The 71795-nt window shown below is 45.3% G+C and overlaps 2 protein-coding genes and 1 pseudogene across 2 annotated transcripts; all 3 read left to right on the forward strand.

Moving 5' to 3' along the window:
* The first annotated feature begins 26259 nt into the window (after positions 1 to 26259).
* On the forward strand, positions 26260 to 33179 carry Rtp2 (receptor transporter protein 2). The gene is made up of 2 exons (XM_075955805.1): positions 26260 to 26518; positions 29983 to 33179. The coding sequence occupies exons 1-2, from the start codon at positions 26355 to 26357 to the stop codon at positions 30488 to 30490; spliced, it is 672 nt and encodes a 223-aa protein (XP_075811920.1). The 5' UTR covers positions 26260 to 26354; the 3' UTR covers positions 30491 to 33179.
* Positions 33180 to 51706: 18527 nt separating this feature from the next.
* Positions 51707 to 53028, forward strand: Sst (somatostatin). The gene is made up of 2 exons (XM_075955818.1): positions 51707 to 51960; positions 52657 to 53028. The coding sequence occupies exons 1-2, from the start codon at positions 51823 to 51825 to the stop codon at positions 52867 to 52869; spliced, it is 351 nt and encodes a 116-aa protein (XP_075811933.1). The 5' UTR covers positions 51707 to 51822; the 3' UTR covers positions 52870 to 53028.
* Positions 53029 to 65202: 12174 nt separating this feature from the next.
* Positions 65203 to 71794, forward strand: LOC142843106 (ubiquitin-fold modifier 1 pseudogene; annotated as a pseudogene).
* Position 71795: the final 1 nt, after the last annotated feature.

A 71795-nucleotide genomic window follows, 5' to 3' on the forward strand; every position in this document is an offset into this window, starting at 1 on the left:
TGCAGCTCAGGTTTCCTTTGAAAATGACTTTAAAGGACTTGCCAGCTCAAGGCCTCGACTCACCCTGTTCTTTGGAAAGGGAGAAAATGATCCCTCGGCTCCCATAGAAACCTGGCAGAAGAACTTAGGGAATAGACAGCTTCAGGAATGACAATTCACAGGCCTGAGGGAGGCTGGCCCCAGGCTCCTTTCGCTCCTGAGAGTCTGTTTTTGTATCATTACTATTTATGAGGGAGACTGAGGAGCAGACAGGGAGGGCGGTGTTCCGACAAAAGGGAGATCAAAGACAGAGCTGCTACAGCCAGCTGACGATTAATAATAAGTAAAAAGAAAACATCTCTAAACAGAGTTATTAAGAATACAGCCCAGAGCAAAGGGGAGAGAGAATTTTATTACAAACGCATGGGGTGAATCCATTTTCATATTTAAAAAAAAGTTCTCAAAAAACCAGGCTATAATTGATATTCTTCATATCATGGAAGGGTTTAGGGGCAAAGGTTTGTTAAGACCTCAAGTTGAGGTGTGTATTGAGGTAGGTGTATTAGCTTTTGTTGTCGTTTGCTTTCCATTGCTGTAATAAAACATTGACCAAAAGCAATTTAAGGAGGAAAGGGTTTATCGGGCTTACACATCCTGATCCCAGTCTGCCATGAAGGAAGCCAGGTCTGGAACTCAAGGCAGGAACCTAGAGGCAAAACAAGAGGCAGAAAGCATGGAGGAACACCGCTTATTGGCTTGTTCTCCTTGGCTTGCTCAGTTTTCTGTCCGATGCCACCCTAGCCCATCTGCCCAGGACACCAATCAGGAGAATGTCCCCAGAAACTTGTCCGCAGGCCAGTCTGAGGGCAGCATGTCTCAGTTGAGGTTCCTACTTCCCGATGACCCTGGCAAGAGTGGAGTGGACAACTGGGCAACCCAGACTTCTTTCCGTTGTGGCAGAATGCTCAACATGGCAAGAAAGTGTTGACATCTTTAAGTTCACAGCTCAGATGTTTCTGTCCATAGCCCTTGCTTCTTCTAACTCTGGGCCTGCAGTGAGACAGGGTATCATTGTGGATAGGAAGAAAGAGAGAGAGAAGGACAAAACAGAGTTCCAAGGGCATGCTCTGGAGTGACCTATTTTCTCCAGCTAGGCCTCAACTTCTAAAGTTTCCAGAACCTTCTAAAATAGTGCGGCCAGCTGAGGATAAGCCTTTAAAACTATAGCTTTTGGTGGGGCTGGGGGCTTGACTGTACATCCAAGTCACAACAGTAGACCTATGGACATGGCTGAGTAGACACAGCACAGCTGTTCAGGAGTCGGAAGACACGTAGTAGAGACAACCCTCTAATTCAAGCGTCTCCTGTGACCCACTAGGGGACTGCGGGGAAACAGGTCGGCTGCCATCTAGTGTCTGGACAAGTACCGAGACCAGACTCCTCCTTATCCCAGCCCTTGGAAAGAACAGGTGCTCGTTCTGATTTAGTAATGACGACATGGCAGGTCCGATGTCACGCGGCTAAGTGTCCAGCTTGCCTGAGTTCCCACACCCAGCTATTTGTAGAACTTCAAGTTCCGTCCATGGTTAGGACTCAGGCGTCTCGTTTTCATTTCTTTGTATCCCTCGCAGCAGTAATTAATAAGAAACCAGCTCATGTTCTCCCAGAGGCACGCTCAGGAAAACAAGTGGGGAAGAAAACCAGGAAATAGCAGACCCCCTGGGCACTCGTCAGGCCACGTCAATGGCAGAGCCCCAAAGCGAGGCTCTCAAAGCAAGCTGATCTTCCAGTACGGAGTTCTCTGGAGATGGCTCTTATTTAGAGTTTCCTGGACTTACGTTTCTATGAGACTGGCTATTTCTTTTAGTATTATTATTATTATTTTATTACTTAAAAAAAAACAATCCAAATTCCCGCTTTTTCCCCTCCTCCCACTTCCCTCCCACTCCCTCCACACACCCTAACCTCAGCCCATCCAATCTTAAGAGGAGGCAAGGCACCCTGCCCTGTGGGAAGTCCAAGTCCCTCCCCACTACATCCAGGTTGAGCGAGGAATACATCCAACGAGAATGGGATCCCAAAACGCCAGTACATGCAGCAGAGACAAATCCCAGTGCCATTGTCATTGGCCCCTCAGTCTGCCACAACTGTCAACCACATTCAGAGGGACTAGCTTGATCCCATGCTCATTCACTCCCAGTCCAGTTGGAGTTGGTGAGCTACCATTAGCTCAGGCAAATGTCTCAGTGGGTAAACTCTTCATGCTCTTGACTTCCTTGCTCATATTCTCCCTCCTTCCGCTCTTCAGCTGGACCTTGGGAGCTCAGTCCAGTGCTCTGATGTGGGTCTCTGTTTCCATCTATTTTAGATGAACATTCTATGGTGATATTTAAGATAATCAGTCTGACTATACGGCAAGGCCAGTTCAGCCACCCTCTCCTCTATTGCTTAGGGTCTTAGCTGGGATCATTCTTGTGGATTCCTGGGAAATTTTCTAGAGCCAGGTTTCTTGTTAACCCCCAAATGGTTCCCTCAATCAAGATATCTCTTTCCTCGCTCTCATATCTGTCCTTCCTCCATCTCAACTATCCCATTCCCTCAAGCTCTCCCCAACCCTCCCCTTCCCCCCTCCTCTTCCCCTTCTTCCCTTCCTTTTTCCCCCTCCCCCACGCTCCCAAATTTTGTCAGAGTCTGGCTATTTCTCACAACTGTTTATAATAGGGTACCTGTGTCCAGAACCTTCTTTTCACATGATCTAGTCTGTGTGGGTTCCTATATCCTGGAACCAGAGCACAGTTTATGCTGGCAGCAAGACTTTATAGATATTTTATATTTCATGTTTGATGTATCTTTGGGTTTTAAGCTGTTTATTTACCGGATTCTTATTGACATAACTACTTTAAAATATATCAAAAGGGTCATTTACTAGTTTCTGAAGTAGCAAAGGAGAAACTATCTACAGTCAAACTACTAAATGAGATGACTGAAAACTGTTAGGTAGTAACACTGCTCCCCCTTTTGGCTAAAGGCAAGTGTGAGATTGTTAAGTAATGCTTCCTCAAATGTGGCAAGGAAAAATACATTCATTTGTAACAACTTGACCATTTTGTGTTACCGACTGTAAGGAACAATAACCCCAGGGGCTGGAGAGACAGCTCGGCAGAGAAGGCTTGCCGCTCTTTCAGAAGATCTGAGTTCAGTTCCCAGCATCCACATCGGATAGCTCATACATGTTTGTCACTGCTGCTCCAGGGGTATAAAAATAACGAAATAATACCCTGAAAGATAGTGTCTGACTTTGGGGAATTTTTTTTTACAATGGTTAGGTTACCAGTTTCACATTTAATTATGGTACTACAATGAAAGGTTGCATTTCAGAGTGGATCAGTAGAGCTGAGAACTTGGTGATTTTTCATAAAGAATGCACACACTTTTTGACATAGCTTTCCCATGGCTCCTATCCTTTTGGGTAAAATTCATTTCAGAATTAAATTAAACCAAAGTTTGCAACTGGTTATAATTAACAAAACAGTGACTGCCGTTGGAGAGAGAGAGTGTGTGTGTGTGTGTGTGTGTGTGTGTGTGTGTGTGTGTTCACCTACATGTGGGGACCCATGTTTATGTGGATGGAGGCCATATGGTTTATCTCAGGTGTCTTCAGTCTTTTTCCATGTTATTTATTGAGGCGAGGCCTCTGACTTAAACCCAGAACTCCCTGATTTGGCCACTCTACATAGCTAGTTGGCCCTAAGGACCCCCTGTCTCCATCTTCCAAGTGCCAGGGTTCCAGGCAGCTGCTAAGGCAACCCAACATTTCTGTGGTTGCTGAAGATCTGAACTCAGCTTGCCACACTCCCACACCAAGTGCTTTACCAATGGAGCGACCTCCTCGGCTGCATGTTCAACTTTCTTAATGGTGGCTGGCATTTGCTGCATTCCTCACAAAAAAAACACACAAACCTTGGTCTACCCAAAGTACTGGGACCAATGGGAAAGACCAAGTTCCTTTAATCCCCAGCACAACCAATGCGGTGATCAGGGTATTTTTTTTTTTATCACAAGTGGAGAATGCTTCAGTGGGCACTGAGAAAGGAGAGTTCTAGGAAGGGGGAGGACAAGACAGAAAGAACTTGGAGTCTAGGAAGGGCATGGGGATGCTTAGAGGACCACTGTTCCTCCCACCATTGGTGATCCACCTCTCTAGATGAACAGTTGCTTAGCACACTTAACAAATGAATCAAGCCACCCTTACTTCTGTTTTGAAGATAGACAGCCAGGCCCTCACTACAAACCCAAGTTGTCTTTGAACTTTAGGGCCAGGGTTATAAGTGTGAGCCACCATACAAAGTTTCTCTTTTGCTTTTATATCTTAAGCAGCCAGGCTGGTTAAGTAGCAAGCATGCAAGGAGTGAGAATCATTGACTATTGTAACTGAGGCACTCTAGGGATTGTAATGATTTCACATAGTCAAGGAAACCAGGCCCAGAAACAAAAGACATCAAGGGTCACAACAAGAATTCTGATCAGGAAGATCACTTTTCTCCTGAGTTGGGTTTCTAGCATGATCCAGGCCCTCAAAACATTTGCAGTTAGATTGGAAAACTATACCATGAATAATGTAGAAAGAAATATGAAAAGGCATTAAAATTTTGGTCAATAAATGATGATCCTAGGAATTCTGGGACTTAGAGAAGGACATAGTTGGAATGGCACATTGCTACCTCAAGGTACTATGTGGTGGCCAGCCTTGCTGTCTTTGTTAAGGTTTTTATTGCTGTAAAGAGACACCATGACCAAGGCAAGTTATATAGAGGAAAACATTTAATTGGGGCTGGGTCATAGTTCTGAGGTTTTGTTTGTTCTCATCATGGGGAGCATAGTGGCACGCAGGCAGACACGGTGCTGGAGAAGCTGTTGAGAGTTCTACATCTGAACTGACAGGCATCAGGAAGAGACAATGCCACACTGGGCCTGACTTGAGCTTCTGGTACCTCAAAGTTCCCACAGTGACACATTTCCTCCAACAAGGACACAACTACTCCACCAAGGCCACACCTCCTAACAGTCACACTCTCTATGAGCCTCTGGGGGTCATTTTCATTCAGACCACCAAACTTGCTGAGCAGCTGAGCTGGAGATAAGTATCCTGGGGGTCTCAAGAGCCCCAGACTTCCCTATGAGATGGCAGGGCACCTGCGTTTGGAAAGAGCTATCTTTCTTGATGTGACCACCTCTAGAGCTTGTGAGGTCTACTGTATCAAAATATCACAAAGTGAGTGGCTTCAGCGACAGAAGTTGCTGCTCCAAGGTCTGGAGGCTGGATTTCTGAAGCCAGTTCCTCTTGAGTAAAGTGGAGGAGTCTGCTCCAGGCCTCTTTCTGAGCCTCTGGGGGCTTCCTAGCAATCTTCAGTTCTCTTTGGCTTATGAAAACATTGTTTCTGTCTTTTTCCTCAAGAAAAATCTCTCTCTCTCTCTCTCTCTCTCTCTCTCTCTCTCTCTCTCTCTCTCTCTCTCTCTCTCTGTGTGTGTGTGTGTGTATACACATGTGAACTCTCACAAGTATATGTGTAACTAACCTCTTTAATACCACACCAACTTAAAATCTTTTTTTTAGTTTATTTATTATTTATTTTTATTCATTTTACATGCCAACCACAGTTCTCCTTCCCTCTCCTTTTTTAGGCTCCTTTCCCACCTCACTCCCCATCCATTACCCTGAAAGGGTAAGGTCTCCTATGGGGAGTCAACAAAGCCTGGAACATCACATTGAGGCAGGACCAAGCCCCTTCTCAACTGCATCAAGGCTGAGCAAGGCACCAGTTCATGCAGCAGGGATAGATCCCAGTCTCACTGTCAGGCGCCCCATAAACAGGCCGATCCAAAGACCTGTCACCCACATGCAGAAGGCCTAATTTGGCTCCATGCAGGCTTCCCAGCTGTTGGTCAAAGAATCCGTGAGGTCCCGTGCATTTTATATGTCGAATGATAGAACCTGACTTTTTATTGTTTGAAATCATTATCTATATTTAACTTCAACAGAACGTGTTAAATTTGTTGAATCCTTTTGCACCACTTCTGAGAAATGCATATTTTGGAACAGATTGCTATCTTACTCAGGATAGTTAAAATCTTCTGTACAGGGAAGGAGACAGTAAACACACCAAAGAGACAACCTATAGGATGAGTCAAAAATATTTCCAAACTATGCCTTCAGCAAAGGGTCAATACTTAGACTCTATATAATACTCAAGCTACCCCAAATCAAGAGAAGATCAGACTAAAAGTGGTTATGGGGGCTGGTGGGACAGCTCAGTGGATGGATGAAGACATTTGCCACACAGCCTGGTGACCTGAGTTTGATCCCAAGAATCCATGGAAAGGTGGAGAGAGAGAGAACCAAATACACAAAGTTGCCTTTGACCCCTGCAAGCACAACCATGGCCCATGCGCCTGCACACATAGGCACACTAATAATTAATAATAATACTTTTAAAATGGTATCGATTCATCAGGCATTCATATGGTTGATAGCAACATGAAAAAAAGTGCTCAGTCGTATCAATCATTAGAGAAATGCAATCTCCATCACAGCAAACTGTCACCTTATTCTGCTAGCATGGTTGCTATCAAAATGGCAAGAAGTGCTAATTATTGTCACGTGAGCGGCGAAAGGGGAACTCTACACGCGATTCTTGGTAATGTAAATTAATATAGCCATTATGGAAAGCAGTATGGAAGTTCCTCAAAACTTAGAAATGTCACTATCAGATGAGCCAGCAATCTGACTGCTGGTTATGCACATTCAAAGGAAATGAAATCATAAACCAGCACCCCATATTCGCTGCAGCGTGAGTCACAGTCACCAAGAAGTGGGGATGGCCTCGTATCAATACGTGTATGAACGGATAAAGAAAATGTGGTTTGCAAAGGCAGAGATCTATTATTTATAGTTGAATGGCTTCAGCATAAACCAGAGATCACTGTTAGGAAAAGAGAAAGTATGACCAATAGGCACAGGGCAGGTAGGAGGAATGGTGTGTGATGTATTGCATAGATAATAGCAATTATTAACACTCTTATAGGAGATATTTAAAAATTGGGTAAAAGAAAAGGACATTGAATGGTTTTACCATGAAGAAGTGATTAATAAAGTGGGGGCTATGCAGATCTGATTATTACAAACCTATGTGGACCAATGCACACATATGCCAATACATGTGCAGAACTATCATATGCCAATTAAACATACAAGAAAAAAATAAAATGCCAAAGAAAACTCACAATAAAAAAAAGACATATCAGCCACGTTGCATTAATGCCTATGAATCTTAATGACGGTGTACTGGTTAATATTGATTGTCAACTAGACAGGATTTAGACTCACCTAGGAGTCTAACCTCTGGGTGTGTTTGTGAGGGAGTTCCGAGAATGTGTTCATGGAGCTGGGAAGACCTACCCTCACGGCCTAAGTGTGATGGCCCCATTCCATGATCTGTGGTCTGAGACTGAACAAAAAGAGCTGGGATGTAGCTCAGAGACAGAACTCTTACTTAGTACATGAATAAGGCCTGGATTTGGTCCCTACCAATACCACGCACACACACACACACACACACACACACACACACACACACACACACACACACTGAAACAAAAGAGAAGAGAAAGTTCACTGTCCACTGGGCACCAACGCTCATATATCCTTGTATACTAACTGTGGATACAACAGGATTAGACCAGACACCTCACCTTCCTGCCACTATCCCTTCCCCACCATTTTAGATTGTATTCTCTTGGACTGTAATCTTAAACTCTTTTTTTTAAAAGATTTATTTATTTATCTATCTATTTATTTATTTATTATGGATACAGTGTTCGGCCTCCATGTATGCCTGCAGGCCAGAAAAAAAAATATCAGATCTCATTATACATGGTTGTGAACCCCTATGTGGTTACTGGGAATTGAACTCAGGACCTCTGGAAAAGCAGGCAGTGCTCTTAACTGCTGAACCATCTCCCCAGTCCCTGAAATGAACCCTTGTCTCTTAAAGTTTTTTCTTGTTGGGCATTGGGTCACAGCAAAGAGGAAAGTAACCACTGTAGAATATTGGTGTCCAGAAGTGGTCCTTCGATGGCTGTGGCTGGGATAAACTTGAACATGTGGTCACTGGGCCTTTGGAACTGGTTTATGGGAGGAATGTGGCAATGTCTGGAACAGTGGCTAGAGAAGCCCTAGATGCTATGAGGAGAACTTAAGGGGCCATCCTGTGGGAGATGATTAGACCAGAATACTGAGAGACATAGTGACAGTGCTGGTCCAGCTCATGAGGTATTAGGGAGGAGCACAGTGTCTATCAGGAACTGGGGTAGAGGCCATCTGTGTGATGTCCTGGTGGAGTCTGACTTTATTTTGTTCTGAGAATGTGAACAAGGCCCAATTAAGAAGCAATAGACTAAATGAGGAGCAGAAGGAGGAAGAACATGAGCAAGGAAGTCAGGACCGCGAGGGGTGCACCCACCCACTGAGATGGTGGGGCTGATTTAATGGGAACTCACCAAAGCCAGCTGGACTGGGACTGATGGAGCATGTGATCAAACTAGACTCTCTGAACGTGGCAGACAATGAGGGCTGACTGAGAAGCCAAGGACAATGGCACAGGGTTTTGATCCTACTGCATGTACTGGCTTTGTGGGAACCTAGTCTGTTGGGATGCTCAACTTCCTAGACCTGGATGGAGGGGGGAGGACCTTGGACTTCCCACAGGACAAGGAACCCTGACTGTTCTTTGGACTGGAGAGGGAGAGGGAGGGGGTGGGGGAGGGGGAGGGAAATGGGAGGAGGTGGAAATTTTTAATAATAATAATAATAACAATAAAAAAGAAGCAATGGACTAATCTTTTTGATGGAGAAAAATCTCTAGATAGGATGGTATACAAGCTACAGCTTGCTGCTCTGATCCAGGTCAGCAGTGACTGAGAGCAATAACGGAGCCAGTGCATATGAGAATGGATTGCTTGATGGGGAAAGAGGAGAGTTTAAAGTTCTTGGTAAAGTGGGTGCTGAGAAAACGGCCAGAATTGTTAAAGAGATCAGTAACACCAAAGAGAAATCTCCTGTGCTGCCTTGGGTTATTGGTAAAAATAATATCCCAAGGGCGAGAGCCCACCAATCACAAGCTCCTTCCTTGTCATTTGGAAGATGAGAGTCTGAACAAGAATGCTACATCAGAGTTTCTTGCTCAAAATGACCACCCAGGAAGATGTTTTCACAGGTTCGTCCATCAAGGCACACAGAGGCCACCACAACTCTATTTAAGGGGGCAAGGAGCCATTCTTTTTGCAGTAGAACTTGGCAGCATACTTTACTTGACTGTGAATTTGCAGGTGGGAAAGACAAAAGAGTAAAAGAAAAATGCAGGCTTGAACCAAGGTCTCTAAAAGTCAGTCAGGCCAGGCAATGTGTGGCCAGGAGACCCAAGAGACCACTGCGCAACATTGGGGAGAAGAAGCCGCTAAAGTTGCAATGGAGCCCGTAGAATGATGGAGATGCCAGGACCACAGGTCTCCTGCTAAGGGAAGGTGCAGACATAGAGTGGATTCCAGAGTGTCTCTCTCTCTCTCTCTCTCTCTCTCTCTCTCTCTCTCTCTCTCTCTCTCTCTCTCCCTCTCTCTCTCTCTCTCTCTCTGTGTGTGTGTGTGTTATAGGAGACAGAGCTGTAGATGCAGGGCTATTCATCTCTTTGCTGCCCAGATGAAGACAACAAGCTCTAGATACTGAACTCAGAGCTTCATGTTTGCACTGAAAGTTTTGGTCTTGGTCTGATCGCTCTTTGTTATGTCGCTATTTTGAAACGGGAATGCTGACTTGGTACTATTATGTATTAAAACTGTCTAAATAGTTGTATTTTCCTTTTCTGTTTCCCATTATATCTTTTTATTATTATTTAATTACTTTAAGAGAATACCAATCCAAATTCCCACTCCCTCCCCTCCTTTCACTCCCTTCACACACCCTCCCACCCCCTCCCCTCCAATCATAAGAGAGGACAAGGTACCCTGCCCTGTGGGAAGTCCAAGGCCCTCCCTACTACATCTAGGTTGAACAAGGTATATATCCAAAGAGAATAAGATTTCAAAAAAGCCAGTACATGCAGTAGAGACAAATCCCAGTGCCACTGTCAGTGGCCCCTCAGTCTGCCCCAACTGTCAAACCACATTTAGAGGGACTAGTTTGATCCCATGCTCATTCACTCCCAGTCCAGTTGGAGTTGGTGAGCTACCATTAGCTCAGGCAAACTGTCTCAGTGGGTGAACCCCTCATGGTCTTGACTTCCTTGCTCATATTCTCACTCCTTCCACTCTTCAACTGGATCTGAGGAGCTCAGTTCAGTGCTCTGATGTGGTTCTCTGTCTCTGTTTCCATCTGTTGTGGGGCGAAGGTTCTATGGTGAGATTTAAGATAATCATCAGTCTGACTACAGGGCAAGGCCAGTTTAGACACCATCTCCTCTATTGCTTAGGGACTTAGTTGGGGTCATCCCTGTGGATTCCTGGACATTTTTCTAGAGCCAGATTTCTTGCTAGCCCCATAATGGCTCCCTCAATCAAGATATCTCTTTCCTTGCTCTCATATCTGTCCTTCCTCCATCCCGACTATCCCATTCCTTCAAGTTCTCCTCAATCCTCCCCTTCTCCCCTTCCTTCTACCCCCTCACCCCCATGCTCCCAATTTTGTCAGGTGATCTTGTCTGTTTCCAATTCCCAGGTGGGTCTATACATGTTTTTTTTTTTTAATTTTGTAGGTATGTATGGGATGAACAGATGGTTCAGCCATTAAAGGCTAGGCTCACAACTAAAACTATAGGAGTTTACAGCTAAGGGATTGTCTTGACTCTCAGAAGAAACTTGGACTTTGGACTTTTAAACAGTGTTGGAACTACTAAAGGCAATGGGGACTTTCAAAGTTGGACTGGACACATTTTGCACTATGAAATGGCCCTGAGCCTATGGGGACAAGGAGCAGAAGGCTGTGGCTTAAACGTGATGTGTTTGGGCGTCAAGTTGACAAAGGGTGGACTTAAAATAGTTAATATTGACTATCAAGTTGAGTGGATCTGGAATCACCGAGAGACGAATTTCTTCTAGGCATGCCTAGGAGGGATTAGCTAAAATTAGGTTAATCGAGATGGGAAGACACTCCCTCTCAAATTCATAACCTCTTTTTTTAAATCATTCTTCATATATGTTTATATACACAAATAAATGCATAAACACAGTATACTGAGCCCTTTCAATGCTGCTAGTGTGTGTGTTTTGGGGACTGATCAATTGAACCAACTGGGAACTCACCCTAAATTGGTTTTCCCTCTCTCAGCAACTCTTGGCTGCCCATTTTGAGACTATTTTACCTGTGCAACCTGAAATTAAGCCACAAGGTGGCAGGGTAGGACAAGAAGTGGCAGTTTTAGTCAAGCCCACCCCCCAGGCCCACACTGTACCCCCCCAAGAAGATGTAAATTGGGTCAGGCTGTCTTTTGGAGCCCCTCCCATAGGAGCCCTTCTCTCTTTCTTTAATCCCTTTCAACTCAAGTGGTTAGTGGCTTATGAGGTGTGATTTGAGGGCCTACTTGAGAGCGTAAATTTCCACTCCGGCATTCCTTTTTGAATTGTAGGTTTCTAGTTTTCCTTGAACACCGAGGAAATCGAAAGTCCTGCTCCAATTTTCAGTCAAATGAGGCCAATCTTTGCGAGAGCCCTCCAAGTCCTTCAAAATAATACTGCCAATGAACATAGTGCACTTTCTAGGTCAGAAAAGTTTCGAATCCAAGAACTTTGATCCTCACCACCATACTGCCAGTTAAACAAAAGCAAAATAAGAAAACCCCACCTTAATTGACAAGCAAATGGTGAGAATGAGCTAAAAACGTTGGGCTGGTAAGTGGCCAGGCTGGAGCCCTGGTGGCAGAGCCACTCCTTAGAACTTCATACCCTTGTCTCTGCGGGGTCCAGTGCATGGCTGTTCCATTGCATAACATAGTTCAAGAGGAGAATTAAGTTTTCAGGGTTGGAAGGTTTGGGGGGAATGATATTGCCTGTTCTGGGTGGATTTAGAGAGAAAGCCACCGGGAACACCCAGACTGTGCTACCAAGGCTGTGGAATGGGCACACCCCCACTCTCACTGTTACCCTTCAGTGACAGGCAGAAGTGCACTCAAACATTGTTCGGGTCATGCCCTGAGACTGAGTGACTGTGGAGGCTTATTGAATCTCTGTGGAGCAGGGCCCCACCACAGTGAGATCAGACAAACAGCTCTGGCTCAAGATCCCGTGCCAGTTTTGAGCAGCCGTTAGCGTTGGTGGGAAAGCTGATAGTCCTCAGGCTCGGGTTTCTAGCTGCAACTGAAAAGACCATAGCGGTGATTTCCGGGACAACCCCCTACCCCTAAATACTCGCTGTCTTGGCTTCTCTCTCTGTTGCTGTAATGAAAGACTCTACAGAAGAAGCTTAAGGGACAGGAACTTGTTCTGTCTCACGCTTGCAGGGTACAGTTCCTGTGGCAAAAATAGGAAATAGCCAGTAACACTGCATCCATAATTAGGACTCAGAGAAGGATGCATGAATTCATGCTACTAGAGAATGGTGCCACTTCCTGTGTGTGTGTGTGTGTGTGTGTGGTGTGTATGTGGTTTATCTGTGGTATTTGTATGATGTATGTATGTGGGGTGTGTGTGGTATGTGTATCGTGGGTATGCGTGGTGTGTTTTGTGTGTGGTGTGGTATGGTATGTGGATGATGCATATGTTGTGTGTGTGGTCTGTATGCATGTGTGCATGTGTAGTGGATCTCCCTACCTCAATTAATGAAAATTAATGTAATGAAGATCACCCCTCCCACACACAGGCACACCAGGGGTCCATCTCCCAGGTAACTCTGGAGCCCATAAAACCGACAACTCTTCCTCAGTGCCTCTGACTTCTCCAGTCTAAGAGACTGGGAGAGGAGACAGGAGGTGCATGCTCACTGGAATGTTTGGGAATGTCAGCCACTCACCAAAGCCACAGACGTCCAACTCAGCCTACTGTTTCCAGTGTTCATTGCCCGCTCAGTTACCCAGGACTTGAGTCTTCCCTGGCTGTGGCTCGTCATGCCACTGAAACTCAAGGAGCTTGCAAGTGACACTAGCGAGCCACACTGAGTTATTTCACAGTTCACAACACAAAATCCTGGAGAGGTGACAGTTTGTAATCCTATTGAGATAGATATCCCCCCCCCAAAAGGAACATCTAAATAGTTCTCTAATTTTTTTTGGAGGGGGGAGGGTTTCTCTGTATAACAGCCCTGACTGCCCACGAACTTACTTTGTAGGCCAGACTCACAGAGATCTGCCTGCCTCTCTAGTGCTGGGATTAAAGGTGTGTACCACCACTGTCCAGCATCTTTAACTCTAAAATTAATATATATTGAATGCTGAAAAACAACTAAGACGTAGATAATAGTAGTAAAGAAGATTTATGGAACATTCAGAATGTACCAGGATCATTTAAATAACTTTTAAATCCTAAAATTAAATCGGGCGATAGTGGCGCATGCCTTTAACCCCAGCACTCGGGAGGCAGAGGCAGAACTCTGTGAGTTCGAAGCCAGTTTGGTCTACAAAGTGAGTTTCAAAACAGTCAGAACTAAACAGTGAAACCCTGTTGCAAAACAAACAAACAAACAAGCAAACAAGTCCTGAAATTAAGCCCTGGCTGCTCAGATCAGGATGGCTCTGGCAACAGTATGGCCCCGGGACACCAACAAGACCACAGTTGTGGCCCAGACCCAGGGTTCATGTGTCCTTTGGTGGCACCATGGGATGTGAACATCAACATAGGCTGCAGTAGGACCACAAGCCCAGACATGGTCCTCGGCAGCACGCTGTCACCACTGTCTCAGGTAGCAGCAAAGGCTGCCCAGATGGGTAAGGCCCCAGTGGCAGTGTGGATCATGGGCCCAAACACGGCCCCAGGAGGCAGCCCAGCCCACTGGAATGAGCATGCTGCTTTATGGCAACAGGAATCATGGACATCAACACAGACCCTGGCTGCTGTAGGACCAGGTACCCAGATACGGCCATGAGCAGCCACAGCCCTGCCTGGTTGTCACCATGGCCCCTGGTCTCTACTCCTCACTGACCTCACCAAGGACGCAGGTATCAAACAGGCCTCCAACATCTGCCCACCCCTCACCATCTTCATTTTCTTCTTCCCGCATCTTTCCAGAGCACATGGACCATTCTCCTTCTCTTTCTCTTCCATTTCTTCACCTCATATTTCCTTATTGTAATAAGGCCCTCCAGGCCAGGTCTTGAGGACCCTGGCTGGCCTGACTCCATCTGAGTGGCTAGGCATTAGGCAGGGGTGGCTGTCTTCCCTGATATGATGTCTTATAAAAATAAAATGAATTCTGCCATTAAAGATTTTGAATGTCAATATATTTTTGAATTGTTTGAAATTTACGGTGGCCAAGGAAGCTCCACGTTGAAATGTACACAGGTGGTGAGCATGTGATTTGGCTCCAAATTCTAGAACGAACAGACCCTCGGTGACCTCTAGAACATTACCCTACTTCTGTGAGCCCCAATTCTCTCATATGTAAAGTAGAGAACGCCATTACAACACGGTGCCTCAAAGGGCTCACGTATATCAGATGAAGTGATGTATGCTCACTTAGAAGAACTCGTGGTACATGGGCGGCATGGCATCGTTATTAACATTTATCCTATATAAACTTATATAGGGTATAACTTATATCCCCTGTCCATGTGGGTACTCGCATGAGGAGAGGGTCTATTGTTTTCTTGTCTGGTGTCCTGTGACTCCCGTTTCTTCCATCATACAAAGTGTGTTGGAAGAATGACCCGAATTCCCTGGCCGCGAACTGCAGCTATCTAGGTGTTCTCTCTCTAGTTTCCACCATTAGGGACCATGTGGACATGGAAGCCATTCCTGATTGAGCCTTAGAGTTCCCTCGGGCACTTGGGCATTTTTTACTTGCCTTTCAGGGCACCTTGCAGATAGATTAAGTAATCGTGGTGGCTCTTGCCCTTGGCGGTTCTTAGTTTACACTCACCACATTGGACTCTGTCTTCTAACTTGGTTTCAAGATTCTAATTTCCCTTATATCCAGGATAAATCTGCTTCAATATTTCCCTGGTCAATGTTGGAGAGATGACTCAGCAGTTAAGAGCACTTATTGCTCTTTCAGGGGACCCGGGTTTGGTTCCCAGACCCATAAGGTGATTCACGATGATTTATAACAGTAGTTTCAGGGGAATCCGGTGCTGGCTTCTGGCCTGTATAAGTACCAGACACACATGTGGTACACATAAATACATGAAATACATGTAGGCAAATACACACACACACACCATATAAAATATAAACACATAAAATTTAAAAGATTGTCCCGTTCTTTGTCTGTATCATTCTTTTCTAAAAGTAGTTAAGGCAGCAATTTGGTTGAGGTACCCTTATAGGTTTCTGTCTTAGTCTGAGGCTGTAACAGAGTGCCAGAGGCTGGGTAGCTTATAGACAATAAAAATTATTTTGTCTCATAGTTCTAGGAAGTTCCAGGCACAACACTGTATCTGCAAAGAACCTTTCTTCTACCTCATCCCAAGGTGCAAGGCAGAAGATCAAGGACAGTGAAAGCCAGAGAGCAAGAGGAAGCAGAATTTGATGTCTTGCTTTATTTGAGGTAAAGTCTCACTATGCAGATCAGGCTGGCCTTGAACTCAATGATCCTTCTGACTTTCTGAGAGCCGGAACTGCAAACACATGCCACCATGATCAGATGAATTTCGTGTGTGTGTGTGTGTGTGTGTGTGTGTGTGTGTGTGTGTGCATGCATGCACGACTGCAGTGACCACAGAGGCCAGAAAGAGATACAGCATCTCCTGGCTCTGGACTTAAAGACTGTGGTGATTGCCTGATGTGGATGCTGGGAATTGAATTCTCATCCTCTGCAAGAGCAGAGCATTCTCTTAACCACTGAGTCATCTCTCCAGTCATCTCACTTTTAGAACAAGGTTCCTCTCATGGTAACAAAACTATTTATCTACTCACATAAGATTAGTCCTGTCAAGAGAGCAAAGACAGATGGCCACCTACTCATGTCTGATTAAGACTCACCTCCCAACGTTCTTCTACTGTGGAGTAATTTTCTAAGACACAGCTTTTGAGGGACAAGTTCAAGCCATAGCATGTTCCTAGTCTGCATGTGCTCCACTAGAGACTAGGCCACAAAAACTTGTAAAGTCTCACTAAGAAATTCAATATTTGATTCTGGCAAGCAATTTTAATTCCTTTCCAATAAACACTGTCAATTATTTCTCCATTTCCTTGTAAAACCTAATGTTGCAAGTCTTAACTAGGAATGAACAAAGAACATTCCACGGAATTAGGCTGGACAGTGAAGCGGGGTGCGTGCTAAAGCCATCTTTTCCAGGGGATCCTGGAGTTTCAAGGAATTAGACCAGAAATCAGAGCGAATGTGTCAAGGAAACATGGTGAACACCAGCAAGGACAGAAAGCCAGAGGTATCAATGTACCTAGGTAGCCTGTTAGCAAAAGGCGGATGTGATCATGTGGTAGAGGATTAAATCAATTCAGAGGCTACGCATCACCTTAAAATAACAACTTAACTCTTGAGTGTAAAAAAAGAAATGGCGTCCTATATATCTTGGAGGTCTTGGTTTTGACTGTTCTTCTGTTTTAACCCAGCATACCAAATGGTATGGAATTTTACAAATGATTCTAGATTTTTTCACATGCATCTTTCTGCTCAGTATGAAGGGATTTCTGCCAGAGTCCAGCCTCAGCTTGGGTTCAGGTCCTGAGATGGGAAAGGGCAGTTGGTGCAAGGAAAACTTTGGACCACCAGGTGGATTACACTTAAGTGGCCCCGCATAGATGGAGCTAGCCTGAGTAGCTCTAGCTATCTTTATTTGTATGTAAAAAGGTTTTCTTACCAGGGTTATATGCACGGCTTTATTATTGGCTCCTATTTTTGACTTTTAAGTAATACATCATTTTTAAGAAGTACATTGTAATCATTATGAAAGCCCCATTGCTCCCCTTTATGCTTCCCCAAGTACACTTTCCCACCTGCTACGTAACCTTATTCCAGACGTAGAGTTCAGCATTTTTTCAGGCTTAACTCTGGAGTCAGACACACCCTGCTCTTGCAGCGTTTATGCCAGTGGGCAGCTACTCTCAGTTACAAAGTTAAAAAGTAACAGGCATGGGTATAAAGCTATAAGAATAATGATATTCAAACCCAAACAATTCTTTCATGTCTGCAACTTATGCTTTCATACAGTTCCCTTTTCTACAGGAGGGTTCTATGTTGCAATCGCTCTATAAAAGGCGGCCTTTGATAAGGTTCTCTTTCCCCATTTCACTAGTCCATACTTCTCCCACCAATATAAGCTCCTGCCCATGGTAAAGATGGCTCTCTCCATCCCATATTTTACATTGCATTTCTCCCCTTGGATCATTGCTAGATCCTACCATTGATTTTATCTGCTTGATGTCTAGGGAACTTACTCTTAACAGTTGGCTTTATGTGTGTTCCTGAGGTTTCTCCCCCTATTCTATGTATGCATGCCGCCTTCCTTTCCTTTCCAGAACCACAAGACAAGGTTAATGTTCCAAGTGTTTTGTTCTCATATGTACCTAATTGTCCCTATTGAGTCAGAAAAGTTCCCAGGATTAGGCATTGTAGTTAGTAATTCTAGGTAAGAGATTTAAGAAACATTAGCCTCCTGCTGAATCTTAGGGGAAAACACTCAAGAAAGAACAGAATTTCCAGGAAAAATTAGAGCTATTGCGTGTGTGACTTATAAAGTAAAACAAAACAACAAAAAACCACCCAAAGAAACAAACAACAATATAATGAGAGAGAAAAGAGTCTGCAAGCTACCTGAAGTTTGCAAATTCCTACACTGTCCCATAGACTACTGGTCCTTGCCAAGTGAGAATCCGTTTCCATTGGTGCCTTGCCCCCAGGAAACCCATTGGACAGGTACTCATATGCTCTTATGGGACTAGGCTGCACAGCTCCAGACAGATTGCCCTCCCTGTTTGCCTGCTAGGTTCTCATTCTCTAAGGATAGATGCATGTCTCTGTGTTCTAGAATAATCTTCAGCTTCCCCACAAGCCATGGCAATGTGAACCACCGAAAAATAATCACAACATTGTTTCCTGGCTTCTATTTTCTTCCTTCAACATAACTCTGCCTTTCTACATATGCAAATATGGGACTTTCCATTCCTTCTTCTTAAATTTGGGCAATAGTGGGTATGCCTTCTGAGACTAGGATATGAAAGGAGACATTGCTTTTGTGGTAGGCATGCATTTTCTTAAAACACTAGCAACTAGAACCCAGGTCACATGGAGAAGCCATTTGCAGATGCCACTGTCCTGGGGGCGGGGTGCTAGCTAGCAGGCATCACTGATCAACAGTAGTGCCAATGAGGGATTGTTCATCTGAGTTTTCCAATGGTTTTGAGTTCCTTAATGGAGAAACTTGGGTGTATGTAATAAGGAAAACCGGGGTCTGTACTGATTTTGCATGTCACTCTTGCCCCAATCTGCATTCCCATTGAAGTATAACTGCCTGATGCTCTGGCTCATACCCATAGCTGTTTCTTGTTTAATCAGTGTTGGGCGCATCTTGCTTGCCTTTTGTTCTCTGGAGTTTCTTGTATAATTCCTCCTGCCCAAACTTTTCTTTCTTTCTTTCTTCCTTCCTTCCTTTCTTTCTTTCTTTCTTTCTTTCTTTCTTTCTTTCTTTCTCTCTTTCTCTCTCTCTCCTTCCCTCCCTCACTCCTTCCCTTCCTCCCTCCCCCCTCCCTCCCTTCCTTCCTCTCTTTCTTAACATAATTTACTGTGGGATAATGCTCTTGTACACTGTAAAGATTTATCACTAATATTGGTTTAACAAAACCCTGATTGGCCAGTAGCAAGGCAGGAAGTATAGATAGGGCAACCTGACTAAAAATATTCTGGGAAGACGAAAGGCAGAGACACAGTTGTCAGCCAGAAGCAGAGGAAGCAAGATGAGAATGCCTTACTGAGAAAAGGTAACAAGTCACATGGTTAAACATAGATAAGAATTATGCATTAATTTAAGTTGTAAGAGACAGTAATAAGCCTGAACAATAGGCCAAACAGTTTATAATTAATATAAGCCTCTGTGTCCCCTTCCCCTTCTCTCCCATTTCTCCATCATGTAATTGCTCTCTCTCTCTCTCTCTCTCTCTCTCTCTCTCTCTCTCTCTCTCTCTCTGTGTGTGTGTGTGTGTGTGAGAGAGAGAGAGAGAGAGAGAGAGAGAGAAAGAGAGAGAGAGAGAGAGAGATGTGACTACTATGTACACGAACACACCTGCATGTGAAGGTCAGAGGCATCCTTAGATGCCATTACTCAGAAACTATCCACCTTGCTCATTTGAGATGGGATCTCTCCCTGGGGCTCAAGACTCACAGATTAGGCCAGGCTGCTGACCAGCATGCGCCGAATCTGCCTGGCTCTACCTCAATGGCTGTAGTACTACAAGTACACGCCACCATGCCTAGGTTTCCACATGGGTGCTGGGGATCATATCACATAGTCCTTTGTCAGCAGAACTATTTCCCCAGCTTCCCCTCCCCCCACCTGGGTCTTCCGAAGGGACAGATACACGGCTTTGTTCCCTTTATGTTGGCAATGCCTTCTGAGACAGGCGACTGTAACACTCTGCTCACGTGCTGGATTTCCTTCTTGGTGCAAATCTGGGCTGATGACTTTTTTCAACTTGTTCTGTCTCCAGGGCTTTTACACATAATATTTTAAGGCACATTTTTTTAATGATATTCATAGAAATGGTTAGTCTATCTAATCAAGTCTTTTGGGGACTGGAAACAGAGGGAGCAGCAGCCTTGCTTCCGGCCCCCAAATCGATGCCTCTTCAAACAGTCACAGTAGTGCTCGAAGCTGGGGTCCTTAAGATCTACCTCTTATTTTGTTAGTTAGAAAACAAACTTGCCTTTCTTCTTAAGAGGATTTGGCCAGGGCTTCAGACTTAGATCTCCAAAGGTCCGGGATTAAGATTCTGTGCCACTCTGTGCAGACCACAGTGGCCCTCTGTCTGTCAAGCACATGTATATCTTGCAATAGGGCAGTTGTGACACACGGATCTTCCTGGAGGCCCGAGACACAAGGATTCTCTCTTTGGTGGGTCTGTTGTTCACTAAGCACAAGGGAGCCAGTCAAAAGGCCAACACCAGGCACCAGGATTTGGGAATCCTGCACAGCAGAACTTTTCCTGACCTTTGTTCAGGTGAATGTTTTGGTGGATTTTACACCTCTACAAAATACTCAGGTTCATTCCTCAAAGTGCTTCTCCTTTCTGAAGGATCCACTTCCCCATCCTATCCTAGTGGGGTTGGTGTGCTGTTTACCAGTGGATTCTGGGGGACGTCTGTCACTCAGAGTTCTCTGAAGGTGCAGACGGTATAGAACACACACACACACACACACACACACACACACACACACACACACACACACGGGATTTTTGGATTGGCTCACACCGTATGGTCTAGGTAGTCTAGCAAAGGATGTCATATACAGAAAAGGTCAAGATTTCAGTAGCTGCTTAGTCCATGAGGCAGACAGCTCAACAGTCCCACCCTAAAGCTGAAGTCCAGGAGCATTCCTTTCTGGAGAGTTGCTGGTCTTCACTCTCTGTTGTGGTGATATTCAGTTGTAATCTAACAAATAAAGCTTGCCTGAAGATCCGAGTATAGAACTAAGTCACTAGTTAGCCATAGAGACCAGGCAGTGGTGGCTCACACTTTTAATCCCAGTACTTGGGAGACAGAGGCAGACAGATCCCTGTGAGCTCAAGGCCACCCTGGCCTACTTGAGAGTGAATCTGTCTAAAAGAGAAACAGAGCTCTCACAAAGGTGATCCCAGCACTTGGGATCACTTGCCTTTAACACCAGCACTAGGGAGGTGGAGACAGGAGTGATATGGATGGGTGGAGAAAGAAATACAAGGCAGGAGGAGACAGGAGCTCAGCTGCAGTCTGAGGATTCAATCTGAGATGCAGAAGGATTTGTAGAGACAGGACTGTCCCCTTGGTCTGAACATGGTAGAGTTAAGAACTAGTGGATGGCTGTTCTGTTTCTCTGATCCTTTCACCTTTCACCCGGTGATAGCCGGCTCCGAATTTTTATTATGAAGACCAATTAGAATTCATGCTGCCCTCTGTTGGAATCCCAAAGAAACGGTTTCTAATATCAGAGAAGGGATGCAGCAGTCATAGGCTTGATAAACTTGTCAACTAAAATGAAAGCAAGCAGGCAAAAAGCGATGTTCCCTTCTCCCATCCCTGGTGATGCAGGAGGATGAAAACATCTCTTGCATGCTAAGAGACCGGGACTTTTTTTTTTGCCTAACTCACAGCCAGAGTTAATTACGTACCTGAAGATCCCTTAAGACCTACGACTGCTATCCTTCTGTATGCTCAGCCTGTTTGGTTAGCCGCCTTTGAAGAGAGCAATTTAACAACTAGCATACTTGCTTTGTATCCCCCATGCGATCAGCTTTCATAACCTTAGATAAAGCATAGCTTAAGATAAAGCTTAAAGGCCATGGCTGAGAGCAGTGCAGGCATGTTCTAATCATTTGCCAAAAACAGCAAAAATAGAGATTAAAATCAATCACATGAAATCGACTGTAAATGTTGAATACAACATACAGATATTACTTGATGAACAGTGATGCGTGTAATGCTGCTTAGTATCTGGGCCAGTTGGAATCAGTGACTTAATTCTTTATAGAACAACCTTTTGTAAAGAAGCTCTTATTCCTTCCCCACTTGATGCTTTCTGTGCTGTTTAATAAATACCTACCTAAGATCTTTGTTAGGGACACACAGACACAGGCAGACACAGACAACACACAGACACAGGCAGACACAGACAACACACAGATAGCCATGGACAAAAACAAACATAGATACAGGCATGAACACAGATACAGACAGACACACAGATATGAACATGGATACAGACAGACACAGACAGACATGGAAATGTGATATAAGATACCCTTCTGCATGATGTGATTATGTGTTTCTATTATTGGTTGATGAATAAATCTGTTCCAGCCAATGGTCACGCAGAATATACCAAAGTAGGAAATCTGAACCAAGATACAGAGAGAAAAAGAAGGTGAGGGGGGCGGGAGGAGAAGACACCATGTAGCCACCTAAGAAAAGAGAGACCAGCAGCAGCCTAAGAAGAAAGATGCCAGAATAGAGGTAAGGCAATGGCTGTGTGGTGATACACAGATTGGTAGAAATGACTTAATTTATAAGAGAGAGCTAGCCAGTTAGAAGCCTAAGCCACTGGCCAAACAACTGATACTAAGCCCCAGAGTGGTTCTTTCATAAGCAGCTATGGGGACCCAGAGGAAGGAGAGAAACTGGTCCAGTGGGACCAGCAGGATGGAGAAGAGCCTTCCCTCTACAGACATGGACACAGACATAGACACAGGCAGACACAGACAGACAGACAGATGTAGGCATAGAAAGATATGGGGGAGATTTACAATATGACCTTCTATCAGGCACAGATTCAGACTCACATAACAGACAGTTGTGGGACAGAAGACAGAACAGCGGATGGGGGAACAAAGTAGAGAATTCAGATCTGGGCTGTCTTAGTTAAATGACCCCAGAGGGAAATGCTTTGCTCTCCTTAATGTGACACGAGCACATTATTGGTGACTTGGAGTTTATCATTAATGTGTTCAAACCAACCACACATTTCCTTTTATCTGGGCTGCAAGTCCCTTATAGAAAGTGCCCAGCAACTTGTATTTCAGTTGATTCCAGAGCTAGTCAAGTTGACAATCATTATGAAGCCTCACAAGTCCACCCCTCATCAAGTTGACACCCAATCACATCTCCTTATATCATGTTTAATTTCCATAGAAAATAAAAGCAAGATCATAATTTTACCAAACATAATATCATGATTCCAAATACAACTACAGGCACAGTGTGTATTTTAGATAAAGTGGCAAAGTCCCTTGAGGAGTGTTTAGTCTTTGAATGTCTCATAACTTAAATGCTATAACACAGACTCTCAGCACTTAACCACTGATATTATCTGTAATTGAAGCTACATATCACAATAGAGAAATATAGAAAAGAGAACACAACTCTCAGGTTAATATATGTGTCTATATGTAGAAATACAAAATAAGATAGAAACACTTGTGTGAATTACTATCTTCATTTTTGCATCTGGTTACGTGACTTAAGCTGATATTTATATAACTACCTTCCTCTACCACCCATTCTGTATTTCCTCCACCCCTCAGCAAGCATCTCAGCAGGTCTTGGTTCTTGTCCTGGAGAAGTGACCTTACCTTCATCCCTGAAGTGTCTGAGTGCTTTGTCATCCTGCTTGGAATGAATTGCTGTAATCCACCACTGACTTCAATCACAGAACATGGTAACACCAAGAGCTGCCCTAAAGGATCTCCAGACTTAGTCTTTCTTTCCTCTACTTTGGAGAAGCAATCCAATTTCCCCACTGTAATCTAGACTAATCACCTCACGTACCATTGAAAAGGGTCCACCAAGGACCTTCTAAGGTTCTTTGAAATTGGAGACAGAAAGGTTTAACACCGCCTTTTCCCCCCTGGATTTCTTTAGCAATATCACTAGCCATTAAGTTATTTAACTTAAACTTTTGGTACCCAATGGGTTAGCAGATGCCCATCAGTAACATGGTCTGCTGTGCGGGGACTCAGCCCAGCACGGAGCTGGTAGAAGGTGACTGTGTTCCCTGAAGAGCATGTGCAGACATCTCTGGGAGGCAGCTCCCAGACGATTCTGATTTATATACTTTCCTAGCTCTTCATCACTTCGTCATGTTAGGTCCCACACTGATGTGACGGTCGTACGATATTCTGACAATTAAACTCTAAATGATGAACATTTTGCAAAAGCGTTTATTACTTAGCATTCCATATAGGAATAAAAGAGTGGCCCATTTTGCTTGTGGGAGATGGGTGGACGGAGCTATTAAGGCTAAAATTAGTTCATTGTAAAGAATATCACCCAGAGTGTTGAGGAGGAGGTTCTGAACCATGAGTTGCCAGTAAACAATGCACCCACATGGAGAACTTTTGAATGGTGCAGCTCAGTGCCACACTGAGAAGAAGGAGGTAGTAATTGCTACCTTGTTGTATAGTAATTGCTACACTCTTTGTCTAGTCATTGCTACACCCATTGAAGGTACCTCAGGAAAGACTTTCCAGCAAAGGGCATTGCTGTACAGAAAGATGAACTACACTGTTCTCTGCTTAAAAGATGTCGTTCTAACTTAAGTGTGATCCTGTGCCTATGGGGATTGCATCATCTGAGGGAAACGCAAAGCAAAGCAAAGCAAAACAGTGAACCCTGGCAGTCCCCGTGGTCCCTTTGTCTTCCCTTCACTAACCTTTGGTCTGGGAACAATGGCATAGCATAGTACGTCTCAGAGCTGGACGGTGGCACGTAGCTCTAGGCCAGGCCAAATCTGCTCTCAGTTTTCTTCAGTTCTTGGGAATTCATGGGTCCTGCAGGCCACCTGCTTTGTAGCTGTTTTCAGGACAGTCCTCAGGGAGCCACCCAGCCCTGGGTTCCTTTGGGGAGTAGTTGCCCATTTCTACACCCCGGTTGGCCTGATTCACTATGAAGAGATTTGGGTTGGGTATGGTGGTCCAAACCTTTAGTCCCAGCACTCAGGAAGAAGCAAGCAAATCTCTATGAGTTCTAGCCCAGTGTGGTTTACATAGTGAGTTCCAGGCCAGTCAAGGCTACATAGCGAGACCTTTCCAAAAAAGAAAATAAGTAAAATATAAAGGTAAAAAGAAAAAGGAAAGAAAAAGAGGGCTGGGGTGTGGAGATTTGAGTGGAGAACAATAGAAAAACCAGAAATCAGTGTTCTTCATGGCTTTATAACACAGCCTCATCCTTTCTGAGGTTGTGGGCACAAAGATAGAGGAAGATCACTTCTCTGCACCCGAGGACACCCGGTGGCACTGCTCCAAACTCATCCCACATGGGAACCATATGGAGGCACGTGACAACTCTGGAACCCTGCAGCCCTGAGCACTCCCAGCCCCAGCAATCCTCTTTAGTTCTGCACACTTCGGCTGTCTCCAGGGTTCTAGGGAGCCGGAGCTTTCGTTAAAGAACTTACAACTGACAGACAACAGGCATCATGGAACCCTCACAGCTTTCTGAGCAGAGCCCAGGTATAACATCACGCCTACCGGGGATCTCCCTGCCCAAGATTGCCTCCCCTTTGTGGAGAAATCACCTTCGCCTGGATTATGCAAGCATAGAGTTAAGTCCCCTCTGGTCTCTAAAGAATTTAACTTGGGCATCAGGGAGCTAAGGTGTTCTGTTGCCTGCCCTGCAGCAGCTGAGGCAGCAGCAACCTGCATCTCGGAAGGAAATAGCTCCCCTATCAGCAGCTTCAGTGAGCCTTGGGAGCAGGGTGTGGATGTTGCAACCATGTAGTCTGAATTGCCCTCATTGTGCTTTTCATGGTGTATTACATTACTTCTGTCTCACCAACTGGAGCGAGAATTCTCCAGCGGAGGGCTAAGTGTCATTCCTCTCTTAATCACTCTGCCCAGAGCTTAGTTACTCTTACAACAATCAAAGGAAGAGGCATCATTTGGGAAGGCCTGGATCTGAACTGGGGATGAACTTTTGGAGGTTATGTAAGCCTGGTTTCTGGTCTGTCTGGGCTAATGGATAGGTCAAGTAGCTTGTGTTTGGTACGCAACGAACAGTGGTCATAGAGCATCAACAGTGTGGGAGCATCAGGTTCCTTACCTCCATCCTGTTTCTCCGGGGCTCCCTAGGGTACCACGGTTGCCATAGCACACAGCTGGAGAAAGTGTAGAAGAGCAATGGGGTGAACAGGGCCACCACATAGTCTTTGTCCCCTGGGGACCTCTGTCAGCCCCAGGCAGTTTGGGCTGGGGCTCACCGCCTACCTGCTTTTTCCACCTGGTCAGTATTCCTACTCAGTTTGCCTCTATGATCTAGTTCAGAACCCTGCAACTCCCACTTGGGACTTTCCTCCTCCCTAGCTCTGGCTCCTGGTACCTGCCTGGCTGCCATAGCAACAGCTTCCAGGGTGACAAAAGAGGGAGCTGGGTCTTGTGGGTGAGGCTTTTTGGACCACAGAGACTGCCCGGGCTGCATCCATCCACGCTTTCTGTGTTCTTCCTCAGACAGGGCTCACATTTCCACCCAGGCCAGCGGGATCATGTCCACCAGCCTGACCACTTGCGAGTGGAAGAAGGTCTTCTATGAGAAGATGGAGGTGGCAAAGCCAGCTGACAGCTGGGAGCTCATCATAGACCCCAACCTCAAGCCCAACGAACTGGGCCCGGGCTGGAAGCAGTATCTGGAGCAGCATGCCTCAGGCAGGTGAGAGGCTGGCGGGAGGGTTGTGTGTGCAGCACCTCCCCCTTGCTGGGGAGGGTCCACAGACTTTCCAGATCTGGTCCGGCACTGGGTGTCACCATGTCAGCTCAGGTGACAAGCAGGGAATCGATAGCCACAGAGGCTTGGCTTCTAACCACAGCTCTTCAGACTCCCCCATTACTCGGAGCAAATTGTGTTCTGTATTTGAATATCAATTTTCCATAAAAAGATCAAGAGTGGTAATTCTTTAGTAATTCTTTAGGCACTTAATGTAGTTGGAATGGAGAGGAGATGCCATGGCAAGCTAGGAGTCGGGGGACTTGTGCTCTGGTCCTCCCATGTCTGTCTGCTGTCAAATGCAACTGGACTTGAAGACAGAATAAGTTATTGAACACATGGTTCATTTGAGAACTTGATTCCATAGCTCTGTGGACTTGGGCATACCCTCTTCTTTCTCTGTCTCCCAGTTTTCACACCTCAGTTCCTCTGAGCATATCACTCAAACCCTTCCAACTTCACTCTGAATGGGTGATGAAACTGTTGACCCCAGGCAGGGGTTCCCCTAGACTCTCTTTCTTTTTTGCTTCTTTTCATTTTATGATGACTTTTTCAAAATGTAGTCTGTGTGTCTATTACATCATGTATCTTGATCGCATTCATTCCCCTGTCCCTTTGCATCTGTCCTTCAACCCCGAACCACCGCCTCTCCCCCCAAATAAAGCAAAATTTAAGAAAAAAATGAAAAATATTTTAGAAGGGAAAAGAGTTAAAATTCTCATCACGGACGCTGCAATGTGACACAGTGAGTCATGCCATAAACCCCTTTGTCCATGTAGCTTTCACTGCAAGTGTTCAATGCAAAGAGTCCTTGGTCTGGTTTGAAGTCTCTGGTTTCTCCTACATGGTGGATGCTCGGTCCTCACGGGGACTCTTCCTGGAATTCCTGTTGTTGCCCTGTACTGTGGAGATCCTGCAACTTTGGGTCTGCAGGTCAGGTTCCTCCACATGCTTCAGTAGGCCACAGGTGGGTGGATGTTGGGGTGGGCCACATCATAACCCTGGGTCTAGGCCTGGGTAGCTGTAAGGTTGGCCGGCCGGATGAGAAATGGGGACAGCTCTCCCATGTTTACAACTTTGGCGATGGCTCACACACACCTGCAATAACAGGGTTGTCTCTCCTGCTCTTATGACCACAGGGCCAGCTCTCCCACCTGCTCCAGGCACTGATGGAAGTGGGGGAGGGGACATGCGGCCACAAGACCAGTGGGTAATGGGAATAGCTCTCCCATGCTCACAATTTCAGGGTTGGCTCTGAAATTTTGCAATACCTGAGCAAACCGTGTTGGTTCTATTGCGCTGTCCTGGTGAGATGCAGTGCTTGCTCTCCTGAGTGTTGCAGTTGGTGGGGGTCAGAGATAGGGTTCCCATGCTTATGACCACAGGGCCAGCTCTCCCACCTGCATCAGACAATAGAGACTCTTCACTTTCTAAGTGTTCCTCACTTCCCACCATGCCGAGTGTCCCTTGCGGCTTTCTAAAGCCGACATCATTTCCCCTTCAGACGGATGCCTTGGGACTGGGGTCACAGTTTCCCGCTCACACAGCCTCCAGGCCACCTGCAGGAGCGCTAACCAGTCCTCCTCTTTGGTCATTTGGATTCATGTGAGACCAGCTGGTGACTATGTTGTGGAGGTGTGAACAGAGCAAGGGTTGTCCATAGTGTATGGATGTGAAGCATCTTGGGTAGAGAACGGCATGAGGGTGGGAGTAGAAAGAGGCAGATTATGGGTGGGGACTGAGCATCTGGAGTCTTACCACAGGCCATGCAAACCTGCATTGACGTAGCTCAGAGACCAGAGGTTGACTGATTTATGTTGGCACCTGTTATAGACACTGGGCGCTGGGTGGTCCTCTAAGTAGCTGTGTGTTCTCTTATTTCCTATGCTTCAGTCTCATTGCTCCCAAAATGCTCTCCCACGTCAGGTACTTCTGGAGATGTGGGGATTGACTTGAGAGAGGGGAAATAATTCTGGATTGACTTATTGAAAAAGATATAGGAGACTGAAAACAGGAAGCGTTTGAACCTCTTGGAGGACAATGTGTAGAGGGCTGGAACAGGTAAGTGGGGCTTCCGGAGTTTAGGGACAGCTCCGAAGGCTCTTAGAGCTTCTTATCTCAGGGCTCAGTTCCAGCCAGCCTCAGGAAGAACTGAAACACAGTCATTCTGTGCAAAGCCCTTTGGCTTTTAATCTTTCAGATGTATTAAATCTCAGGCCCGACATTGCAGGGATGGAGAAGAGAGGGAGCCTTCCTATCCAGGGCCAGCCCGATTCCCCTTCCCTTTGGACTATGTCTTGGGTAACACATCGTTCAATGCTCATGCTGTCAGTGACTTTCAGGGGTCAGAGGCTGCTTTGCTGTCACTGTTATTCCACAGTGGCTGAGTAGCTCTTAAAACACAGTTGGTGCTGGCTACATTGATTGAGTTCTTCATCAGAGGTCCTTTGAAGCCTTTGTACAGTGGATTTAGGCAGACCCAGCCATGAGAACAGAAACGGCCCGGTGGACATGCAAGCTCCTCTGAAGCTTTTGTGAGCAGGGGCATACAAGAGGACATTTCAGGGTCACAGGTGCCTCCCTGGAGTTAAGGAGTGCTCCATCACAGGCGTGTAGGAGGAGCAGGGCTTGGCAGGTGAGCCCCAGACCACTGCCCTCCAGCTGTCTGAGGTGGTGACTCTAGGAGTCTAGATTAGACAAAGTGGCCTGCGTGAAAGTTGCGGTTAGGGTGGGAATGCAAGGGAACAGAGTCTACTTTTCCCGTCTCACACAGGATCACTGCGGTGCCTGGGGTGACTCGTTACGGGCAATGAAGGTGTAAGAATCCAACTTAGCATTCTCACTGATCCTGTCTATTGCAGGCTGTCAATCTATCCTGCTTTTCTGGAGAGCTTACTACAGTCCTACAATGTGCTAGGATCTGAACTTGTTCATCATCTCCTCAGAGCAGGCCAAATTCAGGAGTCAGAGGGTGACGTTGCCATTCCTTTTCAGATTGATGCCTGAGCAAGTCCAACACAGACACCATCAGGCTGCAGGTAGCAGATGAGAAACGAGTTGCAGAGAAGGAGAGCCATACTGTCTTTGAAGGTTGGCCAGACGCCACTCTGCAATAGGCTGGGAGGAGGGCAGAAGCCATAGGAGGGCGCACAGGAGGCAGCTTCCAGATGACAACGGACTGGTTACCCAATGGCTCCAGTGCTAGGCTAAGGAGGCTACTCGGGTCCCCCAGGGTGACCACTAGGAGGAGATAGTGGCTGGTTACCTCCACTGATAATGAACCCACAGACTGGTAAACAGGTTCTTCCATTTTCAGCTTCTAACGCTCTGGTCTTTTCTTTCCTGTGCTCCCCAGCTCTGACTGTCCATGAGAGTCTCACCTGCTCTATTCCTCCTTTCTTTCCTGCCAGGTTCCACTGCTCCTGGTGCTGGCACACCTGGCAGTCGGCTAATGTAGTCATCCTCTTCCATATGCACCTTGACCGCGCCCAGCGTGTTGGTTCGGTGCGCATGCGTGTGTTCAAGCAGCTGTGCTACCAGTGCGGCACCTCAAGGCTGGACGAGTCCAGCATGCTGGAGGAGAACATCGAGGGCCTGGTGGACAACCTCATCACCAGCCTGCGGGAGCAGTGCTACGAGGAAGATGGTGGCCAGTACCGCATCCACGTGGCCAGCCGACCGGACAGCGGGCTGCATCGCAGCGAGTTCTGCGAGGCCTGCCAGGAAGGCATCGTGCACTGGAAGCCCAGTGAGAAGCTGCTGGAGGAGGACGCTGCCTATACCGATGCCTCCAAGAGGAAAGGCCAGGCCGGTTTTGTCTACAACTTCTTCTCATTTCGCTGGTGTCTGTTTTGGGGTACCCTCTGCCTGGTTATTGTCTATCTGCAGTTCTTCCGAGGCCGCTCTGGCTTTCTTTAGGGAAGCTGGTTAGAATGGGGGGGCGGGGGAGAGAGGGAACGTGGGGTTGAGACTGAGGACTCGGTTTCTTGATTCTGCTGCAAGTTCAATCATTTGCACCCTGCTCACTCGTCTACCAAACGAGGAAGCTGCCCTCGGAGGTGCTCAGTGGTCCTTCTGCTAATTTGACAGCAACGAGGGGAAGGAGGGAGAGGTGGGAATTTGGGGAGCTTGCTGGGCTTCGGCATGATTCTGAAGTCTACAGGGCTGTCTTGTCCCCTTCATTCCTTGCTCTGCAGCCACCTCCAGCCCTTCTTTTGCTTTCTGTTCGTAGCCTTAGGTCTCCTCTTGATCCTGTCATACCCTCATGTTCACTTTCAGTTCTCTCTAGCTGTCCTGCGTGGTTTTCCTTGGAGACAGTAGTGCCTCGTGCCTACCTTCCATTCAGTACACAGAGACAGTCACCTGGTCCTCCTGGGCATCTGGCTTCTAGTGCTGTGAAAGGCTCAAGATTGCACTCTGGTGCTAGGTCTGGGATAAGAGTGGAGGTGGGAGGGGTGGAAATGGGGGTGGGTTGGAGGGGGCTGGATGGTCATTGGCACACACCCCAATGGGTTAGCCATTGGCCATGTGTGGCTGTTTAAATTTAAATTAATTAAGATGAAATACAAACTGTTCCTTAGTAGTTCTGAGCTCAGTTAGACTTTTACAGAATTTGTCCCCAAAGGGACAATTGCTCAATGGCAGACAAGGATGATTTCTAGGAAGAAGAACACCAAAGGTTTGGGTATCAAGAAATTTCCAGAGGGCTTCCATCCCCTGCTTTGTCTACCCTGGGAACCTCAAGGCAACACTGAGTGACAGGACTGGATAAAGAGGCGCCAGCCTGCATCTCTTGCTAAAATGTGGTTTTTGTGTCTAGAAACAGATTGCCAAAATTCTGTCAAAGGGGATAGGTCATGCCTCAGATGATCAGCAAAGCTGGGGCATTTGGCCACTGCTTTAGAGGGAGGAAACCCTGCTGGAAAAAATGGATGCCGGGCAAGGAAGCTAGAATAGGTGAAGAGAAACAAGGCGGGGCGTTTCCAGAAGAAAAGCTTTTCCACTAGCTAGTTTTTCTCAGAAAAGAATGATTTCTTCATTTTCATGTTTAACTATAGTGAGATTGTTCCCTGACTTGACATCTGTCCTCTTCCAACCACGGCGATGTTTTTACCCTTTCAGGATTGAGGGAATAGATTATATTTGCTTCCAAGACATATGTCCTCTTTAATTCATTAAATCTCGTTTCTCTGCCCCTACAGCCAGCACTCCATACTTCATGATCAAAACATTGGCTGCTTCTCTGTTTGTGTCTGTCTCCTGTGTCTGCAGCCTTTCACAGGCCCCTTTTTCTGTAACTGCTCTGTTAATTGAAAAAGCGAGTTTCACTCTCATGTTCCCATACACAAGAATCATATATTTAGACCACACCCACCCATCTGTCACCTTTCCTTGTCCCTCCAACAACTGGTGCCCTCGTCCCCAAGCCATCCCTTTCCTGCTTTCATATTTGTGTTTAAAAATCTCCATTTCACACATGGGGGAAAACATATGATACCTCCCTCTCTTCGTCTAACTTATTTAGCTTAATATGATCTCCAGTCCCATCCACTTCCCAGGAAATGGCATGATTTCATTTTGCTTCATGACTGACTATATTCCATTGTGTGCATGTCACATATTCTTCTTTGTTCATTGATCTGTTAGCGGGCACTTTGTCCACTTGACTATTGTAAATACTATCATAATAAACATGGGTGCTTAGGCAATTCTGTGGTTCTCTGACTTAGATTCTTTGGAGTATATACCAACTTCTATTTTTAGTTTTTTATCTAGGAACTTCTATAGTGGCTGTATGGCACTGGCTCTTCATATTTAATCATCATCCCTCTCCATTGCAATATTCTTTGGGGACATTCCCTCTCATTCATCCTTTACATGCTTGGGGTGTCCAAGATCCCCTCTTCCCAACTTTCTCCTCACAACTTGGGTTTTTACCACATCTGAACTCTCAGTCTTTATGGGTTTCCAAGCTTTTACACGGAGCTCCAGACAAACAAACCAGGCTATCTGACCACCAGGCTCTCCCTACCAAATCAGCCTGGCCAAACCCAGGTCTTCTGCTTCTTCACAATCTGGTGCTCTCTTCTTGTCTTTCCTTGGCTCTCTGCCCGACTCCTCAGAATCTGTCCACAATGCCCCATGTCATGTCGAGTATTGTTTGCTTATCCCCCTTCATTGCCTTACTCCACCCCACACTGCTTGGCCACCATTTCCTACGCCATGTTGGTTGCATGCTGTGTTCTGTTCTCTGGCACTGTGCTACCCAACCCCACACGGCTTAACCAACACTCTCTGTGCTTTGTTGAACGCTGTCTTCTCACTCTTCTTCACTGCCTACTCCACCTCACATCCCTTGGCTACCATGTCCCATGTTGTGTTTGTGACATGTCGCCATCAGATGCCTCATTGCTGCTATACCCCACCCCATAGGTCTTGACCACCAGGCTTAATTCTATACTTCTTGGCATTCTGGGTTCCAGTACCAGCTTCCAGGCAATTAAAAAGGCTTACAATATTGAACTCACTAAGCCTCAATTTCCTGTGTCAGTAACTCTAGCATATAAATTGTCAGTTATTAGGAATAAATAAAACATGAATGATGGCTCAAAGTCAAGATTCCCTTCTCGTCTCTACTGGAGGAATTTTAATACATGCAATTTGTTCTTGGGGGTTAAGGAAGGTAAGAAAAGAAATATTGTACTCAACAGGACAAGAATTAGTCAACCATGCTAATTAAATAGTAACTCTGTATTGGGTATTGGGGGCCAAAAGGATGAAGAACAACTTACAGTGATACCACAAAGCCTGTCTCCTAGTGACACACTTCCTCCAACAAAGCCACACCTACTTCAACAAGGCCACATCTCCTAAAAGTGCCACTCCCTATGAGCCTGTGGGGTCATTTTCTTTCAAACCATGCATTCTGCCCTCCCATAGGCTTGTAACCATATCATAATACATGAATGCATTAAGTCTAACTTTAAAAGTACCCAGGGTCTATAGCAATTTCATCACAGTCCCCAACTTGCTTTTTGGTCATGATGCTACATCACAGCAACAGAAACCCTAAGACAGACTGGTACCAAGACTGTGGGGTATTTTTGCTACTTACCTGAAAGTGTTGTTTTGGGGAGGATTGTGGAAGGACTTTGGAATTTTGTACAAGCAAGGCACACTGAGTGTTTAGTGCTTGGTGAGCTGCTCTGCAGTAGCTTGAAAGATAAGAATATTGAGAACAGTACAGATGATTCAGGCCTAGTTTGTGAAGTTTCCTAGGGAAGCAAAACCTCTTTTGGGTCATTTGTGTCAAGATTCTGTGGTGTCTGGTCAGTTGGAGCTGAAGAATCACTATTAACATGATTAACAAGAGACCAGCACCATACAGTCAAATCTTCAAGTTATTGGGACAGTTGATGCTGATTTAGCCAGAGCTGAGAAGTTAGCAGTGATTAAGGGACCAGAGTTATTGATGTGAAATCTTCTGGAAAATCATTCCTAAGAGCACACAGCAGCTGTGTTCCAGAGGCGGCCAGGGTTGGACCTCACTCAGGAAGCCACACTTGGTAGTATAAGAGTCATCCAGGTGGTACTGGTTTTAAAGGCATGAAGGGGTCATAGAGAGCTGTTGAGACTTGGTACTGCACGAGGCCAGGAGAGGCCACTGGTGAAGATGCAACCTCAGTGGCAGTTGAGGGCCCAAGATTGAAGAGGTCATGGAGAGAAGTCGAGGTTTGGCACCATGAAGAGAGCCTAGGAGAGGCTATTGGTGAAAGTGCAGCCCAGTTGCAGAAGACCCCAGCATTTTGGAGAACTATGGGATGACCACCAAGAACAGCAGCAGCAGTGGAGTGGAGCCACCTGGATCCTGGAAGACAAACTGTGCGTGTCGTAAGGGGTGGAGCTAGAGAAATGACCCAAGCCCCTTGGAGGAGCACGGAAGATTGTGAGTGAATCCCAGAGAGCAAACACTGAGCTAGTTACACTGCTGACGTAGGGTTTTGCTGTTTTTAAAGATTGTAGCTGTGCTCTGGTTCTTTCCTCTTGAATTAAGAAAGCATTTCGTTTAGTTTTGATTTTTATAGGCGCCCACAGTGGAGAGACTTTGAACTTTTAGAAGAGATTTAGGATTTTTAACTGAACTTGTAATGTGTTTGAATTTATAAAGACTTACACTTTAAAAGTTATTTATGTTTTATATTGTGATACGAATATTAATGTGTCATACTGAGGATAAAAGAGAAAGGAAGGCTTCTAATTGAAAAGTGATGTTTGTGTGTCAAGTTGTGTTGGTTGGTTTTATGTCAATCTGACACAAGCTAAAGTCATCTGAGAGGGAACCTCAACTGAGAAATGCCCCAATAAGATCAGGCCTGTGGGACATTTTCTTAATTAGTGACTGGTGGGGGACAGCCAGTCAATTGTGGATGGTGCCATCCCTGGCATGGTGGTACTAGGGTCTAAAAGAAGTAGGCTGAGCAAGTCCTAAGGACTAAGCACCCTTCAAAGGCCTCTGCATCAACTCCTGCCTCGAGGATCCCGCCCTGCTTGAGTTCCTCCCCTCGCTGCTTTTGATGATGAACTGTTACAAGGAATTGTGAGTGAAATAATTCCTTTCCTTTCCAAGTTTCTTTTGGTCACAGTGTTTCATCACAGCAACAGAAACCCTACACAAGACAAGAGCACATAATGAGGCTCAGTTCAAAGGCCATTGCAAGGACCGTGACACCTTGTCAAGAGAGCAGAAGCAACCCCCTAATATCTGGGTGACAGCTTGGCTTCCCAGCACCATCTGGAGACAGAAAGTAATCTGTTTTTAAAAGCACAATGTAATAACCAACCTTATTTGCCTTGGATTTCCCATGTAATCAACTTTTGCAACCTAAGCTAATACACAGCTGTAATCTTAAGTAGCGTGCTCTTCTATGCCCCCGATATAAGCAATGCACATGTATCATTTGCTGAAAGCAGCAAATACAGAAGTTAAAAGCAACCATTTATGGATATTGCTTGATAAATGATGATGCTTGTAGTCGGGTTCAGTTGGGATCAATTGCAACCAGTTACTCCAGCCTTGGAAAACTCTGTTAAAGATTTCTGCAACCTACCCCTTATTCCATCCCCATGAGATGCTTTCTAGCCTGTTCAATAAAGATAGGATGAAGTTCTTTGTTAAGGAAAGAAACACACAGACAGAAGACACAGTTCCACATACAGGGACAGGCACAGATGCATGGACAGACAAATTTACATGACAGCCTTTTCCAGGCAGTCGCAGATGGGGACTCACGCAACAGTCAGAAGATGGAAGATGCAGGTGGAGATAATTCAAAGCTGGACTTGTTCTTGGTCGAATGACTCCAGGGGGAGTGCTTTCATTTCTTTCCTTAATGAAACACGGATGCATTATTGGTGACTTAGAGGTAATCACCAATGCCTTTAAACCACAAATGTTCCGTTTGGAATACCCACAGAGGTCAGAAAATTAGTGAGGGTCCATGGCTGGGAGATTTAGAGAGAGGGTAGATAGAAGACAGTAATTTAAAGGGTTAAATGGAATAATAATAGTACAAGAAGGATTTAATGTAGAGAGGGATGGGAGGGCATGATAGACGAGGAGGTGGGGGTAAGGACAATCTAATGCTAAAGACATTTTTAAAAAGTAATATAGAAACATGCTACTGTATAAGCTTTCTAACACACACACACACACACACACACACAGAGAGAGAGAGGGGGGGGGAGGGAGGGAGTTGTTGGTCAATGAGGTCCTACTGACTCCCAAACATCATCGGTTATTGGCAATGCTATTGGACCCTCCAGAACGCAACAGCAAGACTCTACTACTGATGATACCACACACCCAAGTCCTAGAACATGGTGAAATCAACCTGGGGGCATCCCTGAAAGTTTCATCCCTACTAGCTAGCTAGCTCAAAACTGGAAGGGTCTTTGCATCCTACCAGGGAAGAATAACCATCAGCTTTATCCAGAAGTGAACCCAGAAAGTTGTGACAAAGACCTGCCTGTCAAGACATGCCCACTGGTGGAGTATTAGCATGAATGGCATCAGAGTAACCAACCTCTGGGTTGGATTTAAGGCCTGCTCCGTAAGTTGAAACTAGCACCTGACATTGTCACTGGGGACAAGAATCTGTGGCTAGACAGGTCATAGACCCTAGAAAAGAATCTACTATTATTTGTGCTCAATGGGTATAGTGCTGACTTGACTCCTAATTCATCATTTCTTGATAAATAATTTATCAGTACTTCTCAGTATGTGCATGTATTAGTGCACCAGTGAACCCCCATCAAAGGAGCTGCCTTTTGTAGTACATGACACTTAACACAGAGACCCACAACTGGCCAAGGTGCAATGCATAAGAGACCGCAGAGTGCCCAGCCCTGAATGAAATGTTTATAGCACATCCCTCCCTCCCAGAACCATTGCCTTCAAGGAGTCATCAAAGAAAAGGGGGCAGAAAGGTTGGAACTGTCATAGACATGACAAGGGATGGCTCCAGGGAGACCCTTCTTCTACTGGCAGTCATACATGAACTCCCAACAGTTGAGGCAGCATGCATGAGACCTTCACAGGCTCAGACCAGATAAAATTACAACACAAGCCCCACCCTTAGCTTAGGTGTTCCAGGTGGTTGGTAGCTACGGGGTGGTGGGGGGAGGAGAGTTAGTTTGCTTTAAGGTAGACTCCCCTCCAGTGAAGGCCACATCAGAGCGTATATACTACTAAGTTTTCCTACCTAGGGGTGAGATCTTCCCCCAGTCATGACACTGCTCCCTTCCCCTCAGCTTCCAGGACCATGGGCCTCGACGTATCAGGTGGACACCCAAGATAAAATTTGTCCCCTAAGCTCTTTAACTAACTCTACCCTCTGTCTCTAGTCTACATCTGTCCCAGCAGATCTCCCGTCAACTGTGGATGGCTCAAACACTGCCTGCAGTGGGCCAGCCCAAGGTGTTTTGGAACCTGCATCCCAGATGGCTCCAAAGCAGCCTGCACTTCCCTAGGCCCAGGGGTCCTGCAGAACCCGTGCAGCCAGTGAAACAGATGTCTCCCGGTCTCTCCTTTGACCATCAGCCCAGTCCTCCTGGGCTCCCTGACGATGATGTCCTGATTTCAAGCAAGAAGTAGGTAGAGAAGAGATTGTCATCATTTTCTCATCAGCAGAAGGCTGGAAACTAGGTCTCAATCTCAAGACAGGTCTCATTCAGTACCTTTGGCTACCAAAGCTCTCCTGGCATCCTTCAGTACCCATGGTTCCTCTCAGCAATTCTCACCACACCTCTGAGGAACGGCTCACCCTCAGGGGCTGGGCTTCCAATTCCCTTCCCTCAACCCAATCCCTATATAACTGAGCCATTTTGGCTACTCCAGTCTCTTGGTCTCTTGACCCAGGTCACTTCTTGGCTTCTCTCTTGCTCTCCTTCTCCCTCTCTCCTCTCATGGTCCTGTTTAGTCTGCCAGCCATGTTCAGCCTGGACTTTTCCCTCTGCCTGCTTTCTCCCTTCTATCCGCAGTAAAAAATAAAATCTTCTCCATACTTGAGGGGTAGTCATGTCTTCCCTCTTTCATTTCATTCATGGGGAAGTTTGTAAATATAATCAAAATAAATTATACGAAATTCTGAAAGAATTAATAACAGCGGAGAAAATAGAAAGCTTACGCAAGAGCCCCTGTAGAGCTCATGCAAGTTTATTCAGCAGCTCTGTCCGCAGACCCTGGTTTTGTTTGTGTATAGTCTGCCCGCCCCTGCGTTGTGTGCATTAGTTGAGGCCCTGCTCTTTAAATGCCTTGTCTTTCTTTCTGCTCACTTTATACCACTGAATAAGCAAGTCCGTCATTGATTGCTGTTTGACAGACGGTTACAGGCTACTTGACAAAGAAGACAGAAGGCATGGGAAGCAATGTTATGGCTGGGGCTCCAGAAATTTCACCGCACTCAGACAAGACAGTCAAAGGATTGAGCCCGTTATCACCCATGGGAAAACAAAGCACAAAAGAGCCAACCCTGTTGGCTGATGTGTGGGTGAGTCAGCCCCAAAGTTGTGAGCATGGGAGAGCTGTCCCCATCACTCATCTGTCAAGTGGTGGCATGGGCGGGTGGGCAATGCCTTCATATACCTTCCACCCACCCTTCTACACCAGAGGCAGGTGGGAGAGCTGGCCCTGAGGACATAGGAGCAGGAGAGGCTGTCCCTGCCCCTCATCAGCTGCAGCACTCAGGAGAGTGGGGCAGACACCTCACCTGGGCAGCGCAGTAGAGCTGACCCTGAGGGTATGGGTGTGGGGGACACACCCTGAGGATATGAAAGCAGCAGAACTGGCCCCGGCCCTTGTTCATCACTGTAAGGGGTGAACTAGCCAGGGCAATGCTGGAGAGCTCCCCCTGGTGGTGAAGACAGGGGAGAGCTGATGAGCTGACCAACCCTGCAACTATCCAGGCCCAGAACCAAGATTATGGTTGGCCCACTCTAGCATCCACCCAATCTGTGATCTGCCAGAGCACAGGATGGGAGTGGGGTCAGTCCTGTGGATTCAGGACTGCAGGATCTCCAGAACATAGGGCAGCAGCAGAATGTCCAGGAAGAGTCCCAGGGAGGGTCCAGTGTCAATGGCGTAGCAGAGGGCAGGGTCCTCCAACCAAACCAACAATTCTTTGCGGTAAACTCCTGCATGTAAAAATGTATAGCTAAAGGGTTTACTGCGTGACTTGCTGTGACATACTGCAGCTTTCCCTTTCTCCCCCCACTTTTTTTCTCTTAAATTTCATTTTGTTTTATTCTGGGGTAGGGAGACGGAGGGAGATGGGTGGAATCAGAATGCCTGATGTGAAAGATACAGAGAATAAATAAAAAGAAAGTTAAAAAGTTGTATTGCCATAGTATCCGTACCTTTAATGAATTATGATGTGGTGTTTTGATTCATGTGTCTATTGAAGATCATAAATTCAAGATAAATAATGTATCAATAATCTTAAACTTTTGTCATTTTTGTGAGTACATTACATCCTTCTCCTTTAACCACCTCACAAAAAATTAATAAATTAATGAGCTAATAAATTAATAGCTCATTGTAGATGAAATCTTTTGATACAAAGCTTCACCACATAGCTCAGCCTAGCCAGGAACTTAGGCCCCTGCCTTGCCTTCTGAGTTCCAGGTGTGCATGAACACACCCAGGACAATAATAGCTTCTGATTGAATAGGCATACATTTGTGCTTATTTGTCAAGGTGTCTGTACAAGGGCGGAGAGAGGAAAAGAGCTGGTCTGGCATTCACAGCCAGGCTCGGAAGCTTATCTGTTCAGTCGAACTATTCCGGACAGTACCATTCTCATCCATGGCCGTGATGGGATGACAAGCAATCAAGGTAAGGCAAACTCCACTCCAGAATTATGTTGGAACACAGACAGAAGCATGAATAGTATTCCAACCACAGAAATGCCTCCTGCTTCCCATTTGGGGCAATAGAATAGTAGCTGTTTCTTTGTTAGTCAGAGCGATAGCGTCATGCTCTTTTCAATTCCTCCTAGCACTGATCATGTCAACTTTGAGCTGGGAGTCAAGCTGGGAACAAGACAGAAGCCCTCCCAGCTCCTGATATCACCAAGTGTCTTGGCATCCTTGGATCATCAAGCAAGAATTCAAGAAAGAAACAAGGGGCTCTGCTTCAAAAGCCACTGTGGTTTTATCTTTGTCCCGGGAGGTAGACCTAATCATGACCATTCTATCAGTCTCATCTAGGTGACATGTTCTCACACTGAAGCTGCACTTCCATGGCCCTGTGCCTTGTCCTTTAAGCTGCTCCCTGCCTTAAACACTCAACCTCCCAGCCTACAATGTCTGACTCTCGTTCTCAGCAAAAGGGGGCTTATTTCTAGTCCAATGCCCAGTGTGAACCTTGACTGTCAGTCAGTATCTCCTTATCAGAGACTTTCTTTGTGGTCTGAGGTAGAATTAGAGACAGCAGCAGCCCATCTAGCATGTCCTCATATCCTCTCTCTCGAATCTGTTCTCGGTGAGTGCATCTTGTCCCGCATCATCCATGTTGATATAGTTCCCTTTCTCTTGCTGTAAACTATGAGGTTTGTAGAGATGAGCAACATTTTACTTTCATCTTTACCATTCCCCCCATCAGGCAACTTTCCTGGGAATTTAATTTAGAATCTTGGTCCTTACTATATTTCTATCTCTTTGTGCAATGAATTTCTATTACTCTCCATACTCTGTGAAGAGAGAGTTCTGTATTTATAAAAATTAAAAATTCATCCCCACTTTTTGGTTCATCAAGACAAGCTCTGGATGTCCTAGAACTTGCTTTGTAGACCAGACTGGCCTCAAACTCACAGAGATTTTCCTGCTTCTGTTTCCCAAGTACTGGGATCAAGGGTGTATATCACCACAGCCAGGCAACATAACTTTTTTTTTCTTAAAAAACCCATGCCACCCCATACCAAATTGCAGGAGCTCCACTTCCTTCTGGAGGCTAAGAAACAGTAAGTTCTGAGCAAAATGTGTGCTAGCGGAGATGGGTGTGGCCGTACTACAGCAGTCTTAGGGAATGGTGACCTCTGAATGAGGCTGTGTGTGCATTGAACAAAACTGAAGAAGTTAGAAGGTCATTCTGAAGGACCTCAAGACTCAGTGTCAGGACTGGGGACCTCCTACGCATGCAGATGGCAATGATTTCTACGTGAATTATTTAGTGAAGACAGTTACATGGTCCAATCAATATTAGAAGTTGAGTGAGGACACACGGTATAGGGTAAATCAGAAGGGACAGAGCTGGTGGTGCTGATGGGGAAACCAGGTGATGGGAAAGATAGCTAGAGAGCTTTAAAACAAGAGAGACACTGTGGTCCTGAGTTGGAGTGGGGGCTTAATTTGATAATAATGGAGAGAAACTAAGAAGAAACACACAAGAAACATTTAAATAACCCACAAAGACAGTAGTTAAAAACGACATCAGAAAGCAGAAAGCCAGAGGGACAAAGAGGCAGGCAGATGAGGAAAGGATGTGTGTGTTAGTTTAGAAGTCATTTGCATAAAGCTGATAGCTGAAGATTATGATTGACATTACACATTCATGCAATGCTCCGTAAGTGTTTTTTTTCTTTTTTTTTGCAAGAAGTTACTATATATATCCAGGCAGTTATCAGGGCAAACCAAGACAAGAAAGCATGTCTCTACATCTTAAGAAAAACTCTCTGGTAACAAAGGCCAAGCCTCCTTAACAAGGAACTAACAGACAGGAAAACTAAAGACAAACAATAACGCAATTGCTATAATGGAAAACAAGCAAGCATCTAACATGTCTTGTTTCTGAATTATTTAGGGGTATGTCTGCCCCTTTGTCCTGTGGCTTCTCAGAAGGCCGGGTGCATGCTTTTGGCCTGGATCCTATGAAGTCGTCAAAAGTGTGCAGAGGGCCAGGGCTATAACTCACTGAGAAAACACTTGCCTGGTATACACAATGCCGTGGCTACAAAAATGTGTGTCCTCTTTTTAAGAGAAGGAAATGGGGATTTGCCTGTAAAAGATACAACCCTAGATGAGCATAGGCCGAGGCATGAGTGATGGTGGGGGTGGGGTGAGAGAAGGGTATCTTCTGCACTCGCCTGCACATTGCAGGAATCCTTCCTGCCTGGGGCTCTCTCTTTTCGAGGCATCTAAGAACAGCTTTCTGCTGAGCCAGTCCTCTTGGTAGGAGCCCAAAGTTGACATCTGCTTCCCTGTGACTCCTGCTGTCAAATGTTGCTTAGCCAATGGTTTATTTTTTTCCCCCGAGGCATGACACTGGTTCATCAATTTATCTGAAAGTTTTCATGAGTAAGAGGTGCCGAGCTAGGGTAAACGAGAGCGTGGCAGCGATGAGTCCCCTTCCAGCAAGTGGAGCAGATGGCGACGGGAAAAGGTTCAAAGCTGAGTGGATACAAAACTCCCCCGCTGCATTTCGCTTTGACCTTGCCGATGTAGACAGTATATTTTCTATAACGCTATTGGAACGGGGTAAATATCCCCCAAACTCTTCCTCATTATGTTGCTAACAGTCACCTGTCTCTACTTCAGTGTAGTTTGGGCAAATTGTCTCACTCCTTGGGACTTGAACCCTCCCACTCAGCCCACCATATTGCTATAACAATGGTAAGCCTGGCTTTCAGGTCAACAAGAGCGGCAGCGTGTCCCCAGTTGGAATTTAACTGATTAAGACTGAGTCGGATGACTGTCAAGGAGTTGCTTTAAGTGACAGTGGTAAGTAGACCCCAGAGGCCTGAATAGACGCTAGTCTTTAGGGAAAAGCACCCGGATGTCTGGGCCTGGCTCTGGGAACCCAGTTGAGGTGGACCGGAAACGTGGTCCCAGTGTAGAGCAGAACTGAGCCGGTCTTATCCAGCTCTCTGGGCCAGTCTGAGTCAGTAGAAAGCGGAGAACGGCTTAGTGGTTGTATGCTCCCACGGCTGCTATTAACCGTTACGACAGTGACTTAAAACCACAGAAAAGTCTTTTCTTCCAGCTCTGGGGTGGGGATGGAAATCTAAAACTGAGGTGTGAGCCAAGGCCACACTTCAAAAGATAAAAGGGTAGGAGGCTTTGTGGTACCTTCTAGCTTCTGGTGGCTCTGTGTGTACCAGGGCTCAGGGCCGTGTCACTTCCCTGCTGGTCGGTCTTCAGTTTATACAAGGTCTCCTCCGCCGCCTTTTCCTCCGTCTCCAGTAAGGATTCCTGTCGCTGGTTACAGTCTCTACCTGGATAACCCAGGTTTCCTTCCTAACCGGGAGAGACCTAATTGACTTACTTCTGCAAATTCCCACTTCTTTTCTTTTTTAATGATCCATTTATTTATTATATAGACAGTGTTCTGGAAGAGCCGCCAGTGCTCTTAGCCTCTGAGCACTCTCCAGCTACCAAACTCCCATTTCTGAACACACGCATATTGGAAGTTTCTAGGGGTTAGGAAAGAGACGTGAATTTGGGAAGCCACTCAGCCTTTTACAGTTAGTAAACTCAGTGTTTCAATAAACAGGGAGCTGGGCAGCTCTGTGATGAGACTGTGTAAAAAGAGTGGTTCTCGACTTTTCCTGATGCTGGGACCTCTCGAACACTTCTTTATGCTGTGGTGACCCCCAACCTTAAAATTATTTTCGTTGCTCCTTCATAACTTTAATTTTGCTACTGCTGCGAATCGTTAAGTAAATAACGGTGTTTACAGATGGTTGTAGGTAACCCCTGTGAAAGGGTCATTTGAGGCCCAAAGGATGCGCGGCCCACAGGTTGAGAAACACTGGTCTAGAAGGACGGGAGAGAAGAGGTGAGCACCAGCGCCTCCAGAATGGAAGGGCACCTACAGAGCACCCCATCGGGATTGAGGAGCTCCAAGAAAACATTGAGCTGGGAACTTCAGTGGTCCGGCCATCTGCCCCGCAGAGTTCCACGGGGATCCAGGCCCCAATGCTACACAGTTCATTCCTTCATTAAAGATTAAATTGGAAGCGTCCGAATTTATTGCAACTGTTTAAAAGAAAGTATTTTAAGAACTGGATGCAAGTGGGCATTAGGATAAGAAGTAAGGTGTCCTCCTGCATACCAGGAAGAGAGGCGCTGGTTCGGAAGGGTCCTTGGTTCCAGACAGGGAGATTGACTGGGAGCCCTGAAAAGCCTCGTAAGGCACGTCAGCAATGCAGAGAAGAGCCACAAGAGGGAGCACACAACACACAAGATTCCTTTACTTCCTTTCCGCCGGCCAGAGAAGTGAGAGTTGCTGGCATGGAGGTGAGAAAAGGCAGTTATGTCCCTGATTCTGGCAGCAGCTTCTAAGAAATGCGACACTGATTGTACATATAGGTTCCGGAGTGGTCCATTCCCATGCAGGAGAAGAGTTAGTTCTAGAACCCTTGCCTTCTAACTTGGTTTCCTCTCCAGCTCTTGTTCTTAGGAAACTTTCTGGCATCGACCTGTCAATTGGGCAGAATTCCTGAAATACACGTGCTCTATCTGGGCACTCCCTGTGCGCGTGCGGGGGGGGGGGTGTCCCCAAATGCCTTTGGGAAAGGGGGGAGGGAGGAGAGAGAGAGATTTAGAGGGGGTTGGTGGTCTCTTTTAGTGTTAACCCTTCATCCCATGGCTTAGGGGGAAAAATATCTGTTACTGGCCAAGCCTTTGGATTCTTCCTGAAGCCAAGGATGGAGTCTTGCTCATGTCTGATTGCCCAGCATCTGACACAAACTGTTGAAACACTGGAAGTTTGAGAACAGAATTGATTTTGTGTGTTTTTGTGGGCTTCCCACTTCAAGCACAATGCCTGTAACACTGAGAGTGAAACACTGGCTGAAGCCCGCCCTAAGCAGGATGCTCTTGGCAGAGCCAGCAGAGGGCAGAAGAGCTCAGTTTAGCAATGGTAGACTCCCCTGTGAGTGCAGCCCAAGACAGCACAGCAGGTCTGGCTGGTTTTATGAGATTAGAAAACACCCCAAAGGACAGAGACCCGGCATGATAGCATGGAGGATTTCCACATTTCTGCCTACTGATCACCAAAGCTTCTCCTGCAGGATAATAATACCCTTGTCGGGGAGCCAACCTCAAAGGCTTTAGAGAATAGAATAGGAGCTGCCCTGATCATAGCATGGTTTCCAACCACTCGAGGGTGTGTGTGTGTGTGTGTGCAGGGGGAAGGAACCAAGGATTAACTCATGGGGTACTTGTCACAAGGCAGGAAAACAGACCGAGGGAAGTCAATGGTGCCGGTCATGCAGCCCCAGCAGCGCCCCTTGCTTGCTTGGCTTCCGCTTTCCTGTTTGGAATTACGGTGCTTTCTAAGGCTCTGGTCTAGACTAGACTTCATTTCCCACCACAGTTCTGCCTCTGCCTTCAACCCGGGGAACCCCTGGGAAAGCTGCTGAGCAGGTTCTTCAGACTCCACAAAGCTGAGCCCCAGAGAGAAAGGGAGGGGAGGGTTTGATTGAGACAAAAGAGAGAATGGGAGCCAGGAAAACAATTGGGAGAGAGGACCAACAGGGATATAGCAAGGAGGCAGAGGTGAACATGAGATGGATGAAATAGACAAATGAGATGGGGGGGGGGAGTAGCCTGTGACCATTGATTTCCGGGGGGGGGGGTTTGTGAAATTCCAGTTGCAAACATAGGTTTTTGAGACCAGCCATGGAGCCAGGGTTCAGAGTAGTACTCAGATTTGAATGTGGGAAATTGAAAGCTGATTTAACAAGGGCCCTTTGTGTTCAGATGGACTCTATCAACCTATCAACACAGAGGACTTCAAACCACTCTGATGATGTCTTTTGCCAGCTGGTCTGAGGCGTAGGCCAGTGATCTCCAACCCTATTTTTCAGACCCACTGATGGAAGACTGTCCAAGACAGCTGCTCCTTACTAACTGCACTGGGGAAATTCTTGGAACGCCTCAGCTTTAAGTCTCTGAAAGTGGGCACAGAGGGGGAAAGGATCTACCAGGCGCCACCAGGGGACAGAGCTTGGCTTTCATTTCACGGGGAAGTCCTTAGGAGACTTTAAAGAAAGCAAAGGCATTCACATAGAGAAGGGAGAAGATGACAGGCAAAGAAGTCCCTTCCCAACTCCTCCCCCCAGTGACTGCTAGAGTGGCAGAAGATGCCTTGTTGCCAATCCAGCTGCAGAGGCACTGTGGCACGGGGCCCCTGTCTGGTTGGCATTAACACACCCAGTCAACCGTGAAACACAGCCGAGAGCTGGGTTAGGAACAGAAGCCTGCTTCGGAGGTTGATGATGCTTCCTGCGCAGGCCTCTCGGTCACTAGGAGGGCGTATATTTCAAACTCTATTAGGATGTCATAGGACAATGTCAACTCTCAGCATAGAAGCAACCACAGTGAGTAGTGTTTAGGTTGATTTATTTTCTTTTCAAAGCTCAGAAAGGAACGAGAGACCAATATGCATGTGTCCTGGAAGACTACGCAGTGAGTAGCGTCTGTCCAGGGATGTAGTCCTCAGGAACCTGAGGCCTGTGATGCTTGTCCTCCTCCCAGAATCCACAGAGGCATCACACGTAAGGAGGAAGAAGCTCATCTGCAACTTAAACATTGGTTTTCAACAACCACCTTATGCCCAATTTTCTTGTTTTAAGATAAGGATTTTATATCAAGCCCCAACTGGCATTAGATTTGCGAGGTGGCTTCACAGAACTTGCTGCCACAATTTACCTGTTCTGACCTCTGCGTGCTGGAATTGCAGGTACAGGTCACCAAGCCTGGCCTGTGTCTAATGAGAATGCAGACATGGTCGGGACAGTTGACTGCATTCCGTGAGTCCCTAGGCTTGTGGATGAGACGCAGACCCTCAAGACACAGAAGTATTTAGAATGACCTGGGAGGGCCTCAGACAATGATGCAGAAGACCCACTTTGGGACAAGTAGAAAGCTGGTTCGTTCTTAGTATGGAGTCATTGGAAATATCTTGGAATGAACTATGTACGACCTAACTTTTAGAGAGGGATCAAAAATATTCCAGAAAGAGGAAACAGCAGGTACAAGTGGCTATGGGAGAGAAGAGGGCATGTGCACTGAGGAACCAGAGCTTAGGGGACCAGGAGGACTGACTGATGAGGGGTGGCCTGGTGTGAACCTGATTAGAAAAGCTGGATCTGGGGAAACATGCCTGCTTGCCTGGTGTGTCTGTATTCGGACTTGACGGCAGTGGGTTTAAAGCTTTTGCGGTGGAGGGAGAGAAGAGAAAGAACAGATAAGATAGTTCTAAGACATCACCACACATCCCTCCCTCCAGACAATGTTAAACCTGCAAGCTTTTCCCTCTTTGTTATCTACGGCAGTCACTGTGGTGTGGGCTCTGTGGAAGTTTGCAGCAACGTCTGTCTCCATCGGCATCAGCAGCTTCACGGGTGTGAGCTGGACTCCTACAGCCAAGAGGACTCCTTGGAGGACTATGCATGCTCATTCTTGAGCTCCTTGATGGTAGGGGCACTTAGGAGAAAAGGTCCTCACGGGAGTTTCGCTCCAGCAGCTTTGCCCTTGGGGGGGAATAGGTTCTATACAGCTTACTCTCATTTCTACCACCATACCCTGGCAAGTCTGCTCTCTGTAAGGAGAGGGTTGCATACTGCAAGTGCATCTTCCTCCACCTGACTTAAACCTTTTGTGAGCCAGCTCTAAATCTAGAAAGTAATTCTAGTGAAACCATCCAAAAGAGTTAATCATCTCTAAATCACACCACATTTGTTTCCACGGTAAAGGTGTGAAGGAGAAAAGAGGGTTTTCTAGTGTGTGTGTGTGTGTGTGTGTGTGTGTGTGTGTGTGTGTGTGTGTGTGTGTAGGTCAGCATCCATTTGCTACCTATTTGTGAAAACCTCTTACTTGGCCTCCAGGGCCATGCCCTCCATGCCCCCAGGAGGAAAGCTTGTCTAACTGGACCATGACATCAGTTTGAACAGCTTACTCCCTACAGTATTTGGCTGACTCATTCGGTATCAGCCCTCGGGGTACGGCTGGCTACTTCCGTCTAGGAACAACAGCAACACCTTGCCTCCATAGTCTTCCACTGATTCATGGCTACCAGCACCTTCACTTCCGTTGCCTGACCTGGTTCTTAAACCCTATAAAAACTGTTCTGGTGATGGTAGGCAAGAAAAACCTGGATATCTGTGCTTAGGGTCTCAGACACGTAGCCCGTGTCCCTCTAGACTGTGTTAATTTCCCCACCGATGAATTTGTTCCCAGTTTATTCTCTCGGGAATGTAAAAGGGTTTCCATTTGCAAGATGCCCAAGAGAAGTCATTAGCATACGCCCAGGCTTCTCAAATTCTCAGGAACTCTCAGAAAAATTTCTTGCATTTTCAGAAATGTGAAAACATGTTAGAGGAACACAGACATTGTTCAATGTGTGTGCACACATGCACAAACGTGTGCTGCTACTAATGATAATTAAGTAGAAACACTCATGTTAATTACAAACCATCTTTCTGCAACTGGCCTTAGCTGGTGTTTCTAACTACCTTCCTCTGCATTCTGTGTGTCCTCCACTTACAGACAGCAACTGGGCAGGGTTGGGTTCTTTTTCTGGAGAAATGGACCACATCTTCCTTCCCGAAGGGCCCTTTGTCATCCTGCCTGGGTTAAACTGCTGTTCTTTCTCATTGACTCTAATTGAAGGACATGGTAATAACCAGAGACACCCTAAATGATCTCCTGCACCCCAGAAACAACTTCACTTCCATTGTGGAGAAACAATTAAATCACCCCTTACCCCTCGGCCCCCATCCTGCCATTCTGTATTAATCACTCCTCCCAATACTATTATTCCTTTTTAGGCTATTAGTTTAGGAGCATAAGAATCCCAATGTGGCCAGGAGAAACTCTGAGCTTCCAGTTCAATGAAATGTTTGTTGTGTCTTCAAGCAGGAGCTCTGTCCCTTCTGGAACCCAAACTTCTAGGCCAGCAGAACTTTTGGTAATTGCAAGCAAGAATTTTCCTAGGCCACTAGGGGCGCTAGTGAGTCGAATCAAGTTCCGACGAATCCCGGCTATGGGAGAAATATGGTGCATTTTCCTTTGACCATGTTATTCCCCTCCTGAAGCCCAGTGCAAAGTCCTTATGCTCTCAGGACCTCACTCTCCTTCTGTGACACATGCAACTTAGCCTGCAATGTTGGTGACCCCTAGAGGCTGCACAAGGAAGAGGGCAAGTGACTCCGGGTGACCACCAGGACAGTCTACCTTCCCCTCTCAGCCTAGAGAGCTGGGACAGAGGTTCTGGGGGTTATTTCAGGGTGTGCAGGCTAGCGAGTTTGAGGCAGTCCAATGCTAAACCGTCCTTTGTACTAAGATTGCCTGTTGCGGGGCATGAAAAAAGGCGCCCTGCCTCTTCTTTTAAGTGGCTCTCAGATTCCTAACAATCCAAGGATTGTACGAAAGAATCAAACCCCAGGAGCCATCTAGTCCATCCGCAGCCTCAGCACTTCAGGGGGAGTGTGGGAGAAGCAGCACCCGCTCGGCGATTCCAGAGTAGGTGCTCAGACTGCTCCCTGATCACAAGAGTGTTTCCAGCAGGAAACAGCTGAGGAGACAAGACAGGGAAGGGGGGACCAGAGAGGAAAGCTGCCGAGAGGCAGAGTCAGAGCTAGGCATTAGCCAGGCATGGTGAGAAAGGGGGATGGGGAGGCAAAGCAGTAAATAGTCAGTTGTAACCTGGGGAGGCAAAGGCAGGAAACAGCCAGTTGAAACCGTGAAAGCAGAGGGAGAGTCAGAAAGTAACTGAACTGTGAGGTTAAGAACAAGCAGCGAAGCTGGGAGTGTAGGGAGAGGACAGGTAAGGGCTGAGTGAGAAGCAGTCTGAGAGAGATTTAGGAGACGGGTATGGGAAGAGGAAAAACAGAGAGGACAAACTGGAGAGGGAAAGGGCAGGCGTGTGGATGGTCTGGAGAAGGAGGCAGATGACAGTGAGATGGCCAGATGCCACTTGTTCTTTAACTGGTCGTCTTCTGAGGGCCAGGTCATCTGAGATTGCCTCACGATGGGTGACTAGTACAGACTCTGGGCACAACCTAGAGCCTGGAAGGATCTTAGGGTGCAGAGGGTACTGCCTATTTTCCAGGGCTGGGTTTCCTAGCTTTCCAGACTCATTGCTCGTGCAGACTGTTCACACATGAGTGATTTTTTTCCCAATTTAACGCTTTATTTTGGGTTTACCCTGCCTGGAATTGGTGAGCCCAAGAAGCTTTAGCACTTCTTGATGTTAATACTCACTTTGCTTTGGCTTACAGATACAAAAGGGAATGTTATCCAAACCACTCCAAGATACCAGCCAACCCCTCTCACCTGTATACTTCCTAATCTGAATGCAAATATTGAGAATGGTCTAACTCATGATGCACGGCCCTAGCAACACTGGGCAAATTCTCTGCTTCATTTGACTTCTGGGGCTGTACATTTAAAAAAAAAAAGAAAAAGAAAAAAAAGAAAATTAAAGAAAGAAAGAAAAAAAAATAAAAAACCCTCTACTATTGACTTCTCTAACACTCCCAAAATATTAACCCTTGAAGATCCTATGGAGATCACCTGTTCTGTGCCAGGAACAGAGCTGACATCTTCCTAATAAGCAGTCTTGAAAACTGCAGCCAGAGCCCCCAACTAGATTCAGTCGCCAAACTAGATGACAAGCAGACCTTCTTAAACTTCCTCTGTAGTAGAAGGCAGAGGCTCCGAGAGTCTCTTGATCCTTTCCCCACACAGACACACAATGGCCGGCACACTGCTGGGGCTCCTGGATTTTTATGTGCCTGTCCTGGGGATTCCTAACCTAGGGTTTCTTCTACTGGCCAGAGATCTGTCAGAACAATCATCGTGGCAAGCAAGAACCCTGGCCTTGGAGTCCAGATGTCTAGTCTTTGCTCCAGCTGTACAGAGCGATTGTCTGCTAATCTCTTCGGCATTCTTCACTGAACTTCTGAGGCATTATTAAATGATTTCTGAGACTGCTTTGCAGGGCTGTTTCCAGGTGTAGTTCCCCTCCCTCCTCTTCTCTCTCATGTGTGTTTGTCCCTCCCGGGTCTTTTTTTTGTCACACTAGAAGGATAGGTAGATTAGACAAAAGTGAGGTCCCCTTAAGGCCCAAGTCATCCTTTTTCTTACAAGGCTTTAGGAGATGAAGGGAGAGAAAATAGTTCAGCTCCCTTAATTGCATATTTCGTTCTCACATCTGCTCCTAGACGATGGCTTTAAGTCTCATTGATCACACAACCCAGTTAAGAAAGATGGCTAGTTCAGTAGTCCGGGTACGGAGACAGGTACCCAACTATGTGTGATGCTGTGTTTACTGGCCAAGGACTGGGTATTTTCTCTGTAATTGAGTGCGCACGTATGTGACTGAACTATGGAATACACATGTCAGCACTGAGTGAAAGTAAGATTGTGTGGTCTGTGTGGCGTGGGGAATTTCATGTGCCTGCGTGGGTGCAGGCTTTTTTTCTTTTCCTTTTTAAAAATAAGCCACTTTAAATTGTGTCGCCTCCCCTCTCTTCTGTGATTGATTTTGCGAGGCTAATGGTGCGTAAAAGCACTGGTGAGATCTGGGGGCGCCTCCTTGACTGACGTCAGAGAGAGAGTTTAAAAGGGGGAGACCGTGGAGAGCTCGATAGCGGCTGAAGGAGACGCTACCCAGAGCCGTCGCTGCTGCTAAGGACCAGAGTCCGCTCACCCACCGCGTTCCAGCTCGGCTGCCTGTGGCCACGGAGATGCTGTCCTGCCGCCTCCAGTGCGCACTGGCCGCGCTCTGCATCGTCCTGGCCTTGGGCGGTGTCACCGGCGCCCCCTCGGACCCCCGACTCCGTCAGTTTCTGCAGAAGTCTCTGGCCGCTGCCGCAGGAAAACAGGTATGGAAATGCCCGGGACTCGTCTCTCTTGTGAATTCCCCACCTTCCCGGACCCTTAGCTTTGCTGAAGCCCCTGCGACAGGTGTTTGGCTAGCGCTTCTCAGAGTCGCTCAGCCCCTCAGGGAAACTTTTGAAGTGTGGGGTCCCCTCTTACTCTCTCCCGACTTGATCAGAGCTGTTGGATCATCTTACAGGTAAGTTCCTCCCTGGCGTCCAAGAAAATTCACAAACTGGGTAAGGAGGGACTGGGCTCTATCCCTGGTGCTGCCACGAGGGTTGCTGACCCAGGTCCTGAAGCGCGGTGCTAGTCCACAAAACGAGTCTGGGGCGAGGGAGTCTGCAGTCTGGCGGGGAGGTTTGCCTTTACCTGGGGGATGGGGTAGGGGTGGGGGACCTGCAAGAATTCAGGTTCACTCTGTATCTCAGAGAAGGGAAATAGAGCTGCGCAAACGTTTGGCTTTCTATTTATTTATAAAACCACCTTTGTTTTAATTACACCTGAGGTTTCTCTGGGTTTTAAGCCTATAGAGACAAAGCAGATTTGGGTTTTTGGAAGGCTCCCCGCCCCCATAATCTAGTGAATACATCAACCATCCGTATTATTGTGAAAACTGGATTTTGAGTGGCTATTATTTTCAAACTACATTTCCCCCTTTCTCCCATTCCTCCTTTTGCTCCTCTCTCTGCCCTATCCAGGAACTGGCCAAGTACTTCTTGGCAGAGCTGCTGTCCGAGCCCAACCAGACAGAGAATGATGCCCTGGAGCCCGAGGACTTGCCCCAGGCAGCGGAGCAGGATGAAATGAGGCTGGAGCTGCAGAGGTCTGCCAACTCGAACCCAGCCATGGCACCCCGGGAACGCAAGGCGGGCTGCAAGAACTTCTTCTGGAAGACCTTCACATCTTGCTAGCTTTAAGATGGTTGTCTCAGCCAGACCTCTGACCCTCTCTTCTAATCCCAATCTCTCTTCCTTAACCTCCATTCCCTCAAAGGACCCTCAACTAGACCCTGCATTAGAAATCGAAGACTGTAAATAAAAAATAAAATTATGGTGAAATTATGAAAAAAACATGTGTTTGACTTCTTATTGAGTAAATTGTTTTGTTCAAAAATACATGATAAACTTAAGGGGTCGTTTTCATAAACACATTCTAGGTATGCATGAAAATGCTCATAAACACGCATTTCAAATTCCCTGTGGTAACAAAGGTTGGATTTTGAAAGATGGGTCACTTAAAACTTACATAACTTCAAATGTCCATACAGTGATGCATGTATCCAAATGATGGCTATTGGGAACAGCTGCCACAAACATCATTTACATATTAAAGACATTTGGAAATAGATGTTGGGTTTTCAGAATGTCTTTTAGAACTTATGGGCAGGCAGGCTGATGTACTCAGCTGGGTACTGTGGTGCTCCACAGAATACATGACGTATTTAAATCAGAGAGAAAACGATGGAGAAGAGGTGGAAGGACTTGGTTTAAACAGCTAAAACAAACTTTCGGCCTTTAGAATCTGTTTTCAGTTTGTGAACATTCAGCTCTAGAAAAGCCATTGGCTTTATATCTTCTTTGACAGTTCTCTCTGCACCTGAAGAAGGCTAGAAGATCGCCCCCATTTTAAAGGCATGCACCTAATGTTCACAGGGGAGTTAGTTATCCCTTGTTATAAAATTAAAGCCCAGGAATTCTGTGGGTCACAAGAAAAATGTCGGGTTCCTCCACCAGATGCTGCACCGTACTAAAGGTATCCATGCTCAAAACCCTCATCACAGAATAGCGGGAGGAGCCATCTCAAGCCTTTTTGGTCCCGGCAACACAGGAGTCAGATAAAAAGCAAAATCCCAATAATAAATAATCAATAAATTATAACTGTTATTATTATCATTAAACAACATAGTAAATGAGACTGCTCAAGATGAAGATTAGAATATTAATGATTTAACTCTTAGAGTACAGAAATAGAGGTCTTTGGAGGGAGGGGATATGCGTTTTAACCCTCACAGCCGCTGGATTAATAAACCAAATATAAAATGAGCATAAATAGAACAGTAAAAACTTACTAAAGGGGCAAATAAAGACCAAAGAGGAATTTCAGATTTTACAGGAAATATGTGAGCTCAGTAAAGCATACTTTGAGTAAGAATGTGTTTTTGTGGAGGCTAATTTCCGAGAAGCTGATCAAAAATGAGAATAGTACCTCACTCCCTTTACTGATGTCTATGAGAACAAAGCTCCCTCAGGGGGTTGGGGGCCTCATCTGTGCTGGGTGTTCAGGACGGCATCAGTGCATGTCCACTTCAAGGCTGTGTCTGTGTGGACATGACAGCCTTATGCATGTCGGCTGCCGATAAACTGCAGAGGAATAGAATCACGCTATTAAGAGAACACCGTGCCACTGTTTCCTGAGCAGTAAATAAGCCGCATGGGTACAAGGAGGTTTCAAACGTTTGCTATCATCTTTAGCTGTCAGTTTCTAACAGCAGCATGGGCATCAGCAAGAATTACCGAGTCGTGTGCCTGCACATAAACGGGGCCATTAACATTTAAATGCCGTTACTTTTGGACAACGTAACCTACCTTTGAGCTCTAATACTTTTACCTCCATAAAGAGAATCATGTTGTAAGTAAAGGGGACTCATATCCCTTCCAGTTTTCCCTGACATTTTAGGCTTTGACCATGAAAAAGGTACCTGAGGAATACTGGTCTGGTTCACTTAGAATAATGTATAAGGGATATGTGTCATGAGCCAAGGAGGAAACAGTAGGGGAAGGACACAGATTAGAATCCAGAACGGCACATGTGAAATTGCCATAATGAAAACCACTACTTTCTGTGCCAACCTAGAAGTTCAGAAGAAAGAAAAGTGCATAAAGGATATTATCATTCTACCTCTCTGCATTTGAACATGCTGAGGCTCGTGCCTTTTACTTTCCAAGCTCCCCCTAGGTTGGATTCTCTGGACGATTCCCTGAGTGCTGGCTGCGTCTCACTCAGCCCCAAGGCACCTCTCAGGAGCTTCTGTCTCCCCTGACTCAGGTTTCGGCATTCTTGAACGACCTGCTGTCTCTTCCAGGGAGTGAGCTTGAGTAAACACTGTTATTTTCTAGATCTTAGTGTCCCCATCTGAGAGAGGAGTGCAAGTCTGTGGACCCATACCCCACCCCAGGCATGGTGAGGCTTTGTTTGATCAGCATTTTAAAGTTCTTAGGACCAGATGAGCCCTGGCTTCTGTTTGATGCTAGGGTTAAGCTTCTTTTGGGATGGAATGCATTTTCTAAATGCTGCTAAGACAAGAGTCTGCGTTTTCCTCTTCCCATGAGCAAAACACCTAACACAGCCTTTTAAACCCATTTATATGCTTCTTGCTCTATACAATTCTTGCTTTATTCTGTCAGATGAATGCACCCTTTCTGATCATTTACCACGCTGTTTGCTACGGTTGTCTGAGTGTGTAGTGGAGAGTAAGCATTCATATATGAACTTCTTTGGGGCAAACATATGTTCAGGCAGTATCTCATACACTGTCGTTTTTTTTTTTTTTTTTTTTTTTTTTTTTTTTTTTTTTTTTTTTTTGGTTTTTCGAGACAGGGTTTCTCTGTGGTTTTGGAGCCTGTCCTGGAAATAGCTCTTGTAGACCAGGCTGGTCTCGAACTCACAGAGATCCGCCTGCCTCTGCCTCCCGAGTGCTGGGATTAAAGGCGTGCGCCACCATCGCCTGGCTTCACTGTCGTTTTTTTCAGGTCTTTTATTTTTAACCATGGGCAGTGTATGTTTGTGTGTGCATGTGCTCGTGAGTGCACAAACATGCACACCAGGGCATTTACGTTGGTGCCTGCAAAGGTCAGAGTTACAGGAAGCTGAGAGTCACCCAGTATGGGTGCTGAGAATCTAACTTAGGTCCTCAGCAATAACAGCAAGTACTCGTGACCCTGATCCATCATCTCTCTAGTCTCTTGTAGGGAGTATGAAGCATGGAGGCTTGTCAGTGTTCACTGAAAAAAAAAAAAAACAATAAACGATCTATGAGCTTCCCTGTCAATGAAGTAAATTTCTACTTCCTAGTTGACAAGACTCTTCTTCAGTGCTTGATTTAGCGTTAGTGATCACTGTATTTGTGGCTGGTGTGACAACCAGAAAGGTACAGTGCATGGGAGTTTAATATAAGCACTGAAGCACGAGAATTGCAAACCTCCTCGGGTCTAGCTGTCTCTAACCCATCTCATCAAGCCCTCAGCAGGGGCTGATTCATTGCCCACCAATCATGGCTCACCGGCACAGATAACAGAATCATTAGCGTTTTCTTTACGTTTGTTTATTCTGACATCAGTGAAGTTCTGTTCTGGATACACACACAGGTTTAGTTTCTGCTTTCAATTCAACTGAAGATACAACAAGGTCTTTACCCCTCAGGCTAAGCTGTACCACTGACTCCTGTTTTTTAGGGGAGGTCAAGGGGGCTATGGTATCATTCAGCAGCCAAGACTAGACTTCAGCTTTTAACTTCCTGTTTCAGCTCTCTCAGGGATGGAATTATAGGTGTGTGCCACCTCGTCCAGCTAGCTCTTTTCATTTATGTGCCTATTAACTGAACAAAACCAGTTATTGAGTAAAGACTCCACGCCAAGTCATTTCCTGGGCATTAGAAGACAGGAGCTGTCAGAGACATTTCCAAAAGATTGAATGCATGCTAGGCAGCGCGACAGAGAGAAAGAGCACGCACGCGTGCGCGCGCGCACACACACGCACACGCACACGCACACACACACACACACACACACATACACACACACAAACATCACCTGAATTTGTTTGATACCTGGCAGGTAATATCCAAAATACATATCACATGACTACCATTTCAAGTTTCTTGCTTGTAGCTCTAAGTGTGCATGATGTAAACACAATCCCGTTTTCTGGAGACATAACTCACGCCTGTCAATCTGAATGCTCAAAATGGGAGGGGGCTGTTATGAAATGGGGTTGTAAAATCAGCCTGCTCACCTTACTTCTTTTACTGAAAGAAGACAGGAATCATTTGAACTCCCTAATAACACAGTAATTTGATGTAGAGTTTGGGAAAATCCTAGGTTACCCTTGTTATCCCCCCAAGGTTGTTGACTTGGTTATTTGACCCCAAAGGAGTCTGGCCGTCTCCATAATTGATGTTTTATTAGTCTGCTGCAAATACTTAGGCTTTGTAGTTTCCTTGAGTCTTAGAGGGGCAAGAAAGTGTTATAGAACAAACATTAGAAAGAAATGATGAAGGCACCGATTAAGGGGGAAAGAAACTCAAGCGTAACACTGCATTAGACTTATGCTGTGAAGAATGAGTCTGTCTTGGAATAGAGACAAAGGAGCTGTCCTGGGAGGCAGATGGATCTTTACAATGATCTGGCAGGGCTGGTGAGGTGACCTTCCCAGAATTCTTCATCCACATCTTCACAACTAGGGAACACATACCTCCCAGTCCTCCCCAGCTCTTTAACAGGCTAGAGGAAATGCTTTAGTTTGGTGTTTGGTTTTTCATTAAAGGGCTTCTGAAAACTTGGAAGCTGTGCTTGTATAATACATCTCCAGCCTTCAGTGAACTGAGGACAGTGATCGGGATGCGTTAATCAGGAATGGCCAAAGGCTGCCTGAGGGGTTTGTGCCGAGTTACAGGAGAGCAGAGGCCACTGGAAACTCCTCTTTTCTCTAAGCCAGATTTCTTACTAGTTTTACATAATGTCTTCCAAGCCTTAATGATTCCATTCCAGATGGAATAAATAAGATATAGGTTTAGTGAGGCAGTGTGCCTTTCTATAATATAGGATAACTTGAAACATGCTATAACATTCCTGTTTTGCAGATGAGGAAAATGAATCACAGACTCGGTAACTTGTTTAAGAGACACAGTGCTGGAACCAGAGTGTCTAATTTTTAATCCAATTTTCTTCCCACTGGTTCTTAGGGGAAGGGGTGGAGTTACACGAAACCTGTAACTTGTCGAGTGAATTAGAAACAGCTTGGCTTTAGACAGCCTTGACTCAGTTCTCCGCACAAGACAAAGGAGATTTACTTCTCTATTATTGCTAGAGTAACAGGGGACTTGAGCTCTGGGATTGGGGTTTGGTTTTCTGAATTTGCTAGAAGCGCTGTTTCTCAGGAATTGCTTGTAACTTTTCTTTTTCACGTGTTCAACATTATGTCCTTGGCTTTGCTGAATGAGTGAACAACAGCCATAGAGCAGCATCATTGGCCTCGGGGCTTAAACCCTCCTCTTCCCTCATCCATGAGTTTTACCGAAAGCCAGGGTTGACACAGCTACAAATCTATTGGCTGCAGTGCTAAATGTGCAGGGCAAGCCGGTCACGACACTGAAGACTGGGTAGTAGCCACTGCTATTGTTTGTCCCACAGCGGTCGATGGGACAGCAGTAACCCACGGTGAATCTTTCGGAGGTGGACCCTCTGTAGAGGGGATGAGGTCGTGGAGGCACCACGTGGGAGGAGATGAATGCTGATTTTTGTAAAGTGGGTTGGGTCTCGCAGGAATGATTCTTTCCTCACAAGAGTGAATTGTTGCCAAGAGCAAGCTCGGTGCTTCCCTGAGGTTTCTTCCTTATCTTTCTCATTGTGTGACCCCCTCTCTCACACCTGTGCCCTGTCACACGGTACCATCTGCTGCGTCTTGACATCAGAAGCTGAACAGATGGGGCCTCCTGATCTTCGGTTCCAACCTCTGCACTTGTGAGATAATGAAACACCTCTCCCATGCAAAGCACCTAGGCTCAGAGTGTTTTGATTGCTCATGGGTTTGTATGCCTGTCTGGTTTTCAGACAGAATCTCACTCTATTACCCTGGCTGGTCTTTAGGCTTGTCTTGTTCCAGTATCAGTTACTCATGTAGCTGGAATTACAGGCATGTGCCAACATTCCTAGATTTTCTTTATTCCTTTTCTTTCTTTCTTTCTTTCTTTCTTTCTTTCTTTCTTTCTTTCTTTTTTTTCTTTCTTACTTTTCCTTCCTTCCTTCCTTCCTTCCTTCCTTCCTTCCTTTCTTTCTTTCTTTCTTTCTTTCTTTCTTTCTTTCTTTCTTTCTTTCTTTTCAGTTGAATCTAAAATACAGAAAGAACTAACCTGGGATTTAGAGATTTGGAAGATTTTTTTCTCTTCCTTCTTCTTTTGCTTTATTTTATTATAAATTAACTTGAAATCTATTCTTTGAGAATTTCATACACATATACAATATATTATGAATACATTTCCCACCACTTCCCACCTCTAATTCCTCCCTTAGCCCTCCTAACTTTTTGTGCTCTTTATAAAAACACTATACAACTGTGTCCAATTAGTGTTACTTGTATGTGCATAGGTATTGGGTCATCTGCTGGTCTTTGGGCAAACTACTAGTGGCCCTAAAAGAAAAGAATGATTCTCTATTCCCAGCCACAATCAATTGCCAATAGTGCCTCAGCTAGGGGTGGACCCCAGGAGAGGCCCTCAGCTAGGGGTGGGCTGAAGGAGATGCCCTCAGCTAGGGGTGGGCTGAAGGAGATGCTCTCAGCCAGGGGTGGGCTGAAGGAGATGCTCTCAGCTAGCAGTGGACCCTAGGAGATGCCCTCAACTAGGGGTGGGCCCCAGGAGAGGCCCTCAGCTAGGGGTGGGCCCCAGGAGATACTCTCAGGTAGGGATGGGCTCCAGGAGATGCCCTCAGCTAGGGTTGGGCCCCAGGAGATGCCCTCAGCTAGGGGTGGACCCCAGGAGAGGTCCTCAGCTAGGGGTGGACCCCAGGGAAGGTCCTCTCCCCCATGCTAGAATTTTGACAGGCATGATCTTGTGCGGGTAACCACAACTTCTGTGGCCTAGTGAGCAGAACGACCATTTCCAGAGGACAGAATTTCATAGCACTATTCCCAACTTTGTGACACTTGCATTCTCTCCTCCTTCTTTTCCGCTGTGTTCCCAGAGCATCCCGGAGAAGCTGATGAGGATGTCCCCGTAGGGCTGAGCCCTCAGAGTCACTTATTATCAGCATTGACCAGTTAGAAGTCTCTTCTTTGGCTGCTGCTTATTTTTAAGAGAGGTGTTATTTTTTTTTTCTGATAACAAGGTTGGCAGCAATCCAGGCCATAATATATATATTTAGAAAGCAATGTGAAAACATGACCATTTAGTAGGATTTCCCTATTAAAAAGATCTAGGGCCTATGACCTTATTTATGGCCTTTTTGATGAGTTTTACAGTACCATAGTAGGCATGCATTCTCTCCTGTGGAGCAGGCTTCAAATCCTGTCAGACATTACATGGTGACCTTGTAACAGTCACGCCACGACTGAACTAATGGTAACATCTTGTTGGGCAGGTTGGTGTTGTAGGACAGAGGATCCAGCACTGGGTAAGATCATTAATGTCTTTTCCCTCAGCACTGTGAAGAGAACATTCTGGCATTGTGAGCACTAGACAACACGGAGGAATTTCTATTCTAGTTTGAGATTGACTTCTCTATGTCCTGCAACCAAAATACATGGCATCTTCCGAAATAGGGTCTTACCATTTAGTTAACCAAGAGCAAGGGCAAGAGCTTGTGTTATTTTTGGAGGCATCTGGGCTCCCTGACTAATAGATCATAGGGAAGTATCCCACGTCTGGTACTGCAATTTTTGTTTAATAACCCATACTTTCTGGAAACAGCATTGTCTATTCATACAGGATGCCTCTATTTGAACTCAATTTTGATTATTACAATTTGAAATTAGTTTAGTCATTAGCCTGTTTCCATAGGATTTTTTCATATTAGTTTGGTTAACTCACTCTTCAACTTCTTCTCTCCACTATTCCCCATTCTACCCTCATCATTTCTCCCACCCATTCCACTCCATCACTCTCCCCATTCATTCAACCCACATCATTTCCCCCATCCATTCAACCCACATCATTTCCCCCATCCATTCAATCCACATCGTTCTTTCCCATCCATCAACTCACATCATTTCCCCCACTCATTCAAACTGCATCATTCCCCCATTCTTTTATATAATATGTGTTCTACTATCCCTTCCAATTATCTTTTTAAATCGAGTTTCATGATAGTAGGTTTCCATCTGTCTCCTTTATGTATTTTCCTTTGGTTAACCCTGTCTTCCCTGATTCCCCACATCCCCTGACACCCCTCTTTGCTTAACCTTTTCTGCCCCCATACTTATATTTTATCTGTAATCTACCATCATTGTCTCTCTCAATGCCTCTCTCTCAATACCACCTTTCCAGCCCTTGAAACTGATGGGAGCAACTTTTATAAGCAAGCATTTATGTCACTGAAGTTACTATGTCTCACGGGGTCTCAAATAAACATTCTAGGTCACCCAAATGGTCACTTCATTTTTGCTAACTTTCACATAGGTGGTACATTAAGATGATGACATCATTATCTCAATATTAAATGGTATTATCAAAATAAATATCTCCAAGAAATTCATGCATTTAAAGTAGAGTTCAAATAGTTAGGAAAATGAAGTGCACTGGCAGTTAATTGCTGCTTAATTCACATTTCCTGTTTTAAAATGTAAAGTTTCAGTGGCCGTGTGCACTAAGGCCAGACAGCACTTTTGCAAAGGAAAACACGAAGCTGCCCTGGATCGCCACCCTCGGAGAGCCATTTGCTGGCTGTGAAATGCAAGCACGAGGAGTTGAGATTTGTAAAGCAGATTAAGGCACAGCTCTTTATCTTTCTGTTCCATCTCCATTCGCCACGCACTCCCCACACTAGTGTGACACCGATTTTATGAGACATGTCCATCCTCTGTTCTCTGTCTACTTCTGAGTTGAGCCATTTCCCTCCTGGAAAGAGAAGGGAGGAAGATAAGGATCAGGAAATAAATATAACTTGTTTGATCTGAAAGCTACTGAAAGAAAATTTGAAAGGCCTCTCTCCGAGGGTACAGAGGCAATAAACAACGTCTGGGAGGAGAACATTCTGGTCCTAGATCTGCCTCAAACCTGTCGTAAGAGCTTCGGGAGTGCAGCTTTCATGAGTTGGTACCTCTGCTGGGTGGACCTTTGGTATGCAGCTGCCTTAGACTCTTCCAGGTAATTGAAACACACTCAGCACCTCACTGAGCTAAACTTAGGCGAATTGTCCCTTTGGTTTGTCATCCCACCCTATCAAGGTGCACAGCCATTTTTATCTCTCCTGGAAAGACCACACAACACAAATGGCATCTAAATAGGAACTTACAGAACTATAGGTGAGTTGGAAAGGAGTGAAACCAAGCCTGAGTGATATGAAGGTGGAGAATACGCATAGACAAGCCCAGTATGGCTGCCCTTTCCCACGCGGCTGGTACAGGATGCTATGCCTCTATTCTTTAGCGGTGATTGCATTACTGCCTGCAGTGAGTGCTAGGACATACAACCAAGGTCAAGGCATCTCAGAGCAGAGAGTCTGTGGGAAGTTTCCCAAGGTGGTTGTCTTCCTCTGTTTGGCATGGGCGTGGCACGGCACACTATTTGATGAGTGAAAGGCAACATGCCAATATAAGGAGACCTCCAAACCATAAAATGGACCATAGACCACATTGCAAATCCTGAGAGTAGAAAATCCTGTGAAAGGGGCCACAAGCAGATGGCGGCTTCCTTTGTGTGGCCTTTCTTACAGGTGAAAAGATATGTGGCTGAGCCTCAGCTGTCTTCCCAGAGAGAGCTTGCTCCAGTAAGGGAGGGATTACAATAGGAAAACAGAGTCTATCTATTCTAGTCTGTCCTCTGCATCAGCCTCTTATTTGATAGGAAGGAAAATGAAACAGAGGTGCTGAGTTTCTATTTCTTTTGAGTGAAAAGTCAACAGGAAAGAAACTGTAAGTTGGATCCATGCCCAAGAGCCCTCCTTTGAGATTCATAAACATGGAATCGGGTGAAGAATCAGATAGCGGAGAGGAAGAGCGTGGGGCAGAAGTGCTAGAAGGGACCCTCAGATCTGACCTTCAACATAGAAGAAGAGAACATGTATGATTTTCTGTGTAGATGTGAGTTTTGATAATGGTCCAGCAGAGGAAACTAGTGGTCATCAGCGAATATGCTGAATCTAGACTGCTCGAGCTGGGACTTTCAAATAAGCAATGAAAGAACCTCCCATCAGTCTGTCACATGAGGGAGTAGGGCACAGGTGGATGGCATCCTTCAAGGTCCATGGAAACAAAGGAACAGGGTAATAAAGCTACACAACCCTACTTGAGACAAAAGCTGCATAATGGTAGACAAGGTAAATCACAAGACTGGCTCATATGAGACATTAGAGACACTTGGTCACTCACTGAGTTCTTCACCGGAAGACAGGAAAGATAGACAGGCATTGCTGAAGCAATTGAACTTTAGATGGGGTGTCTCATGTTAATTCACAGAGGTTTAAGAGGTCAGTTCAGCAGGAATCTCAGGATGGTAAGGGGTCTCGAGGGCTTTGCTAAGTTCCATAGTGGGTTGTGGTCTCTAAAAGGCAGGAGCATCTGTTGTGGAATATTAGTGTAAGATGTATTACATTCATTTATGTTGTGGAACATTTGCTTAATGACACAAAGATGTGCTGCATTCTTTTACGTTGCATTTGTTTAACTCTGTCTGTGAAGCTGTGTTACTTTGCCTGCCTAAAATACCTGATGGGTCTAAAAAGAACCAAATGGCCAATAGCTAGGCAGGAGATGGATAGACAGGGTTAGCATGCAGAGAGAATAAAAAAGAAGAGAGAAGCAGGAGGAGAGAGAAAAGGAGGAAAGAAGGATGCCAGGGGCCAGCCACCCAGCCAGCCGTGGAGTAAGAAGAAAAGAGAGGTATATAGAATAGAGAAAGGTAAAAGTCCAGAGCAAAAAGGTAGACAGGATAATTTAAACTAAGAAAAGCTGTATAGAAACAAGCCAAGCTAAGACCAGACATTCGTAAGTAAGAATAAGTCTCTGTGTATTTATTTGGGAGCTGGATGGTGAGCTTCCCAAGAGCAAAGAGTTTAAAAAAGAAAAACCTACAAGTATCCCTTACAGATGTCAATGACTTTGAACAGTATGCAAATTGGGTTTTTAAAGTTCTAAAGCAGTCAAGAAGGAATGAGCAAATGAGATCACAGAAGCACAGAGGGAGCCTGCCTGGTCACTCTAAGGCAAATGCTGCAAGAATTGTGATAAGGTGGAGTTCCTAGAGAAAATATGAGCAGAACTCAAATGCTATGTTAGGAAACTTCCAGAAGACTCCAAATCCAAACATTCACAAATGATATCAATGATTAAGCAGTAAAGGTTTTTTTTTTTAAAGGGGGGGCGAGCTTGTCCTAGGAGTAGACAATTATTTTCCCAGAGTATGGTATACATTTATATCTTGAAGGAACCAAGGTGCCAGTTCCAGGGACAGGCATGACTGGGAAACCAAGGTGCCAGTTCCATGATTGGGTAGAGCACACAAACCTAATTCCTCTTGGATCTGAGTTGGGCTCAGTGGCAGAAACCAGATTCACTAGAACCCATAGGAACAGTGACCCCAAGGCAGCATCAGTATCCCAGCATGAGAAAGCAGGATGGTTCATGATACAATGACCGTGAACAGAGCCAGATGGGTTAATGTCTCCCGTTCATGCTGCTATACCCAATTTTGCTTTCGTGAGAAAAACTGATAGAAGTCATGAGCTATATTAATTCTGCATTGAGCCTTGCTAAAATTTATTTTTAGAATAGCCATCGTTGTCCAACACCAGCTGACACTTGCCTTTCTAACAGTGTGCCTTCACAGATATTGTTACTTTCTTGTTTTAAAAAAGTTTTTCATATAATTCTAACCTTCGAGTGTCCTAGTGATTAGGGAAATCATCTGAAAAAAAAAAAAACCCAGCAAAATCTTCAAACAAAGAATTTCAAGAATGTTACCATGCATGAGTGGAAAAGGACACTCCTGGGAGCCAAACAGCTGTTGGGTAAAAAAAAAAAAAAAGGCTATTTCCCTATGAGCCATTGGCCAAGAAAACTCTAAGCTCCCACAAGCCAGAAGGCTATTTTAACTGCTTTTGGTTACAAACCAGAATTGGATGATAAATCCAAATGTCTGAAAACACTGACTGCATGTTTTGGCTACAGGCCATAGAAAACAAGACGGATATGAACTGGGGTGTTCTTTTCTGCTGGCTGGCTTTTACAGTTCTAGTAGATAGGGTCTAAGCTTCTGGCAGAGAATTCTAACTAATATTTTGTGTGATTACGTGCCACATGCCAAAATGCCCGGCACGATGTGTCTACTTGTGCAACGTTGGCTTGACTATTACAGCTGGAACCTGCTGCTTTCCAATGGATATACGGCTCCCTTCAACCGTAAACCAGTGGAGATTGGAACAAAGGAATGGAACATGGCAACCTTTCTAAACAACTTGATAAGATGCTTCCTGAAGTAACAAGTGGGATATTCTTTTTAAATCTGATATTGGGTAGATGGTTAATTATGTAAACAACCTGCCATGCAAGCTTGAGGATATGTGTTTGATCCCTAGCAACAACGTCAAAGTCCAAGTATGGCAACGCACACTTGTAATTCCAGCATTGGAAAGATGAAGGCAGAAAGTCCTTGAGTTCACTGACCAGTGAGCCGTACATAATTGGGAAGTTCCAGGGCCCAGTGAGAGACACTGTCTCAAAACACCTGAGGCATTAGGAAATGGCACCCAACGTCAGCTTCCAGCCTCTAACACATGCATACACATACCCCAAACTGCACACATATACAAAAAACATTCATGCACTTGTACAATACAAAAATCTTCAACTTTGGTGACTCTAGGGACCAGGTGATTGTAACATATTCAAATGAAGGACCTATTTTTCCTACTTCCAGAAAACACAAAATAGTTAGTGGTTACTCTTGGGATTTCTTAAAAACCATATATACTTATTTGGGCATACTACCATGGCTCATTAAAAATATTTCAGGCTTTGTGAAAACTCAGAAGAAAGAGTCTTTGGAATAGTCTAGGCTGATTGATCTACAAGCATCTCTATCATTTTAATCACAGTGCTTGGGACACAGTGCATAGTCACATAGGAAAGGTTTTGAGTGACATTCTGGCTATTGGTAGATCATGGATCCTAGGCTGGAATTCAGTTATTCTCTCTTTTATAAATATCCAGACTCTTTAAACAAACAAGCAAACAAACAAACAGATTCCAGCTTTTTCCTGAGAATCAGTAGAGACTGAAGGGTTGACCTTGACCGCAGCCTACTAAATTCTAGTTACTGTCTGCTAATTGATTTTGAGTCCCATAACCTTTAGTAAAGACACAGCATTCTATCAACACACAGGGAAGAGCAAGCTCTCCAGTCACTGAATTCTCTTGTTTTTCTTCTGGTCATACTGTCTTTGTCTCAGGAAAGGATGAGTAGTTATGTTACTCCGATTCCAGGGACCTCAGACAGATTCCATCCCCTCTATGTCCCACGTAGTAGGCTACTCATAGTAGCCTCCTGAGTTGCCTGTGAGAGGTTTTCATTGCTTAGTGACAATGCTTTCCCACTGCAAGCTGTTCATGGCAATGGGCTCAGGTGACCCTGGGCTGAATCCTCTGGGATCAAGAGCCCAAACAATTTTTTCATCTGCCCAAGTTGATTTTCTCAGGCTATCTGTTATTGTACCAAAGAGCTGACAGACACTCTCCTCCTCCACTGGATAATTTTTTCTACAGTAAACCAAGAAAGCACAGCTTAAATCTTATTTAGTGTAGGGCAATTTAGGCTTTAGGATTAAAGCAACTAAGCGTGAAAAATGTGAAAACTACTCCAGCCACTGGAGTTAGCACTCGCTATCCAGAGCAACGGATTTCTTCTTTGTAAACTGGTGTGCACAAATTCAGTCTAACCCAATGCCATCCCTCTTTTATCCCAGCTGTTCATATTCATATAAATCCCCCAGTTTCCTGTTGACACACACTGGGGAAAATCATAATTTTCTGGAAAGTGCTTTCTCAAAGTGTCACTGGTACTCTGTCATCTGGAGGCAATCAGGACAGTGGAGTGAGCATTCGAGAGACAAAGGCAATAGGTGTAGAGCCTGGTGAGGGGTGGGGGGCAGAAACCAACTCTCCACGGGCTGCATATCCATGAGATGCTGGAAGCAGCAGAGGAATTGCAGTGTTCGGGCACAGAGAGAAAAAAGTATTGTTTCATTATAGGTGGAAAGTTTTGGAGGATAGATAAGTGGACAAATCAAGAAACTGTCCCTTTGAAGCTGGCATTGAACCACCACCCCTGAGAGGAAAGATTTATCATTCTACTTAGATTGGTCTTGAACTCATAGCTTAGTGTATCCCCCTGCCTCAGCCTTCTGAGTAGCTGGGATTACGGGTATACATACCCATACCCGGATGTTCTAGTTTTTGTACTCTACCCTACTTTAAAAATTTTGACACATTCATCTATGCATACAATGTATTGCTATCCTGTTCACCCCACCCTCTCTTAACTCCTGCTGACCCCAACTAATCCTCTTCCTGTTTATTGGTTATTGGCAGGTACAGCTACTACCTGGTCATGACGGCAACTGCCACACCATATCCAGCAGACAGTCTTTTACAGGCTCCACTCCCTCCTCTGTCTTTTACAGCCTCTCTGCTCTCTGCTCTGCAGTGACTCCTGGGCCTTAGAGAGAGTGACACAGATGTCCCATAGGGTGGAGTACCCAACAGCTGCTTATTCTTAGCACTCTGATCAGTTCGGCTGTGTGTGTATGTGTGTGTGTGTGTGTGTGTGTGTGTGTGTGTGTGTGTGTGTGTGTTCCTGGCTTAACTGTCACCCACTACAATAAAACAACCAAGGCTGAGAGCAGCACTAGCCTATAGGTAAAGATATAAATACTTAGAAGGCAGTTTGACTACATGTCCCTCAGGTTTCCCTTTGGGACCTGTGACCTCCACACTGATGGACTTTGACCAGGCTTACAGTCTAGGCAAGTATTTATCCCATAAGCTGGCCTCAGATCCAATCAGAGAATGGTTGGTTACCGGCAGCAGTCATGTCATTAGTACACTAGTGCCTGTATCTTCCTGGCAGGCCTGTGCTGTGCAGCCAGGGTGCAGGAAGGTGAACCTTTCTCCCACCATCACTTCTTCTTGCTCCCTTCTGGCACTATGCATGCTAGCCATCAGGGAGTAAGCATCTGATTCAGTCCCATCTGGATCTGCCCGTGTTCTACACCCAGACTGTGTGCTGTCTTCAGCAACAGGTTCTGACTGTTTAGTTCTAGTGGGCAGCCAAGAGCAATGGCAATAGTCTGTGTTGTTCGGGATGCCTCTGGGATCCCTGTGCACGCCTGGATTTAAGTTGTTTTGTTACACACCAAGCATGGTGTGCCATTAAGTCTAATTTGCAACCAATTTCCCGAATAGCAGTAAATTTCACTGATTTTATTTTATTTTTTAACAGAAAAACACAAAAATCTCATTACGTTACAATACAGTTCCAGGAACTGTTCCGTATGTAAATAGTTTCGCTTTGTTTTCAATCAATATACAGAACACACACTTTTACAAACACTTTTGATTCTATAATTTTGTTTGCAAGTTTCTGTGAGCTTCCATGCTGACTGCCTCTACCAATTGCATCCCGTGCACAGCAGCTGAGTAACAACTTTGTGCCAGCTGGCGAGTCTGAGTTCCTCTGCACTCACAGAAGAGACAAAACCATAGTAGTCTTTCCTAACACACAGGAGTACTAGGAGATAAGAAGAAATGGGCCATTTTGTAAAGAAAGGTAAATATGGATAAACAATGCCTTAAGTTAAATATGAAACCTCCAGAATTTAACATTTATTGACTTTTTTCTTCTTTTGTTTATATCCCCAAGCTCAGAGTATTTTGTTTTTAGTTGAAGATACTCTCAAATTGGAAGGAGGGAAAGAGAGAACGAGGGAGGAAAAAGGAAAGGAAGGGAGAAAGAAAAAATCAGCACATCAAGTTGATGTTCAGAGAGTCACCTATCTATCTGCTATCTGTCTGTCTGTCTATCTATCATCTGTCTTTCTATATTATCTATCTACCTATCTATCATCTATCTATCTATCTATCTATCTATCTATCTATCTATCTATCTATCTATCATCTATCTATTGATTGATTGGTCTTCATATGTCTTTTTATATTGCCTATCTATCTATCTATCTATCTATCTATCTATCTATCTATCTATCTACCATCTGTCATTCTATATTGCCTATCTATCATCTGTGTCTTAGTATCTCAGGATCTTTGGGGTGGTCCCAAATTTGAGAGAGGTTTCAACATTCTACATAACACTTACTATTGCAGGTGATAAAACACTGAACCATATGAAGACTCAGCCCACAGGAAGAAAATAAGACTTAAGATCCATAATAAGAAGTGCTTTTGTAGATTCACGTTTTTTAAAGATCACAAAAGCTTGCAGAAGAAAATTGCAATTTAACATGGAGTGATCAAGAGAAGCTGTTTGGAGGAGACAGAACATGAAGGACAGGGGAAATACCATAGCTGGAGAGTTCCCTGGGATTAATAAACGGCATGCCATTCTACACTGGGAACATGTCAGGGACAATCTGTCTATCTTCATTTCTCTGAGGGTTGAATGAATTTTAACTGAATGCAAGAAAGTCATTTTATACCCACATGGCTGTGTCCATAGAACCTGGGTGTGGATTCAGGTTGCTCTTGTTGAAGAGGATGAAGAGTAGAAAGGAAGAGTTATTAAAAGAGACAGAAGAACTGAGATTACAGGAAAACCCTTCATCCTGAAAACTGGAGAGAGGAGAAAGTGGAGAGACCATCAGAGAGATGAGTTTACTGGAGGCAGAAGCTACTGTGACTGCTCCAGGCAGGAACAACTGGATTGCAGTCTTGTCATGCTTCTGAAGGTGCAGTGAGGGATGATTGAAGAGTTAAATCTTCTGGGGACCTGGTCTTAGGAAGATGCCCATACTTTCCTACATCTTACAGCCTGAAGTCCTACCAGAGTTTTGCATGTAGCATTGAAGACAAATTCATTCCTGCTTAAGATGGGAATCTTTTTTGAAATATGCCTAGGGGAAACTCTTTCAGGCACAAGCGAGCTCCTCTCAAAGCATGCTACCAGAATCTCATCTGATTTGGAAAAAGGGAATTTGTTAACTCCATACACCTCTAACCTTCATGTCTTACATAAGAGGAGAAAAATACCTTACGAATATATAGAAATTCACAGTGTAGAGACTCAGGCCAGTGAGCACAATTTAGATTCACCATAAGATTACGGTGTGACTTCTGCGCAGCATCTTACCGTCAGGTCAGTGGGACTCTAGGATAATTACATTCAATAAAAGTTCAAATGGCTGGCTGCAAACTCTAAACTACTTTAAAATGAGTTCTCAGGAAAGCTAAAGATGACAGAAGGGAAAATGAAACTAGGTGAGCAGATGAAACTGACCTTTCTCTCTTCCATTGCCATGCCGAACAAAATTACAAAGTAGAGCTCCGTTCCCAGCTAGATTTACATACAACCTCCTATAACGTCCCTATGACCAGATACAGGCAGGTAGCACACCATCCCTATGACCAGATACAGGCAGGTAGCACACTCCAGAAGATAAAGCACCTTCCAGAACCAGATTTGTATAAAAGAAGATGTTGGAGTATTAGAAAAAAAATAAATCAAAAGATAGGTCGTATGGTAGAAACACAAAACTGTACAAAAGGACCTGTGACCAAGGAGAAGTCTCTAAAAATATCGATGGGGAAATTAATTCAAGACCTAGACAAGAAAGTTACAAAATCAATTCAAGGGTCTTTCTAAAATAGACGAAAGAATTTGTACCTTGGGGAAAAAAATAAAAACATTGAAGAGAGGTAAAAAAAATTTAAGATACTGAGAAAAGAACCAAACAGAAATTCTGGAAATTAAAGAACAAGTCCATCCCAAAAGCACAACAGAATACACCAACAGCAAGGAGACCAAGCAGAAGAACAAATGTTAGAAACCAAAGGTAAAGTTGAGTCAATAATACATATAATTATATACAAAGAAAAATCAATTAACATGATGAAAGCTGTCAAGAAACTGGGGATACATTCAGGAATACAAACCTGACAATCCACATAATAGGCAAACAGGAGGTATGACAAAGTCAAAGGACTTAGACAAGCAATTCAATGAAATGGTAGCCAAGAATCCCCCCACCACCACCACACACAGACACACACAAAAGTTATTCAAATATAGGAAACATTCAGAACTCCAAATGAGTTGACCAGAGAAGGACCTGTTCATGACACATCACAGTTAAGATGTCAAAACACAAGACAAAAAACCAAGTCTACAAGCTGGAAGGGAAAACTAAGCCACACAGAAGCAGAGACATGAAATAATCAGACATGTCACCAGCAGTCCTAAAGAATAGAAAAGTAGATCGAGGAAGCACGGCGAGCGACTAGGCGCGGTGTGTGTGCGGCGGCTCCACCACGTGGAAGGTGTCCTTTAAAATCACGCTGACGTCAGATCCGCGGCTACCGTACAAAGTTCTCAGTGTTCCGGAAAGTACGCCGTTCACGGCCGTGTTGAAGTTTGCAGCGGAAGAATTTAAAGTTCCTGCAGCAACAAGTGCAATTATTACTAATGATGGAATAGGAATAAATCCTGCACAGACTGCTGGAAATGTTTTTCTGAAACATGGCTCAGAGCTGCGGATCATTCCTAGAGACCGAGTTGGAAGTTGCTGATGTCTGCTTCTTGGAATCCACATCTTTCAGAATAAATACTGGTGTTTGTTGTTGCTGTGTAGTTAAAATCAGGCATTCTCAATACAGTGAAAGCACCAAGAATCAATGAAACAAA

Source organism: Microtus pennsylvanicus, chromosome 1 (genome assembly GCF_037038515.1).
Source record: "Microtus pennsylvanicus isolate mMicPen1 chromosome 1, mMicPen1.hap1, whole genome shotgun sequence".
In the NCBI taxonomy this organism is placed as follows: Eukaryota; Metazoa; Chordata; class Mammalia; order Rodentia; family Cricetidae; genus Microtus; species Microtus pennsylvanicus.

Excerpts from the sequence above, each read along its gene's own strand:
- Sst (XM_075955818.1), top strand. The coding sequence starts at position 51,823 with ATGCTGTCCTGCCGCCTCCAGTGCGCACTGGCCGCGCTCTGCATCGTC. Across the intron at positions 51,961-52,656 it reads CCGCTGCCGCAGGAAAACAG|GAACTGGCCAAGTACTTCTT; the intron begins GTATGGAAATGC and ends TGCCCTATCCAG.
- Rtp2 (XM_075955805.1), top strand. The coding sequence starts at position 26,355 with ATGTCCACCAGCCTGACCACTTGCGAGTGGAAGAAGGTCTTCTATGAG. Across the intron at positions 26,519-29,982 it reads GAGCAGCATGCCTCAGGCAG|GTTCCACTGCTCCTGGTGCT; the intron begins GTGAGAGGCTGG and ends CTTTCCTGCCAG.